This window comes from Lampetra planeri, chromosome 4 (genome assembly GCF_965212315.1).
Source record: "Lampetra planeri chromosome 4, kcLamPlan1.2.h2, whole genome shotgun sequence".
Taxonomy (NCBI): domain Eukaryota; kingdom Metazoa; phylum Chordata; class Hyperoartia; order Petromyzontiformes; family Petromyzontidae; genus Lampetra; species Lampetra planeri.
The window spans coordinates 20,224,694-20,285,641 of record NC_136110.1 but is presented as its reverse complement, the minus strand read 5'-3'; the positions used below and the strand labels follow the sequence as shown (position 1 = coordinate 20,285,641).

Genomic DNA, 60,948 nt, shown 5'->3' with positions numbered 1-60,948 from the left:
TGCAGGGCACGACTAATATCAACTACAATCATGAACGTTTGACATGTCAGGCAGGTATAAATTAAATAGGCAGATATAAATGCACGCCCGAACATACCAAAATCTCACAAAAATGCTTCCTGCATGTAAATTATCCTTTGTAATGAAATAAATATATATATATACCTCCAGCACAAGAAATGCTTTCATCCTTTATACATGGAACTTGAAACAAAATATAATATTTGCATTGCCTGAGGTAGTTTCCGATACAAATAGTCAATCTCAAATATGCGTGCGAACAGGTTCCATGCACGTTTATATTTTTATAGTTTGTATAATGCAGCTATAAAAATGCACGAGGACCTACGGAGCTTTTTCCCCCCACAAATGTCCAGGAGAGGTAGGTCAGAAGTTACATAATGCAAGGCGGGGGGGGGGAGATCCTATTATCCTGCTTTATCCACTTACGTAATTTTATTTTCACACTAAAACTGGTTCGTGATGCCCTCTGGGGGGGGGGGGGGTGATTATGAAGAGGAGGCGTCCCGCACAATGTGACGATAGTACCGTGGGTTTGCGCCACGTGTGAACAGATATTCCCCAATGGCTGTCCCACGGCGTGGATGGTTCTCTCCAGGTTCTCCCGTTTCCTCCCACAAATAGCCACCCACTATGGGAATTTACCAAACACCCCGATGTTAGCAGGACCCTCCTTAAAAAGAGTACTGAGACTCAGTGAGACTTCCTAAGGTAAAGTTTATTATTAAAGTTCCTGTAACACATTCAGGCAATATCACCTGCTATGTGATCAGTTATATTTATTTCAGCGATGAAACAATAATAGGTTTTACCCTTTTGGCATTAGCAGGTGTTAAGATGTTCAAACACCAAGTAGACACCTATTGCAAGGCATCAAGGCTGCATTAACCAAACGTACTTGTGGCAAAACATGCTCTTACAATATAGGCATTTTGTTTAAAACTGATCGGCCTACACCAGAGATGTCCTTCTGTATGGCCTTGTTTAACCAGTTTTAGACCACATATAGCCAACATGCGAAAAGTACAAATCGATCCTACACATTTATTTCAGCTTTATGTCTATCACTGGATGCAGGCCTCCTCATGCGGTGTCAGTCATGAGAAAGGTTTGAGCACGCAGTGTTTAGGAACTAGATGATGCAGCATTAAACTTGCGCATAGGCAGGAACATCAGCAAAGAAAAATCAGGTGATTATATCACAAATACCTTGTGATCACACAAGGAAATGAAGGTTCCTAGTTAATTTGCATATGTGAAGACATTCGTTTAATATAAAGCAATTTGAGTAGTGCACGTTTTTTTATTTCTCCGTAGCAACCTTGGAAATGTATGTTTAGTGGAATTAAATTGTAGTTTGCATAGATATATATTTTTTAACAGCCCGTTGTTAATATGCTGCTGGATGAGGGCCTCGCCACGCCATGGCAGTCATTGAGGGTTTTTTTAACCACACTTTGCCGGTCTGTGGTAGCAAGTGTCATCATACTGGTGGGGAGCGGAGTCGCAGTGGTTACGGCACTGCACTATGAATCCCGTGACCTGAGTTTAATTCCCGGCCATAACAAACATCACTGACGAGTGATATTCAAACAGATACTGAGCACCAATAACACTGACAAGCATGGTGAAGCATGGTCAGTCAGACAATGGGTTGACAAAAGGACTGTTAGTATTATTCAATATATAAATCGGACTTGTGTACTCAAACCGTGCACTAACTGGCAAGAGTTAGGCAAGAGTTAGGCGCGAGTGCAAGTGAACAGTAGTCAATACACTGACAAATGAAAATAGTTGTGAGATGAAGAGTACATGCCGGAGGCACGCTTGTTTATGTGAACCAATACATTGTCAATAAACAAATAAGGAGGGTGTTTTTTATTAATCGAAGATATATGCATGTCTCTTAACAGATTCCAAAGTGAGCGAGGCATTGCCCTGGTGTTTTAGCACAACAGTATGTTGTCCAGATTTTTCTACGATATCACATACCCCTCAAATAAAATATGGTGGTACCCTTGCTTGCATGGCACAACCAGACACTGTGTTACCCTTTGAGAAAATGACTACTTGTAACGATTAACTTTTTTAAAATTTTACCAGGTAAAGCACACTGAGCAATATATCTCTTTTTCACAAGTGACCTGGCCACAAATGATAGCTGAACGAAGTTGCTTATGTGGAAATCTATAGCAGCCAAATACTTTAACCCCATGGATAAAAATCCAGGCGACCACGGGGAGAGCATGCAAACTCCAAATATACAGGCGTCAGGGTCTAGATCGAACTCAAGACCTCCTGTATACCGAGCGAGGTAGTTAACATCTGGCCACTGTGGCGAGTACTGTCCCACTTTGCTTAAAAGCCTACATATGCCTTCCAGCAATCCTAACACACGTTTTACACATCATACTATTCTCCTATGTAACATATGGAGCAATCAATTTCACAATATTTATACAATAGTTGAGCAGAGAGAAAGAGATGCAGGTGAAATATGTGGCGTGTCTATAATTATCTCGTGTAAGGCACGAGACTCACGTACAGAGCCAAACTAAGGCAGCTTTAATATTCTCGGGGTTCACTATCAATATCTGAGTCTCGTAACGGCAGCCTGAGGAGTGGGAACCGTGGGCAACGGCTGTTAAAACATGGCGCAAGCTTCAGTCTTATTGCCTCCTTTTAGAATGTCGCCCGCCAGAGGGCGACACAGATAAACGGCTGTGGCGAAATTGCAACGCGGTCGTGATTTCAAGACACAAACAAGATATTTCTTCGTTAATATTGACTTCGTTTTGGTCATATCGCGTGAGTACAAACACAGATATTGATTGTTTAAGCACACCGGAATGTTGAAGCGCAATGCACAACATTTGACAATTAGTTTTCAAAGTTTTCGCTGGTTATCACATCCAGCATCACAGAGCGATTACTCAGAGTTGAACTCCTGCAGGAGATGTGTCTGTGGTGTAGAGTTTCTAGTCATTTGCAGCTTTGAACTTTTCAGGTTTGTTTGGCGACGTATTCATGTTAAGGAGTTGACAACGCTGAGGTGTAGAGTCACAACAGCGAGTGCGTGATTCACTGCCCTGGTTCTTGAGCTGTAGAAATTTTAAGGAAAAAAACCAAGCTTTTTAATGCACACACTTTTATTTGCACCCAAAGTAGAATATAAATTATTTTGACTGCGGAATGAATCAAATTTGATGTGCTGTCCGACTGTTTTGTTGTACATACTGTAGAGTACACATTCATTTTGCCCGTAATCACGGAGCTGAAGCGTGCAGCGAGTGGTGACGATGAGAGTGTTGCGTCTGTGGCCCGGAGGAAGAGGGGGAGGGTGGGCTGAGCCCCCCCCCCCTTAGTTATTCTAACCAGCCCTCCCCACATCAACTCGTTTTCCTCGTCATCTAAACCGTTAATATTAAAGGTATGTAAAGTTAATATATGCTATTGTGTAATGTACTGTATTTTGTTCGGTGTTTAGTGAATAAATATGCAACTTAGTAAAGCTATGGTGAGCATGACAGCGGCCATGGTTCCCCCAAGCCCCTATTTCCCACAGGCCCCTACACTTTACCAACCGCGAGGGCTTTAAGGAACCTAACCCTCGCGGTTGGCAAGGGATTACTGTAGACCCTGGCTCATAAACAAAGTCAGAACTCGGGCTGATCTTTTGAACTTGATACTTTTAATGAGCGTGGCCGTCTTCCCAACGGGGTGGAGACGGACCTATCTCAGGGTAAAACTTTTACATCGAAACATAAATGTCGTTAGCTAATTAAACATTGAACTCCCTCGTTATATTCACAGCCACTATGCTGCTACATCAAGTAGTGGTAAATGCCTAAGTAGAGGCTAGCCAAACTTCATCCCTGTGGTATATAAACAGTACTGGCTGAAAGATCACCGACCAAGCATTGCAACACGGGCTTACCACAAGGTACACTTCATCATCCTTGCCCCAGGCAGCGTTGGATGTATCTTCAAGAATTATTCAGGGTGGCTATTTTCAAGAGTGACTCACAGTTTATCTCAGACTGTAACCAAATGAATAAATTGGTTGGGCTTACGCCTGATTAGGTCTCATATTGGAGCACGTTAAATACATGCAGTGTGCACTACTTCTTTAAACTCATTACGTGGCACTAACAATACACTCGTGAAGTCTCCACCAGAAACAATATTGATTACTCACAAGTTTTGTGTCTCAAGGGCTGCAAATATGATGGATTAACATAACATAATGGAGCTCAGCGTGGAGACTGCATCTTATGAAATAACTGGCCCTGCCTCTCCCTGGTTATGTGGCCAAGTCTCCGAATTAGGCTATCAATTCCATCCCTGTACATTCTGTCATTTAGTGCCAAAGAGTGCACATAATGGACAGAACAATTATTTTAAGGTGGCCTCACTTGGCACTTATATATTAAACAACTTGATATATATATCTGGCGCTTCAGCATCAGAACTACGACACATATCTGGATCTAGAACGCGTACATCATTCTTATACAATACTGCAAAGCTCCACAGGTTTACCACAGAAGTTCCACATGTTACAGCTATTTTACATATTCTTACATCTCCAGAGAACAGGAAGCAACAAGATCACTGTTCTTCTAATTTGCACTAATGATCTGAATACCAGTGTAATGCGTCACTCACTAAACAATGCTCGTGTGTGCATTGCCATTCGATATTAGCATGGTCGACAGAGGACCGCACTCACATTTAGAATGTTAGCAGTGGTTAGCGCATTGCACTATGGACCCAGTGGAACTGAGTTTGATTCTCAGCCACTGCTAACATCAGCGGAGAGTCCAGTGTGAACCAGTCCTGGACCCCTCTGCTTCTCCAGCCTGCACTGACTAACGTGGCAAATATAATCTAACTACGACTGATACGGCACAGGGAAGCCTTCATTCAGCAATCGATTGACCAAGGGCTGTAGTTACATATTAATTCCACCAAAATTTAATTTCTTCCAAGGTAGCTATAAATAAAACCATACTTGTCCTAACCTCCACACATGTCTTGGGTTTCCATGCCATTGCTTAGTTCTAAACATTTCAAAAGGGACATTTCCACACACATGCAAATTTGCACACGAGGAACCACTATGTTTCTGAGTCAATTTCATTGTGATAACGCTCTCTGCTCTGATGGTGTTGCACACGCTCAGGTTTCAGGCTGCCCTATCTTGTTCATAATGTCCCATCTATGTTTTCCAAGTAATTTGCATGCATTCACTTGGATGACGTATTTTCGCTTGGCCAGATGCCGGAAGATGTAGAGGGGGAGGAAGTGGAGAAACGGTCAGCTCTTCACATATTGAAACAACGCACCAAACACCATCTGACATTTAATAAGAATCTCCAACAGATTACATTCATAATTAATGTGTAATAGCGACCTGTAGAAATGTATGCAATGAAAAAAAGAAATCTAAATCAAGTCATAAACAGTTGGGCAGTGCTCTTCTTTGGCAGTCCCGATCCACGAGTGGAAATTCCACATTGCTGCCGTGGGGAGCCAGACTCCCCTGAGTGCATCAACTGTTGACTGTACACAAAGTTTTGCAAATTTAATTAACCCAGAAAGGATCATGGGCTGAGCCGATCCCTGATCTTTAAAACAAATAAAATAGCAAGGGGAGTGGTTACAATGTGTTCAAGATGCTGCAGAAGTTGTAAAACATGGATCAACTCAGTCCTTTGCACTGGATGTGAGTTGGTAGAAAATGTTAATGTGAAACATTGTTCATATCTTTGAAGTGGTAACACATTTCGTAGCCTCTGTATTTGCCAGAATTATTAATCAATTATGTTACAATCTGTAATTATGTAAGTTCTAGTGGTATACATTTTGTTATTACAAGAACGGCAGCTGAAATTGAGAATAACTGAACAGGAATTTGGTGTTTTGATATATTATCAATGCACTCACAATTCGGCAACATAGGACAACATTTAATATTTTAGTTTCAGAGATTGAGAATTTCGCAAATTAAAAGAACAAACAAGAGCAAAGACTCAATCAATTTTTGGGGGTGGTGGGGGGGGGTAATGACCAAGATTTGAACTTGCGATCTGCGATTCAACTAATAGGCAATACAATAACCTGCTTTTTAAACACAAAAGATGAAAAAATACACTTGCGATGTATGATATTTCCAGTAAATCAAGGTTGTAATACATAATTTAGCCACAATAGCATTCGTAAGCCTCAAGGCTCTTTCCAGTTGGATGCTGCTTGGGTTGTTTGGCTAATTTCTTTTACAGAATGTTTGAAGATAGGAGGAGGCTGGAGTACTCGGAGAAAACTCACACGTAAAAGGGGATAACAATGCAAAATTTGGACAGATACATTAGGCCAGCGACTTTCTTGCTACAATGCCACCTTCAGGTCATCTTTCCAAAATGTATCTCGTTATACAATGATCGTTTGTGATTAAAAACGTGATTTGTAACTTTCATGCTTACACATGTATTAATAGTTAAATTTAATGGGCAATTTTATTGATGTGATCTCGGACTGTTTAAGCTGTTGTTTTGCTGCCTTGCCCAAGTTTGGGAACTGGTGTACTTGTGCAACTTGGACGTATATACTTTATCTATTTTACGTATACATTTGTCGTGATTTACTTACCTTTCTTATAATTTGCACTCCTATCGTTGTTTTTATTGTTTGTTGTTGTAACTTTCTGACCCACCTATACTGAAAATATATGAAAAAGAGCTTCATAGATCATCGGATTTCTCCAGGATAAATATAGACTCTGATGCTGATCATTAAACTGGTCAGAGTACTACCGTTGTGTGAAAAAGATTAGAGTCAAGGAAGCAAATGTTAACAAAGGAAGTTGAATATTCTAGACTAGGACAGAGAAGTTATTATGAATACCAGTGAGGGGTTAGAGGATGTGGCCTCAAATGAACCAAGTTTGCCTGAGGACAATGGCGAAACAGTTTTGAAAGACATGATGGGTGATGCCTTTTAGAAAACTCTATCACATCAATACCTGCTCGAGTGCAGAAATTAGCTGGTTCAAATCAAACATTTCTATGCATAGCAAAAATAACTCCAATGTAATATTTCTGGAGAGACTTGGAAAAGTACTGTCATTGACTACTTGCTGAGGCCAGGATGACACACGAGAGTGGGGTATGGATAGAAACGCGTACACACCTGGCCACTTTTGTCTTCCTATAATTTGGCCATTCATGACTTCGCCACGCAAGAGACGATTGTGGTCAATTCCGTTAATGCCACCGCAGCTCACAATGCTTGCTACCTTCTGCTAGATCACCTAAATGTCACACAGCTGACTCTACACATAACCGTCAAAGTCCAATTTAACATTTTCATTATTATCATCACCACCATCTGGAATTAGGTTTCAGGTCTATCCCTGGGTCGCCGACCTCTGGGTGCCAAGCCGACGTATCTCCCAGCTTAAACAAGTGTCTGGTAATGTTTACCTCAATTGGTGACCGCTTCTACACACGGTCCTGTAAATCCATCTCACCAGTCGCTCAATGAATCTACCAGTCTCGTGGTACTCATTTTATCAACCAGAGAGGAGATAATTAGCTCAATCAGCCACCAACCAGGATTTTGAGTTTGCCACCATCTGATATCGACTGTGAACTTTTTAAAGATTGATGGTAGTTTTTCAAGAATGATACCACTTCTGGTATATATGGAACTTTCCAACACAGCTTTTTTAAGCCCGGAAAAAATACTAAATAGAGGAAAACCCTGCCCAACGTGTGTTAGTCGAACGCGTGTTTCGTTTACACACGGTTTACAAAATTAAGTCAGTTCTACAAAACACGGGGGTGATGTTTTGACAATACACACTGCTACGATGATAATTTCCGCGTTGAAAAGTAATGCCAGGAGAGTATTACATCGTACTCTTAAGTTTTTTCGAAAAATCCTTGCAGTCACGAAAGCTTCAAATCTAGCAGTGTTTACATCGGTTGGAATTTGTGAAGGCAACGACTATGAGAACGGTTTATTTACCGTGTATGTTTTGTGTGTGTGTTTTTGTATAATAATGTAACACACTCAACACACACAGCAGCAAAACACAAATGCTCACAATGCCGCATGCATCTCGTTGTCCACCTCGCGCTCCACTCGTTGCTTTGGGCGACACTCCTCTGACCTCCATTGTTGTTGGAGGGCAACTGCCTCCAACTCTCCAGTCGTGTCCCTCATGAGCCTCCTCCGCAGTCATCGGCTAGTCTGATCAGCTCTACATCCTCCTATACAGTATTAGTCCATAATTTATCTACCCGTGCCATGCTCTTTTAGCCTCCTCTATCCAGCCAAGCAGAAGTTGCTTGGGTATGTAGTGGATGGGCATGTGGGCTTCATAATCCAGCCAACGCAGCCTTACATGCCTAAGGAGCTCATTTATGGGAGTGACCAGATCTGTCAACCATCGGTCAGCTCCACGTATCGCACTATAACCTAACCGATACAAAAATCTGTCCTTAAATTTGGTTTGGTATTGTCAGCAGGATAAACAATATATCCCTTACTGCTCACCAATACAGAAAAAGAACACCTAATTTTCATGTTGAAAAAAAAATATCTGAATTTGTAATTTGCATGCCAACTTGATTTGGACAGTTTTGCAGATAGGGAAGTATTCTGATTGCAATCTGAGGGTTCACGTGGACAGCAGATTCTGTATAAAAACCAAGACGGCCCAAAGTGAGACACGGCAGTGGAAAGGAAACACTGGTGCACAAGACGCTCCAAGTCTTCAATCAACTCCAGTTCTTCGATCAGCCATGCTCGCCTTTCTCGTCTGCGCTGCTCTGCTGGTTGGTGGTGAGTGATTGCCATGCACACATTTATTTTAGTAGAGTGATCACTCTAGCTTCTTCAGGAACTGGACTTAGTTATAGAAGAGGTTGCTAGTACATGGAATAAAACATGACACAAAATGCATAAGGACCAACCCAAAAACACATCACAATTATTGTGTGTGTACTATAGTGTGTATGCACATGGAAGAGGTAGTGGAGCGCTTAGCGTCCTGTGATACTAACCCGGCGACCCGAGTTCAATGACCGCTCACGACCAACACCAGTGACGATTATCAAGGTCGGGCTTGGGCCTCGCCTAGGTCGAGTCAACCACAAATGAGTACCTGCCACAATGTGTAAACATCGCCACTCGGAAAACAAATGCGGTTGGGCGTGGTGCTGGCTACCCACCCCTTCGTGTGCCGCAACCGGTCTTCATAGGTGCTCATTAACTGCACTTGCCCCAACATTTCGTTAAGGCTATACGGGGATCTTTGTTTTTGTATCGCGTGTCCTTTTATTTCTCACAGCTGAGGTGTCTGCTCAGAGCTGTGGGATTGCAGCGTATTCCCAGATCCGCGTGGTGAACGGCGTGGAGGCTCGCGCTAACTCCTGGCCTTGGCAGGTAAAGCCAGAGGCTGAATAACAGCCATCACAGCCACACGATGCATTGTCAGTCGATCACAGTGCAGCAGCATCCATTGTTCTAAATGCCACGTGGAGGACATCATCCAGCAGTGCACTGGCAAAACGGCTGCATGTGTGCATCATGAAATGTTCAGATCTTCCACTCTTCTCAATGACATTGAATCAGTGATTATAATGGGATAGTGGAAGCGCAGTGATTTATGCACCGTGCAACGAACCATGCTACATGTTTTACATTCCCAGCGACTGCTAATATTAGTAGGGAGTGAAATCCATACCAGTCCCAGATTCCACCCCTTCACAACCAGCTGTGACTAGGATTGTGAGGCCTGGTCAAATGGTCAGTGGATTGACGAAAGGGCTGAGTTAGTACTGTATTGCAAGATTTAGAAATTGGAGAAAAAACCGTAACTACCACCACTTTTCTGCGTGTGCATTGCAGGCGCTCGTGCAGAGGTACTCTGGAGGAAGATGGGTCAACTACTGCGGAGGAACCCTCATTGATAGTCAATGGGTGCTCACCTCTGCGAGCTGCTACACGTGAGTCACGGCACCAGTGGCGTCGCTTTTGTGTGTGCAGGCGGTGCAACTGCACCGGGTCCCAGGTGTTGTAGAGTATTTTCCTGTACCACATTGTGGACACCAAAGTTTGAGCAATGTATCTTGGGAGCAAGGAGGCGGCCTCTATCAATGACATTTACACGATGCAGCAATGTGGCAGTGAAAATACCATGATGTAACTCGCACCATTTCTGTTTATTAATTCCTCACTGCAATGTTTACAGGTGTAAGTGATTACGACCGCCCGTCGCTCTGTTATCTCCCCACATTCACCACAACGTGCAGGAGTGGCTACAGCTACAGGGTGGTGCTGGGAAAACACAGTGTGTCCACAACCGAGTCTGGGCAAGTCACACCTGCATTGAGCCTGATCGCCTGGCATAGCTACTGGAATCCCAGCATCCCGGCCAATGGGTGAGACTGCACACGGGCGCACTGTTTCCGTGACACTATGACATTACGAGTTGCAATAGACAGATACATATCCATATATATACAAACATGTACAGATACATTCTACAAAGACGCAAAGAGACAGACATTTATTTTCCCTCTCGAAGCACGTCACTGACACTGCCTTTCAGTAAAACAAAGTATAATTGGAATGTCAGGCAATGATGAATTATATAACACTAAATGTTACTTTTGAAGAATAATTTTTCTTCAGAAGTAACATTTAGTGTTATAAGGCAGTGTTAATGACAAGGCGATGAGATGTCTTGATTTGTGCTTACGCACTGCTTCCAGGCCATGCCCATTCTGTGTTTGAAAAGATACAGACAGTTGAGACACAATGCTATTGCTTCATCTCATACAATGCTTACGATACAATAACTAAAACATACAGTAGAACTCATGTATTTGACCCTATTACTCATGGCTCCATTATCTACAGAAGCTGTATTGTCCACAATACGTCTTATTACCTGTGGTCCTATTCTTCCCATTATTCATGAATCTGTCCCCACAAATAAGTGCAGAGTCAAATCATGGATAACTCCACGAAATATATCCCCCACATCACCCGGGTTAAGGGGAGTTCTCCTGTGCACAGCGCTGAATCCCTATTGCTTGTTGTATGTTCGGTGTTGAGCGTCACATCACGACTGCCCCTGTCTCGATCCCCCACAGGTACGACATCGCCATGTTCAAGATTGCGTCGCCCGTGGCTCTCTCCAGCAAGGTGCGCCCGGCCTGCCTGCCCAGCGCCAACCAGATCCTGCCCAACAACTACCCGTGCTACGTCACGGGCTGGGGATCCCTTTCCAGTAAGTAACGTTCACTCCCTGTCAATGAAACAAGAGGAGATAGAGTTTTGGGGAGTGCTTAAAATCCAACGTTTGAATTGCCCCTGCAGTTTGACTCGGCCCTTAATCTTTCTAGGGTTGACACAATGAACACAACTCTGCATAGAGTCAACAGTGGGAAGTAGTCTGTCAGTAGGGTGGCGGTGTTGCTATGTGGCTTTTCCCTTTTGAGCACGGAGAGATGGACGGTTCGATAGGGGAGTGCCTGTTAACGCCACCAAACTCCGATGCTTTCACCAACGCTCTTCATCTCCACGTTGTCTGTGCGCGTGAGCAGCCAGCGGCCCCTTCCCCAGCGAGCTGCAGCAAGCCAGCCTGCCCGTGGTGGACTACGCGACGTGCAGCCAGGCCAGCTGGTGGGGGAGCAGCCTGAAGAGCAGCGTGATCTGCGCGGGGGGCAGCACCCGCTCTGCGTGCTATGTGCGTACGGAGCGCAACGATAGCCAACCCGCTTCAATTCATTAAGTAAAATTTCCAATGGGAATATTTGAGGAAGGCCATAACGGTAGTTTGCTATACTTGCATTTTTCAAATATTTACTATGCACCCTCCGCATCAACATTCAATAACCCAGTTATTTGGCGATGCTATGTTGGTAGTGGTGCACAAGCATAAATGACTACAAGCTCCACACATTCGTCAATAAATCTACCTATATATCTAATTATTTACAATTTAGTTGCAGTTTTTTTGTATAACTAATAGTAAATTCAAATTTGACGGTTTTATTCACGTACATTAAGAGAGTTACTCAAAATAAAATCCAGATATTAAGAGGATGACATGAATTAAATATGGTAGATAAACTAATACTGTAGCCAACATGTCCCTCCCAAATCGTGCCATGTGCATGGAAAAAACAAAGGCAGCATAGTAGAGTTGGGGGACGGGAGGGATCAGGCCTTGGCATTCTGCGATATCTCTCTGTTACTTAGCACCATGGCTCTGAAGCACACTTGACGAGTGTTGGCTCACGCAGACACCTGTTACTACAGGAGCTCAAAACTTTTGGACAGGAGCTCGATGCCCACACTCTTACAAAGCCAAACGCATGCTAGCAAAGACACACAAGTTTGGAGAGGCATGGTGGCATTTGCTATCACAGCCACCCACTCCCATAATCCAATTCTTCTTGATCCAATGTTAACGTGAGGCATTGCTGTACTCTGCTATGCACCACAGGGTGATGGAGGTGGCCCACTGAACTGCCAGCGGTCGGACAATGCCTGGGTGGTGCAGGGAATCACCAGCTACGTCTCATCTCTGGGCTGCAACGCGATTCGCAAGCCCACCGTGTTCACCCGTGTGTCAGCCTACAACTCCTGGATCAGCAACGTGAGTGTTTAGGCTGCCACTGTCCAAGTTGTTAACATCATAAGGCTGTCACTATTAACATGTAATACTGTAGAAATATCATTGCCATAAACTATATGCAGTATAGTTCCAATTATTTTGCGGTGATGTGGAGAGTACATACTGCTAATGTATAAACAATTTGAACATTTCAGGGGATATGCATATGTGATTAACAACTGCATACACGTGAAGCAAATCTGCTATATGGGTCTATTTTAAAATATTATTCAATAGCTGAGACTAATTAGCCAAGTCTATAAATGCAACATACCTTACAACTCAAAAGATTGTGTCATCAAAGAGAGAAGATAATCGACGTTCTACTCTAAATATTAGGGTCAAAACAACGGCCAAAATCATGTAACTGTCAATGTAATTATTGCTATAACTCTTGTACATGTCAATATAATTGTCAATGTTGTCAATATCAATGTAAAGCTCAACTGGCTTACAATCTTCTAATTAGATTGATGATAATGGTCTGTTACCAAGACAGGCATTGAAAGTGGGCTCCAGTGGTTTGCAATCAAAAGGAAAAATTGTAAACCAGAAGTTGGAGCAAGATCATCGTAAAACTTGGGGGTCTAGGTATTAACTACAATATGAGAAGCGATGGCAAGGTGTGATGATGACAACTTTATCTTGATCGATCACAATGCAAAGGTGGGATTGGCATAAGGAATCAGGCTGGTATTGGCCAGGTATGATTGCTATCATATTTGTTTATCTGTAGGTACTGACGTTTAAACACCACACATTCTCTGTTTCTCCCGCAGGTCATGAGCGTGTACCGTGAAGCCCCAAAGCTCGCCAATGGAGAGCAGCGTGTCAACAGCGGAGCCAATGCCACAATTGCTGCATTCAGTCAGCCACAGGAGTAAAGCTCTTTACATCAATGCTACCACTAACCCTAGAATTACAGTTTCTTGCTACGGGTATTTAGTTTTAATATGGGACTGGGCATGTGAGGATAGGATGGGTGTTTCAATGTAGTGAGTTTGTGTGGTCACATTGCTATACATGTCATCATCTATGACTGACTCCATTTTGCATGAATACCAGTAGTTAGGCAGTTATCTTTATATTTGGTGACGAAAGAAAGTGGCAATAAATACAGCATGCATACTGGATCATAAAGTGCCATTTATATCACTTGAGAAGTTATTGATTGAATCTGAAATATTAGGATGAGGCCGAGGTAGCATGAGTTAAATTGCTTCCGTTGTCATAGTTTAGTAGGGAATGGAACATCATGTGTTATTGTGGGACGACAGCTGATTTAGGGCGATGCGATTTTGGCTTGGTGTAAATACAAATTGGAGTACAAATAAAGTATCTGGTTTGTTGAATTGACTGGTGGAAGTTATACCACATTAACCATACACATAATTACAGGATTCTTAGATTATTCTTTTGGCGTTCATCTGCATTGCTATGACACGTAAGGAAGACGGCTGCTTGTGTTGTAGCCGAAACGTCGTGAGAATTATTTTATTATGTTTTATTTTTATTATTTTATTACTTCCCTTCTACGTGACTTTACCGAAAGAACCAAGAAGAAATATAATCACACTTGAGTAATCTAGAAATAATACGCTTGTTCATGTGTGTGCGCCTGTCTTTAATGCATCACGATGACATCACGCGAGTTTTGGATGAGGTGAAGGGGTTGATGGGATCAGAGATGCAGGGGTGTTGAGAGGCGTATCAATGTCACGCCAGGATGGGGTGATGTTGTGAGGAGGCAGGGTGATGATGTCACGAGATGTCGAGGGACCAAATGGAGATCATGTCATCACGAGACCTTAGGTTGGTTGGATTTTGTAGAGGGATCATAACGTCATGTGATACTAGTGAAGTTTAGGTTAAGTGTAATGACTCGGACAACTTGAACTGTAGAGTTTTATTTATTTATTATTTAGGGTGCTTCATGCAGGTAACTTGAACGTGGACAGGGAAAGCACAGCTAACTTGGACCAGGGATAGCACGCAAGTAGCGATGACATGAAGAAAGCGACGACGCGAAGATAGCGATGTGAAGACAGCAATGGCGTGAAGACAGTCGACCTGATCCCATGGCAGCCCCAAACCTTGCGTCTCGCATCCTTTTATTCCCGTTGTGGACCTCACTCCGCCCCGGCCATGTCCCCTTTCTCGAACCCTCTAGCCCATTCCCAAGCTTCCCGGATGGTTTTCGTGACCACTGGGCCACGTACTGTTCCTGAAACAGCACTGTCTCTACCCCCACACTGTCTCTGCCTCACCGCCCCCCCTTTTTGAAACACATCAGCCGTCTCGGCTCATAATGACAGTGTACCACGTGAGGGCCAAAGAACCGCATCAGTAATGAAAACTTTTACCCGACCTCCGCCGAATGTTAGGGTAGACGAACTGCATAAATAAACAACCCGACAACCGACGAACTCTAGGGCAGCCGAAGTGCATAAAATAACATGATGCCCGACGCTTTTTAGGATAAAAAAAACCCCGAATGTTGAAAAATAAAAAACCCGCCATGACCATGGGAGATCCGCTTAGCGGAATCCTAAACACTTTGACAGGGTCCTTGATGCCAGTCCATCGCTCTGGGTGGATTTTTGTGCCTCTCCAGGCAATGGGGGCTTGCACAAAAGCCTTGAATGGGTAGGCTCATCCCTGGACTCTTCTGAGGAATTTGACTGGGCTCCAGCTAGTGGTCCATCACATGTGGCGGCTTCTGAAGGTTCCCCAGGCTTTAGGGAATTGGAAACTGTGGATGTGTAATAAACGACTGGACCCCGATGTCTGGCTCAGTGTCCTTTATTATTCGGTTCGTGCTGTACACCCACACGGCTGTCTTTACTCTGTAGCTTCTCCACGGTGCTGACTCCAATGTCGGCCCGATCCACAACAGCAGCTCCGCTGCTGTTTCTCTCCCACAGCCCCCCTTGGCTGTACTCGCTGCTGCTCTTCTCCCTCCGCAGCTCTGACGGCTTCTTGCTCTCTCTCTCTCTCTCCGCAGCTCCTCCTGGCAGCCACACCGCTGCCTCTAACAAGCAGCCCCCTCTCTCTCTCTCTCTCCGCAGCTCCTCCTGGCAGCCACACCGCTGCCTCTAACACGCAGCCCTCCTGGCTGTCTCCTCTGCAGCTGCACACCACTCCGCAGCTTCCTCTTATCTTCGGGGTTGGCTCCCGATGGCCGTCGGCGCCCCCCCTCTCCTCACTCGCCCCCGTGGCCTCACTCTTTTCCGCTCACACCCCGACTGACTTCCCCTTCCGGTTTACCCGCTTAAAGCCCCGAACCTTCCCCCCACGTCACATGACTCCACCCCCCGTGACGTCACATCCGGAAGGTCGCTTACGCCCGCATTACACCACCCTCCCCCGTAGAAAAATCCCAGCCGACCTCGGCTGACCAATAGCAAATCGTAATGCGGCGAACCGAGCTTCCCCCCCTAAAGGACACTAAGCATACAATGTAACAGCAAGAACAACAACAACAACGCAATTAACATCAACGAACGTACAAAAAGCATGCAATAAATACAACTGTAAGAAGAAAATAACAAGACAACAACACTCAACGAAACGTAAGCGATTTGGAACGTGTGCGGGTCGCCGGCCCGTCCCGGACGGTCGGCGGCCCACTCGCAGAACGGGAACGCGATGAAAGTCGAGGAACGACAGGGGGTAATCCCCCTGTCGCAGCTGGAAGTCCACCGCCGTCCCGTGTCTCTAAAGAGTTAGTCTTGGGCTTGTCCTGTGACCGTGCCCGCAGCTGGGTCGGAAGGGCTGCAGGGCTCGAAGGTCCCGCAGACCTGGCAGGCGTCCTCCGAGCAGGGCCCCTCGTCCCCCGCAATGTCACGGCCGGCCTGTCTGGAACAGGTACGACAGGCGCTCTAGCAAAATCAATGGACGCAGGCAGGGGAGAGTCAGCAGCAACAGACCCCGGCAAGGCAACATTGGGGGATGACGCATCATGTAAGGGAGCAACATATGGTTTCAAGCGCGACGTATGCACAACCCAGCGACGAGACCCAATCTGGACGCGTGCTGTCTGTGGGTTGGGAACCGCAATGAGGCGTACGGGACCATGCCAGGGTTTGTGCAATTTCGGCGAGGTCCCCGGACGTACCTGTGGACAATGAAGCCAGGCTAGGTCCCCAACCTTCCAAGGGCACTCCCCCTCAGACCGTCGCGCATATCGCTCGTTCCGGGCCTGGGATTTGGCCGTAGCCACGCGGGCATTCTCCCGCGCCTCCGTGACTCGGCGAACCGTGTCCTGAATGTATTCAGGAAGTGGTTTCCGAGGTCCCTTCACCCCAGTTCCCAATTGCACATCCACCGGCGGCACGTTTTCCCGACCATACATAAGGTAAAACGGCGAATATCCTGTAGCCGCATGAGGCGTCATCCTGTACGCCGAAAGCACCCCGGGGATGTGCAGATCCCAATCTGATTGTTGTTCACTCACGGTATGGCAAAGCATGGCAGACAATGTCCTGTTCAGCCGTTCAACCATACCATCCGTCTGCGGATGGTATGGGGATGTCCGTACTTTCTTAGTCCCAAGGCCCGCGCACACTTCCGCCAATAATTTAGAAGAGAAATTCCTGCCCTGGTCCGTGAGGAGTCTCTCAGGCGCCCCCTTATCCATAATATATCCAAACAAAAAGGCGTCGGTAATGGCCGCGGCCGACTGATCGGGCAACGGCCAGGCCATCGGCCAACGGGAGAGGTACTCAACCCCTACCAGCAAATATTTATTACCCCTCGCCGATGGTGGAAAAGGTCCCAATATGTCCAGTGCCACCAATTCATTGACTCGAGACACCTGAATCGACTGGAGAGGCGGCACGTAAGGATGTTTCGGCGGCTTACGTTGTGCACACGCAGGGCACGCGCGCACGTGCCCTACGACATCTGTTGCCATGCCGTGCCAAAAATAATGACGTTGCAACGTCAACAAGGTCTTCTGCACCCCTAAATGTAAGAGAGTGTCACAATGGAGGGTTCTAATCAACTCGAATCGCAAGGACGTTGGTACCACCAGGCGCCAACGTTCCTGGAACCCCTCCCGCCACATAAGCAGACCATCTCGGAGAGCGGTTTGCGGCCCCACAGCCGTACTCGGACTCCCATTGTCCTTAGCAGACCGCTTCCGCAAGGACACCAATGACTCATCCATCATCTGTTCCCGGATCCAGACAGACCGCGGCAGATTCAAAACCCCGTCAGCCGGTCCCGGTTCCATCGGAGTGTCCGACTTCTCGACGGCCAACGTGAGCGGCTGAGGGGGGTTTGGAATCGGCGAACACCTATGCGTCCCCGACTCACATTTACAAGGGGCGCGCCGCGGTAATCTGGAAAGTGCGTCAGCGTTCGCATGGCGCACTCCCTTCCGATGTTGAATTTGGAAGGAAAATTCCTGTAGCGTGTCCAACCAACGTGCCAACTGTCCGGATGGCTGGTCAATTTTAAGGGCATATTGCAAGGCCGCATGATCCGTACGCACAATAAAAGAACGACCGTAGAGGTATGGTCGAAATTGCCGTAGGAAAAAAACAACCGCCAATAGTTCTCTGCGAGTGACACAGTAGCGGGTTTCCGCAGGAGACAAGACTCGGCTACCATACGCCACGACACGCTCTACACCCCCTTTAGACTGTGATAACACCGCCCCAATACCTGTGTCACTCGCGTCCGTATCAAGAATGAATGGGTGATCGAAATCGGGATAATCCAATGTTGGGGCCGTGGCCAATAGATCACGCAGACTCCGAAAGGCCGCCTCCTCCGGCTGTCCCCAAACAAACTTCCGTCCTTTACCCGTAAGGAGATGCAAAGGCCTCGCAATCGTCGCAAAACCCGGCACGAATCTTCGGTAATACGAGGCAAATCCCAAAAACCGCCGAACATCCCCCACGGTGGCCGGAGTCGGCCAATCCCGGACGCACGCCGTCTTTTCCGGATCCGTGGACACTCCCTCAGCGCTCACAACGGACGGACCGTTGCAGTAGGTGACATTTCTTTGGTTTGAATTTCAATTTGGCAGAACGCATCCTCGTGAACACTGTCTCCAGCCGCGTCAAATGTTCATCGAATGTGCGGCTGAAGACAATGATATCGTCCAAATATATAAGACATGTCTCCCACTGCAACCCCGTCAAAACGAGCTCCATCAATCTTTGAAATGTAGCAGGGGCCGCATTCAATCCCATCGGGAGACAGTTGAATTGAAATAACCCCTGCGGCGTACGGAATGCGGTTTTCTCCCGTGAGGACTCGTCAAGGGGAAGCTGCCAAAATCCCGAAGAGAGGTCCAGTGTGGAAAAGAACTTAGCCCCCGACAATGCGTCGAGGGAGTCATCCATACGCGGCAGGGGGTACGCATCTGCCACCGATATCTTATTCAATTTGCGGAAATCAACACAAAATCGCAATTTGCCATCCTTCTTCTTAACCAAGACGACTGGAGCGCCCCATGGGCTGTTAGATGGCGATATAATGTCCGCAGCCAACATGTCTTCCACTGCCCCCCGTACGTGTTCTCGCTCCGCAGGACTCATCCGATGCGAATTTACCCTTCCGGTTTACCCGCTTAAAGCCCCGAACCTTCCCCCCACGTCACATGACTCCACCCCCCGTGACGTCACATCCGGAAGGTCGCTTACGCCCGCATTACAGATGGAACAACGCATTTTCCTGAGGCACAAGTTCCTTGGCCGATTTCCCCGGCTCGTTGAACACACCAGACATTGGCCACACAGGGCTTGGGGTGAGCTGTCAACAGAGGGCTGAACATATGGTTTCAGGCGCGATGGGTGAACAACCCAATGGCAGCGTCCCACCTGAATTCTCACACACTGAAGCCTCCTGACGTCCTCCACCTCGCGGGGACCTTGCCATGGCCGATGTAACTTGGGGGGGCGTACCCAGCAACACCTGAGGACAGTATAACGAGGCCCTGTCCCCGATTGCCCATGGAAGCACGTGCTCACGTCATTAGAAGCTTGCATCTTGGCAGTGTTTTCTCTGGCCGCTTCGCGAGCTTCAGAGAGACGACGCAGAATCACCTGTAGGGGAACGGGCATCACTGCTTTCTTCCTAACCGAGCCTGATACCTAATTGTGCATCAATGGGGGGTTCCTTTTCCCACCCGTACATGAGAAAAAACAGGGAGAATCCCGTAGAAGCATGTGGGGCCATCCTGTACGCTGCCAAACTCCCGGAACGTCCAAATCTCAATCTGTCTGTGCGTCATTAACTGCCTGACAGAGCATAGATGTTAAGTTTCTGTGCAAGCGTTCCACCACACCATCCGTTTGGGGATGGTTTCGCGACGTTCTGATCTTTTTTGTGCCCGGCACGTCGCATGCTTTGCGCAGCACCTTGGACGAGAAATTTCGCCTTAATCCATGAGAATCTGCTCGGGGGCCCTTTTTTCCATCACATAGCCATGCAAAAATGCATCGGCTATGGATGCAGCCATTGGACACTGGAAAAAATACTGAACCCCAACTAGGAAAAATGTATTCCCCTTTTGTGTAGCCGGACAGGGTCCAATGATGTCAAGCGCAACCAATTTGTTAATGTGGGACACCGTGATGGACAATAAATGGTGTTTGAGATTTTTGTGATGGCGGCTTGTGGCGCACGCATATGTGCAACCTTTGATCAAATGAAAGACATCGTTTGACATTCCCGGCCAATGAAAGTCTTTTGCATGGTTAAAAAAAGTTTCCAAATGCCCAAGGTGCATCAACTTATCTTCATGCACTGCCCACATTAATCTACCTCGCAGGGAGGTGGGGACCACAATACACAGACGGTGCGATGCCTCCTGCCACCTCATCAGCCCACCTTCCCGAAGGACAAACTGCGAGACTCCCTTAGGCCCGGGGTTCTTGTAGTCAGTTTCTGTGCAGCACCGCACATTCAACAGGGAGAGATCCTCCATCTGTAGCTGGCCCCATTGGGCATGCATAAGGCCCAATGTGTAATCTCTATGTGCAACCGCCACAGCTGGTGGTGGGTCACTCAAAGCCGCTACGACCCCCGGTGACCCAGCCATAGGCTGTTTACACTGGCTCGCGCGCGACAAGCACGCGCAGCGTCTATTTCAGCGGCAAGCGGAATAATGCGTCGGCATTACAGTGCCCCACACGCCTGCGATGAACCACTCGAAATAATTCTCCTGGAGTATTTCAAACCAGCGTGAGAACTGTCCGGGAGGCTGGTCCACTCTCAGAGAGTACTCGAGTGCCACGTGGTGCATGCAGACTACAACGTCTCTGCCATAGAGAGAAGGCCTGTACTGTTGGACGAAGTACACCATGGCCAACAGTTCCCTGCGGGTGACACAGTACCACTGCTCACCGGTTGACAGGATGTGACTCCCGTATGCGATCACGCTTTCCACCACGATCTTCACCTGGGACAGGACAGGCCCTATGCCCATGTCACTAGCATCAGTGTCCAGTATGAACGTTAGGGAAACATCTGGGTAGTCAAGATGAGGCGCGTTGGAAAGGTGATTTCGCAACCATCGCAAACTGCGGATCAAATCTACGGTAATACAACGCAAACCCGACAAAACTGCGCACTTCACCCACCGACTTGGGGGTTGGCCAATCGCATATGGACGCCATTGTATCCGGATCCATCGCTATTCCATTAGCACTAACAATCTGGCACAAATATCACATCGAGGTCTGTAGCAAATGGCACTTGGCGGGTTTCATTTTCAGATTAGCCGACCGTACGCTGGAGAGTACTATCCGCAACCACTGCAAATGCTCCTCGAATGTGCAGCCAAACACGATGATGTCATCTAAGTTAATGAAGAAGGAGTCCCACTGCAGTCCTGCCAGCACCAACTCTATGAGTTTCTGGAAAGTCGCCGGTGCCAACTGCAATCCCATTGGGAGACAATTAAACTGGAACAGTCCCTGAGGCATTCAGAATTCCGTTTTCGGGCCTGGATGACTTAACCAAGGGATCCTGACAATAGGTCCCGACAATAGGTCCAATGTGGAGAAAATCTGAGCGCCCGACAATGCGTCCATGGAATCCTCCATATGTGTCAGCTGGGGAAGCGTCTTCTACTGAGACTTTGTTCAATTTACAGAAGTCGACGCAAAACTGTAAGCTGCCATCCTGCTTTTAATTATCAGCGAGTACGTGATGCATTGTTATAATCTTGTTTGAATTATCAGTAATGAGTGGTGAGTGACGAGAATTAGGTGAGTCATACATGTTCAGTCGTGTTTGGTGACTGGAAGTTGGAAGTGGAAGGAAGCAGCCTTCACGTGTTAAGTGAGAAATAACAACGAACACCATCAACACGGTGACTGAACGAGCTCTCAGTCTCCAGAGCAACGACACAAGCCACGCCAACGGCCCTGTTCATGGCCAAACAACGTGCCAGATAGATGATTACCTAGTGCCTTGTGGCGTGTTACTAGCCCCATCAACCCCTCGAGTGCCTTCAGAGGTACATGCTTACAGCACTTGCCCCAACATACTAAGGCTACATGGGCGATCTTTGGTCAGTGGTGAGTCTAGTGAATGTCGGTTTTTGGTGATTGGAAGATGAGTGGTGAGTGCTGAGTAAGGAGTGTTTGGTGGTGTCAGATGTCAGATGATTAGCACAGTTCGCTATGTATGGTGTTCGAAATAAGTTCAACATACGTACATGAATATACGTAAAGCAAGTTGTGAGTGCCTATAAGTTATGACTGCCAGGTGAGTGGTGTGTGGTAAATGTGCCAGGCAATGAAACAAACCAGATACTTTATTTTGTACTTTAAATGTTTATTTTACACCAACCCGAACATTCACGAATAACATTATCAATTTACAGTACAGTTTTGTTCATTCATAAACCAAATCGGACACATCAAGCATTATAAATCGAGTCTACAATTAATAGTGTACTGTATGTCCATTTTTATAGGGAAATGATGCTTTGAATATGGCGTGGAGGCTAAAACAATTTTTTAAATTTACTCCACCAACCAATTGAGCTCTGTTTCTGGATCCTCTTTGTAATGCACACGCAACCAGATTATGCATGAGTCGGGAGCGTGAACACAACGCAGAACATCACACGGCCCCAGGTAATATTTGCCTGGTAGAGCATTATCAGATCCGGTACACTTGAGATTACATTATTTGGAAATCGAGTCGATAATTAGCTAATTATAGATTTGTAATTAGTCGTACCATACTACATATGCAATATTGTTTAACATTATGTCTTCACAAAGGGAGAACATTTTTAACTTACTATGAAAATGGCAGTTCTATTATGGATCTTTACTTTAAAAAGATTTTTTCAATTTGTATATTTAGCACTGGCGGTACAGTATGCATGCTGGTATGACAAAATATATTTCTTGTCAAATTAGAAAGCTTATTGTTTAACGTCTAATATAAATGGCACATTGTTACAGTGTCATTAACACTGGTAATGTCTGGCATGGCCACACAAACTCACTGCATCAAACCACCCATCCTATGCTCACGTGCCCAGTCCCACATTAAAAAAGGCAATACCCGTAACAAGAAACTGTGATTCTAGTATTAGCGATAGCATTGATGTAAAGAGCATGATACTTTAAGCCTGCGGCTTCTTGAATGCAGCAATTGTGGCATTGACTCCGCTGTTGACGCTCTGCTCTCCCTCGGCGATCTTAGGAGCTTCACGGTACAAGCTCATGACCTGCGGAAGGAACGGGGAATGGGTGGTGTTTGAACGTCATTGCCTATAGATAAACGAACATGATAGCAATCATACCTGGCCGATACCAGCCACACCGATGACTCATGCAAATCCCACCTTTGTATTGTGATCGATAAAGAAAAGGACATCACACCTTGCCATCACTTATACTAGTGCACAGTCAACACTTGAGCGCCAAGGTTCACGAGTCTTATCACCATCTTGTGGTTTTCACATTTGGTTTCTGACCACTGAATTCCACTTTCAACACCTGCCTTGGTAACATGTTCATTTCAATCCTCCACATATGCCCCATCCATAAAACGTTTCCCTGATTAATTACAAGGTTCAAGGTTAAGTGACACCTACATAGCTATTTACAACAATATCAACATTAACAATGATAATGACACTTATAAGAGCAATAACAATAATCACATTGACAGTGACGTGTTATTGAAAATGCTTTTTACTGTAACATTTGTATGATAATGACAATGGCATTGCTACAGTAAGAGCATCAATATTGACATTGACAGCGCGATCATGGTAAGAACGTTGACATTGACAGCATTGGCACTCACGTTGCTGATCCAGCTGTTGTAGGCTGACACACGGGTGAACACGGTGGGCTTGCGGATTGTGTTGCAGCCCAGAGATGAGACGTAGCTGGTGATTCCCTGCACCACCCAGGCATTGTCTGACTGCTGGCAGTTCAGTGGGCCACCTCCATCACCCTGTGATGCATAGAAGAGGATAGATATGCATCCACGTTAACTGGGTAAAGCATGCACGGGATATGGTGGCGGGTGCTGGTAAGGGTAAGTACAGGAGCTTGCAAACTTTTCAAATACACTTTATGACCGTGTTGCTAAGTAACGGAGTAAAATCACACAACCCTAAGGCCTGATTCAATATGCACCCTGTTTGGTCTGGCATTAATTTAGTCAATATTTGTATTCCTTCTGTTATTTATTGATTGAATGTAGTCATGCAAAAACTTAGTCTGAAGAATTTTAGTCAAATTTAAGTGTCACCGGATTTCATTTGGTCAATCTGTTAGTCTAGGCGACTAAAGCAGTCACACAATTTGTCCAGTCTGAGTTATTAATTATTGGGGTTGGATGTGCGCCGTCCCCCTCCGCTTCCCCAACATTACCAGGTCAACCAATCAGTGATCTTAGTGGTCACAGTCATCACCATGCTTGGTGATTGTTGTCCACTCATAGTCACTGTTGACTAAATTCAGATTTAAAATAAACATTGTGTTGATAACTATTCTCATTAGTAATTTCGTTAAATAATTGAGGCGGGTTGGCTCGCGTTGAACTCCATACGCACAGAGCACGCAGAGCGGGTGCTGCCCCCTGCACAGATCACGCTGCTCCTCAAGCTGCTCCCCCACCAGCTGGGCTGGCTGCACGTCGCGTAGTCCACCACGGGCAGGCTGGCCTGCTGCAGCGCGCTGGGGAAGGGGCCGCTGGCTGCTCACGCGCACAGACAATGTGGAAACGGAGAGCATTGGTGAAAGCATCGGGGTTGTGTGGCGTTCACAGGTGCTCCCCAAGCGAACCATTGGTGTCTCTATGTTCAATGTGCCAACGGCACATAGCATCACAGCCCACCTACTCGCAGGCTATTGACTCTATACAGAGTTGTGTTCATTTTGACGACAGAAAGATGAAGGGCTGAGTCAACCCTCTACTGTGATTTGTGACAGTTTCTCAGCCAGAATCATCTCGTAAAACTGGAGGGGCAATTGACGCATTGGGCTTAAATCACTTCCCATAACTGTGGCACCGATGGACACTGGGTGAACGGTACTCACTGTCGAGAGAACCCCATCCCGTGACGTAGCACGGGTAGTTGTTGGGCAGGATCTGGTTGGCGGTGGGCAGGCAGGCGAGGCGCACCTTGCTTGTGAGAGTCACGGGCGATGCAATCTTGAACATGGCGATGTCGTACCTGTGGGGGATCGAGATGGGCAGCGTGATGCAAGGCTCAACACCAGTAACGGACTGGGACAAAAAAATCGGCCCAGGCATTAGTAAACAAACCTGCCCAAATTATGGCTATTGACAATCATTTTTTTTAATGGGCTGTGGGACAAACTATATACGAGTAGCTAGATGTGCGATGTGACGTATTCATGTGATTTTGCCGTGCAATTTCATTGGCCCATTTGGGCAGATACAAAAAACAAATGGACTGGTGAAGAATAATCTTTTTGGCTGCCAAATATAGGATTTAATGCCAACTAAGCAATGGAGCTTAGACATTAGAGGTAAGAACATTTTTTTATTTTTACTCCGATCACATTTGCTATTTTTCCACACAAACCGGCTCACCTGCCCTCGGAATGGACCGGCCCACTGTGCATTTGCCCGGAATGCTGCCCTATGGCTAGTCTGGGCCTAATCCACATCCAACATACCCCATGCAATAGGGGTTCAGCGCTTTGCAGATAACTCTCCCCTAACCGTGGTGATGTGGGGGACCAATATCGCAGATGATATTATCTGCTATTTTACTCCTATTATTTATAGGAATAAAATTGCAGATAATCATGTATAATTGGAAGAATAGGGCCACGGATAATAGGAGTTTTTGCAGACCCTACAGTTCCTGTCTGTATGTCTCTGTATGCATGTCTGTTTCTCTACTTATAGTGTTTATATTTTGTCTGTTTGTCTAAATGACACTTTATGTTTGTATTTTTGTCTCTCCATGGCAATTCTGTCACGGTGTCACAAAAACCAGTGTGCCTGTTTGCGTTCTCACCCATTTGCTGGGATGCTGGGATTCCAGTAGGTATGCCAGACGGCCAGGCTCAATGGAGGGGTGATCTCCCCCGGCTCGGTTGTGGACACACTGTGCTTTCCCAACACCACCCTGTAGCTGTAGCCATTCCTGCACGTTGTGGTGGATGTGGGGAGATAACAGAGCAATGGGTGGTCTTAATCACTTAAATCTGTAAACATTTCAGTGAGGAAGTACTAAATAGAAATATTGCGATTTACTGCCACGTGGCATCGTGTGAAGGTAATTGATAGATGCCGCCTCCTTGTTGCCAAGATCGACTGCTCCATCCTTGGTGGCCACAATGTGGTACAGGAAAATACTGTACAGTACCTGGGCCACGGTGCAGTTGCACTGCCTGCACACATACTCGCGACTCCATTGGTGCCATGACTCACGTGAAGCAGCTCGCAGAGGTGAGCACCCATTGACGAGCAATGAGGGTTCCTCCACAGTAGTTGACCCATCTTCCTCCAGAGTACCTCTGCACGAGCGCCTGCAATGCAATCACAGCGAGATTGGTGGCGGTTACTGTTATTTGTCCAGGACTCCAATTACTATATCGAATAATACAGTCCTAACTTAGCCCTTGAGTCAATGCACAATGCTGATTAGAGCTGATTGCGAAGGGGTGTAATCCAGGACTGGTTCAGATATCACTCGCCACAGTTGCTGGAAATATAACCCATGTAGCCCGGTTCGTAGTGCAGTACGTAAACCACTGTGCCTCCGCTCTCCCAAAGTACAATTTAATTAAATCTGTGTTGTCCTGGTGTGTTCTGGGACTGTTTTGCTGTTGTTTTACTGCCTTTCCCAAGCATGGGAATTGAAGTACAAATGCAATATGAACTTCGAAACTTTATTAAAAATAATATTTATGTTTGAGGGACCCGACAGTGATGTGAAGGTATATTCCTCTCCTGGTATGCGGGAGGTCAGGGGTTCAAACCCAACCCTCACACTTGTACATTTGGAGTATGCATGTTCTCCCTGTGGTCGTGTGGATTTTATCCCTGGGTGCTCATGGTTATCCCTCCATATTTAAAAACTTACATCAATATTATTTTGCTGATATAAATTTTCGCATGATGGGCCACTTTGGTGAGCTATCATTTGTGGTCAGGACGTATCTAAAAAAGAAATAGTTCAGTGGGCTTTATCTGGTAAGATAAAACATATATTTTCGTTTAATTTATATATATTTTTTAAGTGATTTGTTTATCTTTCCTATACTTTGCACTCTTGTTGTGTTTTTGCGTTGTGTGTTGTTGTAACGTTCTGACCTGCCCCTACTGGACATCTGTGAAAAAGAGCTTCAAAGCGAATCGGATTTCTCCAATATAAAAACATTCTGATTCACATTCGGAATACAGTGACTGATTCAATGTCATTGGGAAGAGTGGAAGATCTGAAATTTTGATGTTGCATACATGCAGCCTTTTTATCAATGTACTGCTGGATGAGGGCCTCCACGTGGCATGTACAACAATAGATGCTGCTGCACTAAGATCGACTGACAATGCATCGTGTGGCTGTGATGGCTGTTATTCAGCCTCTGCCGTTACCTGCCAAGGCCAGGAGTTGGCGCGAGCCTCCACGCCGTTCACCACGCGGATCTGGGGATACGCTGCGATCCCACAGCTCTGAGCCGACACCTCAGCTGTGAGGAACAAAAGCACACACACGCATAAATGTTCTCAGGGGTGCAGCTCTGGGGTATGCAGCGTATGCGTCCCATATGGGCCCAGTCGGTCACAAGGAGTCCCGAATAAACAGACGAACAAGTATAACATGTTAAGAACAATTTTTTTAAATCTTTTTTACAAGCGGTCTACCATGGACCGAGCCCGATTCACGCTATCGTATCAATGGAGCATTCAGATTCGCGATCCACCACCTTTGAGGAAATCCTAGAGACCTATACCGATGGGCCGGCATGAAAGCAAGACTCATAACGCATGATAATTTCATTGTGAGTATTGTACCTTTACGTTTATTAATACTTTAACTGTGAGACTGTCTTCCTCTAAAACCCAATACACGGTGCAACTGAAATCATATCGAAACAGTGATAGCCTGCGTATTATTGCATACGGGTTAAAAACATCAGTAGCTGTTTCAGTGAGAGTCGGGAGAAAAGAGGGGGGTGTCCACCAGTCAATGAATGCGGACTGAAATAAAAGCGGAAGTGCCATACGAGCATCTTCTAGAACTAAGTCTAGTTCCTGAAGTAGCTCGAACGGTCGCTCCACTAAATGAAATGCGTGCATTGCAATCACTCAGCAGCTCAATGTGTCAGCAAGAGCAACACTCACCAGCAACCAGCAGAGCAGCACAGACGAGAAAGGCGAGCATGGTTGATCGATGACTTGGAGCTTCTTGAATGCTTGTAGTTTCTTGATCACTGCCGTGTCTCACTGCTGGGACCTCTTCGCTTTTATACAGAATCTGTTGCCCATGTGAGTCCTCCAGGGGCAAACAGAATAGGGAAGTCCAACTCTCAACCAAAACAGCATGCAAATATCAAATTATTTACGTTTCAAATTAAGGCGTGCCATCGTGTCTGATATTTAGGTGGGTGTCAGCAGGAGAGAAGTGGTGGAATTTAAAGTATTTTTAGGCGTATAAAACTTTTATAAATGATGCAGCATGTGCAAAAAGTTATATTTTTATGCAAAACACACGCTATGGGAGGATCGGAAGCTCTTATCCTGGTTGGTAGTTTTATAGGCAGATACCCCACACCACAGTATGGGGAATATCCATCACTGGCTTAGGCCCGCCAGGAGAAGTGAACACTGCCAAACACTGGTTGAACAGGGAGACACTTTTGTTTGGCTTTTAGTGATTTGAAATGTAATGCATTCATTTATTTTCCTTATTTTAAGCCCATTTTTTACATTATTAACCTTACTCTTTGGTTCTTTCGGTAAAGTCACGTAGGTAGGAAAGAAATATATATCACGACGTTTCGATCACAACACCAGCGATCGTCCTCATGTGGAAAAAAATATCCAGCACTACAACTGTTGAACCAAGTAGAACACAGTGAGAGAGCTTCTACAACAAGAGGTTATATATGTTGGCCAAGGGCAAGCAGGCGGGGTCCGAGCTGGGAAGCAGTCCCATCCCCGCACGCAAGCACATCAGTTGTGTTAATGGGGAGATTAGGGAGAGAGATTAGGGAGAGAGATAAGCATGTCAAAGTAAATGAGCTTCCATCGCCGCATAAGAGAACCACCGCAACGGTGGTCGCGCCAGTGAAACACACAACCCACCACACATCCAGAACCATCGATACATCGAGGCTAAGCGAGCAAATGTGGCCATGTTAGTGAGACAACAGCCCATTAATGCAGAGGCACCCAAAAGGCCAATGCAACTCAGAGAGTCGGAGATAACAGCCAAACGGCAGGAAGGATGGAAGCACCGCAGCAAGTTACGACTTTACTTGGTTAATAACGTCCTTCCAATGATTGCTCAGCTTATACCAATCATCTCGGTTGAAATTGTCTCCGTGTTTATAAATCTGGATGGCTTCATAGACGAATCTTTGATAGTAGCCCGAAGGTTTGCAGAGTACCTTGGTCTCGGAAAAAACAATATCGTGCGAGCCCACAGAGTTATAACAATTATCAGCCAAGGTAGAGTTATTGGTTCTGTCGTGTTTCAAATCTGCCTTGTGTTCGTGAACACAGTCCGAGACATGTCGTTTCGTTTCCCCAAAGTAACGGCTGCTGCAGACACAACCTAGTTTGTAGACACCAGGGTATCGCATGTCATGAATGACATCCTTCACAGATGGAATCAAATCACGGATTTTGTGTACTGTATTGAATCGGACCTGGATCTTGTGTTTGTTTAAGATTTTGGAAATATTTTTGGTAACACCTGCTATGTATGGCAAGGTGATGGTTTTGATTGGGTCCTGAGATGGTTGTCTCCCCGTGGTTGGGGATTCAGCTTTGCGGATTTTGCGGTCTGAGTATCCATTCATCTTGAGGGCTTGGTGTACGTGCTCCAGTTCACTGGCTAGGTGGCGCTGGTCGGAGATGCAGTGGACCCTATGGTGTAGTGTTTTGATGAGGGAATTCTTCTGGGCCGGATGGTGGTGGGAATCAGGCTTTAGATAGGAATCCGTGTGGGTTGCCTTCCTGTAGACAGAATGTCCCAACAAGCCATCAGGCCTCTTCTCGATCAAAACATCCAGGAATGGTAGCATGCCATCATTTTCCACTTCCATTGTGAATTTGATGGAAGGGTGTATGGAATTAATGTGGTTGAAAAATTGGTTCAGTGCTGGTTGGCCATGTGGCCAGATTACGAAAGTGTCATCTACGTATCTCTTCCACAGGGAAGAACGGAGGGTGGATGTCAGGATGGTATCTGTTTCAAATTTCTCCGTGAAAACATTCGCTACCACTGGTGATAAGAGACAACCCATAGGGGTACCTTCATTTTGTTTGTAGAATGTACCATTCCAGGTGAAGTAAGTGTTGGTAAGGCAGTGCCTCACCAAAGTTGGTACATCAGGATTCAGTCCCTCTTGGACCAAGTCTTCAATGATTGCTATTGTGTCAGGTAGGGTTACCTTGGTGAACAGAGAGATTACAAAAAAACTAGCAAGCAAATCATCTAGAGACAGTGAAATGTCCTTGATTAGAGAAACCAAGTGAGCTGAGTTAAATACTGGTCTTGCCCGTGAATGGAAGCAGGGTCTCAGACAGAAATTGTGCCAGTTTGTAGATAGGTGAGTTGTTGGTGGATACGATAGGACGGAGTGGAGTACCTTATTTATGGATTTTTGGAAGGCCATAATTCTTGATGGTCTAGCAAGCCCAAGGTTTTAGAGAGAGCTGCTTGGTCGGTTCGATTAAAGAAGTCGGATTAGTGATGATATTGCTTTTTTTGTAGCCAGACGGTTGGTAGGATTTTCGTTGATTTTGGTATAACTGACATATCATTAAGAAGGTCCTGGATGTTGTTGTTGTATGTGGTTTTATCCATGATGACTTTGGCATTGCCCTTTTCGGCTGAGAAGATGACAATGTCATCTCTCTTTTTCAATTGAGCAAGCTCAGAGCGCTCGTCCCTGCTGATGTTACTAATGGATTTCTTAGTGTTTTTGAGGATGGCGGCGATTTAAGATCTTGCCACGTCTGCTGGGATGTGTCCCAAACCTTTGAGGGCTACGTCATCCTGGGCAATGATATCATCCACTGGGATGTTTTTGGGGGTGACTGCAAAATTCAGCCCTCTAGCTAGTACCGATTTTAGGCCATCAGAAATTGGGCTGTTACTCTGATTGATAACAATCTTTTTAACATCTAACCTTTTCACGTGTGGATCTGGCTTCTTTTTTGACAGGATGTTGAATTTAGCAATCAGGTTAACTTTACATTTGGTTGACATTGTCGCGGCAGAAGAAACAGTCATGTTATCTACAAGGTCCCAAGCAGATGTGGACATTTTATCTCTTAATGCTAAGTGAGAAGATGGGTATAAGCTGAGCAATCATTGGAAAGACGTTATTAACCAAGTAAAGTTGTAACTTGCTATGGTGCTTCCATCCTTCCTGCCGTTTGGCTGTTATCTCGAACTCTCTGATTTGCATTGCCCTTTTGGGTGCCTCTGCATTAAGGGGCTGGGGTCTCACAAACATGGCCACCTCTGCTCCCTTAGCTTCGATGTATCGATGGTTTTGGCTGTGTGATGGGCTGTGTGTCTCACTGGCGCGACCACCGTTGCGGTGGTTCTCTTGCGTTGACGCGCTTGCCTCTCACAGCGCAGTTGGCAGCGCCGCAGCTTGTGTTACACATAGACATGACATTATCTTGCTAATCTCCCTAATCCCTCTGCCTAATCTCTCCCATCAACATAGTGCTTGTCTCCCATTAACACTGCTGCTGTGCGCATATGCGACATTAGTACTCCTATGCGGCGACAGAAGCTCATTTACTTTGACATGCTAATCTCTCTCCATAATCTCTTTCTTCCTAATCTCCCCCATTAACACAACTGATGTGCTTACTTGCAGGGATGGGACTCCTTTCCAGCTCGGACCCCGCCTGCTTGCCCTTGGCCAAAAGTTATAACTTCTTGTTGTAGAAACTCTCTCGCTGTGTTCTTCCTGGCTCAGCAGTTCTACTGCTGGATTATTTTTAATGTCTGAGGACGATCGCTTGTGTTGCGATCGAAACGTCCTGATGAATAATTTATTCTTTATTTTTCTACATACGTGACTTTACTGAAAGAACCACAGAGTATGGATTCCTGAAGTCAAGAAAGCTTCAAATCAAGATTCTTGACCTTTTTTTGTTAATTTTGATAGTTACAACATTTTATCATAAAGTGTTATGTCTATGACAACATAGAAGATTAATTCATCAGCCTAAATGTTGTGTTTGGGATATACCTGTTTGCCTTTTAAGCTGGACGCAGTGGCACATGCCTGTGATCCGGCATTTTATAGTCGAATGTTGGTGGACCATGTAGATATATGAGAATCTTCCACACGTGATCTGATACAAAGTGGCCAGAAGATATCAGTACGGCAACTTGATTCTAGAGTCCATTAGTGCAGATCATCCAGTGTTTTCCCGGACCCGGGGCTCGGGGCTCATGTGTGGGGTCTGGGTCCTGGTTGCGTCGCTGCTCGTCGTCATCTCTCTGTCGTCTTGCCACGTGGAAGAACTCCTGTGTGGTTTCCATCGCCGTCATCGTCACGCCGCCAGCCAGCGGCGTAGCCGAGTGAGGGCGATGGGACCACACCAAGTGATCGGCTGTGTGTAACCAGTAGAGACGTTAATACCTAGTGTTGTACTTAGTGTAAGGAAGAATAAGCGTTGGCCTGTGTTGTGCCCAATGTGAGTAATAAAGAAGAAGTACCCTCTACACGACATGTCGCGGAAGTCGCTCATTAGACTTGCATTGCACATGCAGTCACTGTGTTACTGTGTGGGCGCCACAGTACTGTACCACTTTGTTTCAAAGCCTCTACATGATTCGAAAAAAAGTCTCGGTTTTTATATTGTTGATGGTGCGTTTGTGTGTGTGTGTGCGCGTGAGTGGGTGCTGTTGCTAGGGACGGTAACTAACTCTGAGAGGGCACGACCAGAACGGGTTGTCCCTCAGTTTAGAAAATATTCCCTGCCGCCAGCAAGGCGTGCACAGGGTGTTCACGCCGATGAACCGTCTCCCTGGGCCGTGCGAAGGCCGCGTGACCTCGAGTGGACAGAGGATTAGGGGTTGTGTGTTGGCAAGGGGCGATCTTCAGGTTGTCAACAAATGCCTGGAGAAGATTTTAGGCATGTGTTGACAATGATGGAGAACAAGTGGAGACTCTTTGACTTATTTAATGTATTAACATACATTTGTTATCATGTTACAGTGCATTATCCGTTCTTTATACATTAATAACGATAGTCCCTTATAAGTGTTAACATTTATTTGAAGCACCCTGTAGAGTGGGACCCCAGCGGTCGCTCACCACTAGGGGGCGGTGACGGTACCTTGACGCTTGTGCCTTGAGGCACCTCAAGGGTGCACCTTGAGGCGACATACGCGCACGGATACACCCATATACATGTAGAGATATCCTCCACCTACGTAGAGACACACTCATATGTAAACTGGTGATCACATGGGCGTCTCAGGCTCAACGAAGCGGGGTGTCGAATATGAATCCCTGTGTGAGGTCGTTAGGTGTGGAGTGGTTGCCCAGCTGAGGTGTGCGATGACGAACCTGTGGTGCACACGCATGTGCACTTAGAGTAGGGGGGCAAGTACCCCACCCCAGGAGGGCCTCACTTTGGGGAAGGACTGTTCTATACAGGGGATGAGGAACCTGAGGACGAGATGGAGACCTGCTGGGGGCAGGCCGGTTGAGGCCGCAACCAGGCCGGGCGGAGTGGTAGGGGGCCGCGCAATGCGCCCCCGACGGAGTTTGCGAGCACACGAGGGCCTGACAGAGGCAGGGGGCTACTCTGGAACAGCACTCGCCGCGCCGGGAAGACCTCGGGTGGCGCCGGCAAGACCTCGGGTGGCGCCGGCCCACCAATTCCCCCACCCTGCTCGCGTAGATGTCGCGTCGGGTGACATCACATGGGGCTTGGGTCGTACAGAATTTGTCAAAAGATACAGCGGCGTTTGCATTCGAAGCAGCAGGATATTAAATGGTTGAACAAATAATGTAGGAAGAATAAGACACAGGCACATGCCCTCCTTTGTATTTGCTTAAGATGTGCGTGGTTTCACAGTTTGTCAAATAGAATGACATTTGCAAGAGAGCATTGCACCTGCACACATTTATTTTTTACTGATATTTAAGATTGTGACCACATAATGGGCACCTTTAAAGTCACCTAAAATTGTGGTAATGTAATCCCTATTCAATAACAAAAATATGTATAGAGTTTTAAAAAGCCACTGCCAATTTTTGTCTTGTTATGGACTTACTATGGAGGGACAAATATTAAATTTCAAAATATCACATTGTGAAATGGCTTATGATATGTTTACGTCATTTAAAGGTTGCTTATTTTTACAAACTGCCAGAGTGACGGTAATATTCGTGGAGTGCAGTGTGAGGGAAGGACCATCTGTGAACAATGACCAAGATCCCCCGTATAGCCTTAATACACTTTTGGAGAAAGCGCTGTAAGTGAGCACCTATTAAGATCAGCGCCAGCACACGCCCGGACGCCTTTGTCTCCCAAGTGAGAAATTTACACATCGCACAAAGTACTCATTTGAGGCTGAGTCTACCTCGGGAAGGTCCAGGACCAGTTCAAATAATCGTGACTGGTGTTGGCAATGATTATTTTTGTAATCCACAATGCGGTGGATAAACTTAAGCCATTTACGCACTCGAGATTATTTACCAGTACATCAATGCACATATATACATAACATAGGTGGAGCAACACATTCTTCCTGTTATATCCAATATTACAGATTGAAGAGTGGACATTTTATTGCAATATCAATGCTCATCTCAATTTTCTCTGGTGTTCGCCCCCCCCCCCCCCCAGCTGCACAAAATCCCGAGTCCCATTAAACATTCTGCAAGAGTCTGATTGTCTTACTGTGGATGCCACAATAACCTAGAACTCGTTTAGTCCATCTCTCCATACAAAAGCATAGGCTTGGTTAAAGTCTAAAAAACAAATGCAAAGCACCTATACAAATTTCCAGCTGTTCACTACGATCTGGCCAAGTGTAAGTAACAATGCGATGGCTACAACTGAGCCCTGCCAAAATACCCACACTGGGTTTTCCTCGTAAGTGAGCACATCCGTTTAGTTTATTCAGACGGGCAAGATGACTCCATGGCTCGCACGGTAACCACATTTCGAGTGCGAGTCAAGCACATCAAATCACAGAGCCTCTGCGACAGACGGTTCCCGACTGCAGGGCACGACTAATATCAACTACAATCATGAACGTTTGACATGTCAGGCAGGTATAAATTAAATAGGCAGATATAAATGCACGCCCGAACATACCAAAATCTCACAAAAATGCTTCCTGCATGTAAATTATCCTTTGTAATGAAATAAATATATATATATACCTCCAGCACAAGAAATGCTTTCATCCTTTATACATGGAACTTGAAACAAAATATAATATTTGCATTGCCTGAGGTAGTTTCCGATACAAATAGTCAATCTCAAATATGCGTGCGAACAGGTTCCATGCACGTTTATATTTTTATAGTTTGTATAATGCAGCTATAAAAATGCACGATGCCCTACGGAGCTTTTTCCCCCCACAAATGTCCAGGAGAGGTAGGTCAGAAGTTACATAATGCAAGGCGGGGGGGGGGGGAGATCCTATTATCCTGCTTTATCCACTTACGTAATTTTATTTTCACACTAAAACTGGTTCGTGATGCCCTCTGGGGGGGGGGGGGGTGATTATGAAGAGGAGGCGTCCCGCACAATGTGACGATAGTACCGTGGGTTTGCGCCACGTGTGAACAGATATTCCCCAATGGCTGTCCCACGGCGTGGATGGTTCTCTCCAGGTTCTCCCGTTTCCTCCCACAAATAGCCACCCACTATGGGAATTTACCAAACACCCCGATGTTAGCAGGACCCTCCTTAAAAAGAGTACTGAGACTCAGTGAGACTTCCTAAGGTAAAGTTTATTATTAAAGTTCCTGTAACACATTCAGGCAATATCACCTGCTATGTGATCAGTTATATTTATTTCAGCGATGAAACAATAATAGGTTTTACCCTTTTGTCATTAGCAGGTGTTAAGATGTTCAAACACCAAGTAGACACCTATTGCAAGGCATCAAGGCTGCATTAACCAAACGTACTTGTGGCAAAACATGCTCTTACAATATAGGCATTTTGTTTAAAACTGATCGGCCTACACCAGAGATGTCCTTCTGTATGGCCTTGTTTAACCAGTTTTAGACCACATATAGCCAACATGCGAAAAGTACAAATCGATCCTACACATTTATTTCAGCTTTATGTCTATCACTGGATGCAGGCCTCCTCATGCGGTGTCAGTCATGAGAAAGGTTTGAGCACGCAGTGTTTAGGAACTAGATGATGCAGCATTAAACTTGCGCATAGGCAGGAACATCAGCAAAGAAAAATCAGGTGATTATATCACAAATACCTTGTGATCACACAAGGAAATGAAGGTTCCTAGTTAATTTGCATATGTGAAGACATTCGTTTAATATAAAGTAATTTGAGTAGTGCACGTTTTTTATTTCTCCGTAGCAACCTTGGAAATGTATGTTTAGTGGAATTAAATTGTAGTTTGCATAGATATATATTTTTTAACAGCCCGTTGTTAATATGCTGCTGGATGAGGGCCTCGCCACGCCATGGCAGTCATTGAGGGTTTTTTTAACCACACTTTGCCGGTCTGTGGTAGCAAGTGTCATCATACTGGTGGGGAGCGGAGTCGCAGTGGTTACGGCACTGCACTATGAATCCCGTGACCTGAGTTTAATTCCCGGCCATAACAAACATCACTGACGAGTGATATTCAAACAGATACTGAGCACCAATAACACTGACAAGCATGGTGAAGCATGGTCAGTCAGACAATGGGTTGACAAAAGGACTGTTAGTATTATTCAATATATAAATCGGACTTGTGTACTCAAACCGTGCACTAACTGGCAAGAGTTAGGCAAGAGTTAGGCGCGAGTGCAAGTGAACAGTAGTCAATACACTGACAAATGAAAATAGTTGTGAGATGAAGAGTACATGCCGGAGGCACGCTTGTTTATGTGAACCAATACATTGTCAATAAACAAATAAGGAGGGTGTTTTTTATTAATCGAAGATATATGCATGTCTCTTAACAGATTCCAAAGTGAGCGAGGCATTGCCCTGGTGTTTTAGCACAACAGTATGTTGTCCAGATTTTTCTACGATATCACATACCCCTCAAATAAAATATGGTGGTACCCTTGCTTGCATGGCACAACCAGTCACTGTGTTACCCTTTGAGAAAATGACTACTTGTAACGATTAACTTTTTTAAAATTTTACCAGGTAAAGCACACTGAGCAATATATCTCTTTTTCACAAGTGACCTGGCCACAAATGATAGCTGAACGAAGTTGCTTATGTGGAAATCTATAGCAGCCAAATACTTTAACCCCATGGATAAAAATCCAGGCGACCACGGGGAGAGCATGCAAACTCCAAATATACAGGCGTCAGGGTCTAGATCGAACTCAAGACCTCCTGTATACCGAGCGAGGTAGTTAACATCTGGCCACTGTGGCGAGTACTGTCCCACTTTGCTTAAAAGCCTACATATGCCTTCCAGCAATCCTAACACACGTTTTACACATCATACTATTCTCCTATGTAACATATGGAGCAATCAATTTCACAATATTTATACAATAGTTGAGCAGAGAGAAAGAGATGCAGGTGAAATATGTGGCGTGTCTATAATTATCTCGTGTAAGGCACGAGACTCACGTACAGAGCCAAACTAAGGCAGCTTTAATATTCTCGGGGTTCACTATCAATATCTGAGTCTCGTAACGGCAGCCTGAGGAGTGGGAACCGTGGGCAACGGCTGTTAAAACATGGCGCAAGCTTCAGTCTTATTGCCTCCTTTTAGAATGTCGCCCGCCAGAGGGCGACACAGATAAACGGCTGTGGCGAAATTGCAACGCGGTCGTGATTTCAAGACACAAACAAGATATTTCTTCGTTAATATTGACTTCGTTTTGGTCATATCGCGTGAGTACAAACACAGATATTGATTGTTTAAGCACACCGGAATGTTGAAGCGCAATGCACAACATTTGACAATTAGTTTTCAAAGTTTTCGCTGGTTATCACATCCAGCATCACAGAGCGATTACTCAGAGTTGAACTCCTGCAGGAGATGTGTCTGTGGTGTAGAGTTTCTAGTCATTTGCAGCTTTGAACTTTTCAGGTTTGTTTGGCGACGTATTCATGTTAAGGAGTTGACAACGCTGAGGTGTAGAGTCACAACAGCGAGTGCGTGATTCACTGCCCTGGTTCTTGAGCTGTAGAAATTTTAAGGAAAAAAACCAAGCTTTTTAATGCACACACTTTTATTTGCACCCAAAGTAGAATATAAATTATTTTGACTGCGGAATGAATCAAATTTGATGTGCTGTCCGACTGTTTTGTTGTACATACTGTAGAGTACACATTCATTTTGCCCGTAATCACGGAGCTGAAGCGTGCAGCGAGTGGTGACGATGAGAGTGTTGCGTCTGTGGCCCGGAGGAAGAGGGGGAGGGTGGGCTGAGCCCCCCCCCCTTAGTTATTCTAACCAGCCCTCCCCACATCAACTCGTTGTCATCGTCATCTAAACCGTTAATATTAAAGGTATGTAAAGTTAATATATGCTATTGTGTAATGTACTGTATTTTGTTCGGTGTTTAGTGAATAAATATGCAACTTAGTAAAGCTATGGTGAGCATGACAGCGGCCATGGTTCCCCCAAGCCCCTATTTCCCACAGGCCCCTACACTTTACCAACCGCGAGGGCTTTAAGGAACCTAACCCTCGCGGTTGGCAAGGGATTACTGTAGACCCTGGCTCATAAACAAAGTCAGAACTCGGGCTGATCTTTTGAACTTGATACTTTTAATGAGCGTGGCCGTCTTCCCAACGGGGTGGAGACGGACCTATCTCAGGGTAAAACTTTTACATCGAAACATAAATGTCGTTAGCTAATTAAACATTGAACTCCCTCGTTATATTCACAGCCACTATGCTGCTACATCAAGTAGTGGTAAATGCCTAAGTAGAGGCTAGCCAAACTTCATCCCTGTGGTATATAAACAGTACTGGCTGAAAGATCACCGACCAAGCATTGCAACACGGGCTTACCACAAGGTACACTTCATCATCCTTGCCCCAGGCAGCGTTGGATGTATCTTCAAGAATTATTCAGGGTGGCTATTTTCAAGAGTGACTCACAGTTTATCTCAGACTGTAACCAAATTAATAAATTGGTTGGGCTTACGCCTGATTAGGTCTCATATTGGAGCACGTTAAATACATGCAGTGTGCACTACTTCTTTAAACTCATTACGTGGCACTAACAATACACTCGTGAAGTCTCCACCAGAAACAATATTGATTACTCACAAGTTTTGTGTCTCAAGGGCTGCAAATATGATGGATTAACATAACATAATGGAGCTCAGCGTGGAGACTGCATCTTATGAAATAACTGGCCCTGCCTCTCCCTGGTTATGTGGCCAAGTCTCCGAATTAGGCTATCAATTCCATCCCTGTACATTCTGTCATTTAGTGCCAAAGAGTGCACATAATGGACAGAACAATTATTTTAAGGTGGCCTCACTTGGCACTTATATATTAAACAACTTGATATATATATATCTGGCGCTTCAGCATCAGAACTACGACACATATCTGGATCTAGAACGCGTACATCATTCTTATACAATACTGCAAAGCTCCACAGGTTTACCACAGAAGTTCCACATGTTACAGCTATTTTACATATTCTTACATCTCCAGAGAACAGGAAGCAACAAGATCACTGTTCTTCTAATTTGCACTAATGATCTGAATACCAGTGTAATGCGTCACTCACTAAACAATGCTCGTGTGTGCATTGCCATTCGATATTAGCATGGTCGACAGAGGACCGCACTCACATTTAGAATGTTAGCAGTGGTTAGCGCATTGCACTATGGACCCAGTGGAACTGAGTTTGATTCTCAGCCACTGCTAACATCAGCGGAGAGTCCAGTGTGAACCAGTCCTGGACCCCTCTGCTTCTCCAGCCTGCACTGACTAACGTGGCAAATATAATCTAACTACGACTGATACGGCACAGGGAAGCCTTCATTCAGCAATCGATTGACCAAGGGCTGTAGTTACATATTAATTCCACCAAAATTTAATTTTTTCCAAGGTAGCTATAAATAAAACCACACTTGTCCTAACCTCCACACATGTCTTGGGTTTCCATGCCATTGCTTAGTTCTAAACATTTCAAAAGGGACATTTCCACACACATGCAAATTTGCACACGAGGAACCACTATGTTTCTGAGTCAATTTAATTGTGATAACGCTCTCTGTTCTGATGGTGTTGCACACGCTCAGGTTTCAGGCTGCCCTATCTTGTTCATAATGTCCCATCTATGTTTTCCAAGTAATTTGCATGCATTCACTTGGATGACGTATTTTCGCTTGGCCAGATGCCGGAAGATGTAGAGGGGGAGGAAGTGGAGAAACGGTCAGCTCTTCACATATTGAAACAACGCACCAAACACCATCTGACATTTAATAAGAATCTCCAACAGATTACATTCATAATTAATGTGTAATAGCGACCTGTAGAAATGTATGCAATGAAAAAAAGAAATCTAAATCAAGTCATAAACAGTTGGGCAGTGCTCTTCTTTGGCAGTCCCGATCCACGAGTGGAAATTCCACATTGCTGCCGTGGGGAGCCAGACTCCCCTGAGTGCATCAACTGTTGACTGTACACAAAGTTTTGCAAATTTAATTAACCCAGAAAGGATCATGGGCTGAGCCGATCCCTGATCTTTAAAACAAATACAATAGCAAGGGGAGTGGTTACAATGTGTTCAAGATGCTGCAGAAGTTGTAAAACATGGATCAACTCAGTCCTTTGCACTGGATGTGAGTTGGTAGAAAATGTTAATGTGAAACATTGTTCATATCTTTGAAGCGGTAACACATTTCGTAGCCTCTGTATTTGCCAGAATTATTAATCAATTATGTTACAATCTGTAATTATGTAAGTTCTAGTGGTATACATTTTGTTATTACAAGAACGGCAGCTGAAATTGAGAATAACTGAACAGGAATTTGGTGTTTTGATATATTATCAATGCACTCACAATTCGGCAACGTAGGACAACATTTAATATTTTAGTTTCAGAGATTGAGAATTTCGCAAATTAAAAGAACAAACAAGAGCAAAGACTCAATCAATTTTTGGGGGTGGTGGGGGGGGGGGTAATGACCAAGATTTGAACTTGCGATCTGCGATTCAACTAATAGGCAATACAATAACCTGCTTTTTAAACACAAAAGATGAAAAAATACACTTGCGATGTATGATATTTCCAGTAAATCAAGGTTGTAATACATAATTTAGCCACAATAGCATTCGTAAGCCTCAAGGCTCTTTCCAGTTGGATGCTGCTTGGGTTGTTTGGCTAATTTCTTTTACAGAATGTTTGAAGATAGGAGGAGGCTGGAGTACTCGGAGAAAACTCACACGTAAAAGGGGATAACAATGCAAAATTTGGACAGATACATTAGGCCAGCGACTTTCTTGCTACAATGCCACCTTCAGGTCATCTTTCCAAAATGTATCTCGTTATACAATGATCGTTTGTGATTAAAAACGTGATTTGTAACTTTCATGCTTACACATGTATTAATAGTTAAATTTAATGGGCAATTTTATTGATGTGATCTCGGACTGTTTAAGCTGTTGTTTTGCTGCCTTGCCCAAGTTTGGGAACTGGTGTACTTGTGCAACTTGGACGTATATACTTTATCTATTTTACGTATACATTTGTCGTGATTTACTTACCTTTCTTATAATTTGCACTCCTATCGTTGTTTTTATTGTTTGTTGTTGTAACTTTCTGACCCACCTATACTGAAAATATATGAAAAAGAGCTTCATAGATCATCGGATTTCTCCAGGATAAATATAGACTCTGATGCTGATCATTAAACTGGTCAGAGTACTACCGTTGTGTGAAAAAGATTAGAGTCAAGGAAGCAAATGTTAACAAAGGAAGTTGAATATTCTAGACTAGGACAGAGAGGTTATTATGAATACCAGTGAGGGGTTAGAGGATGTGGCCTCAAATGAACCAAGTTTGCCTGAGGACAATGGCGAAACAGTTTTGAAAGACATGATGGGTGATGCCTTTTAGAAAACTCTATCACATCAATACCTGCTCGAGTGCAGAAATTAGCTGGTTCAAATCAAACATTTCTATGCATAGCAAAAATAACTCCAATGTAATATTTCTGGAGAGACTTGGAAAAGTACTGTCATTGACTACTTGCTGAGGCCAGGATGACACACGAGAGTTGGGTATGGATAGAAACGCGTACACACCTGGCCACTTTTGTCTTCCTATAATTTGGCCATTCATGACTTCGCCACGCAAGAGACGATTGTGGTCAATTCCGTTAATGCCACCGCAGCTCACAATGCTTGCTACCTTCTGCTAGATCACCTAAATGTCACACAGCTGACTCTACACATAACCGTCAAAGTCCAATTTAACATTTTCATTATCATCATCACCACCATCTGGAATTAGGTTTCAGGTCTATCCCTGGGTCGCCGACCTCTGGGTGCCAAGCCGACGTATCTCCCAGCTTAAACAAGTGTCTGGTAATGTTTACCTCAATTGGTGACCGCTTCTACACACGGTCCTGTAAATCCATCTCACCAGTCGCTCAATGAATCTACCAGTCTCGTGGTACTCATTTTATCAACCAGAGAGGAGATAATTAGCTCAATCAGCCACCAACCAGGATTTTGAGTTTGCCACCATCTGATATCGACTGTGAACTTTTTAAAGATTGATGGTAGTTTTTCAAGAATGATACCACTTCTGGTATATATGGAACTTTCCAACACAGCTTTTTTAAGCCCGGAAAAAATACTAAATAGAGGAAAACCCTGCCCAACGTGTGTTAGTCGAACGCGTGTTTCGTTTACACACGGTTTACAAAATTAAGTCAGTTCTACAAAACACGGGGGTGATGTTTTGACAATACACACTGCTACGATGATAATTTCCGCGTTGAAAAGTAATGCCAGGAGAGTATTACATCGTACTCTTAAGTTTTTTCGAAAAATCCTTGCAGTCACGAAAGCTTCAAATCTAGCAGTGTTTACATCGGTTGGAATTTGTGAAGGCAACGACTATGAGAACGATTTATTTACCGTGTATGTTTTGTGTGTGTGTTTTTGTATAATAATGTAACACACTCAACACACACAGCAGCAAAACACAAATGCTCACAATGCCGCATGCATCTCGTTGTCCACCTCGCGCTCCACTCGTTGCTTTGGGCGACACTCCTCTGACCTCCATTGTTGTTGGAGGGCAACTGCCTCCAACTCTCCAGTCGTGTCCCTCATGAGCCTCCTCCGCAGTCATCGGCTAGTCTGATCAGTTCTACATCCTCCTATACAGTATTAGTCCATAATTTATCTACCCGTGCCATGCTCTTTTAGCCTCCTCTATCCAGCCAAGCAGAAGTTGCTTGGGTATGTAGTGGATGGGCATGTGGGCTTCATTATCCAGCCAACGCAGCCTTACATGCCTAAGGAGCTCATTTATGGGAGTGACCAGATCTGTCAACCATCGGTCAGCTCCACGTATCGCACTATAACCTAACCGATACAAAAATCTGTCCTTAAATTTGGTTTGGTATTGTCAGCAGGATAAACAATATATCCCTTACTGCTCACCAATACAGAAAAAGAACACCTAATTTTCATGTTGAAAAAAAAATATCTGAATTTGTAATTTGCATGCCAACTTGATTTGGACAGTTTTGCAGATAGGGAAGTATTCTGATTGCAATCTGAGGGTTCACGTGGACAGCAGATTCTGTATAAAAACCAAGACGGCCCAAAGTGAGACACGGCAGTGGAAAGGAAACACTGGTGCACAAGACGCTCCAAGTCTTCAATCAACTCCAGTTCTTCGATCAGCCATGCTCGCCTTTCTCGTCTGCGCTGCTCTGCTGGTTGGTGGTGAGTGATTGCCATGCACACATTTATTTTAGTAGAGTGATCACTCTAGCTTCTTCAGGAACTGGACTTAGTTATAGAAGAGGTTGCTAGTACATGGAATAAAACATGACACAAAATGCATAAGGACCAACCCAAAAACACATCACAATTATTGTGTGTGTACTATAGTGTGTATGCACATGGGAGAGGTAGTGGAGCGCTTAGCGTCCTGTGATACTAACCCGGCGACCCGAGTTCAATGACCGCTGACGACCAACACCAGTGACGATTATCAAGGTCGGGCTTGGGCCTCGCCTAGGTCGAGTCAACCACAAATGAGTACCTGCCACAATGTGTAAACATCGCCACTCGGAAAACAAATGCGGTTGGGCGTGGTGCTGGCTACCCACCCCTTCGTGTGCCGCAACCGGTCTTCATAGGTGCTCATTAACTGCACTTGCCCCAACATTTCGTTAAGGCTATACGGGGATCTTTGTTTTTGTATCGCGTGTCCTTTTATTTCTCACAGCTGAGGTGTCTGCTCAGAGCTGTGGGATTGCAGCGTATTCCCAGATCCGCGTGGTGAACGCGTGGAGGCTCGCGCTAACTCCTGGCCTTGGCAGGTAAAGCCAGAGGCTGAATAACAGCCATCACAGCCACACGATGCATTGTCAGTCGATCACAGTGCAGCAGCATCCATTGTTCTAAATGCCACGTGGAGGACATCATCCAGCAGTGCACTGGCAAAACGGCTGCATGTGTGCATCATGAAATGTTCAGATCTTCCACTCTTCTCAATGACATTGAATCAGTGATTATAATGGGATAGTGGAAGCGCAGTGATTTATGCACCGTGCAACGAACCATGCTACATGTTTTACATTCCCAGCGACTGCTAATATTAGTAGGGAGTGAAATCCATACCAGTCCCAGATTCCACCCCTTCACAACCAGCTGTGACTAGGATTGTGAGGCCTGGTCAAATGGTCAGGGGATTGACGAAAGGGCTGAGTTAGTACTGTATTGCAAGATTTAGAAATTGGAGAAAAAACCGTAACTACCACCACTTTTCTGCGTGTGCATTGCAGGCGCTCGTGCAGAGGTACTCTGGAGGAAGATGGGTCAACTACTGCGGAGGAACCCTCATTGATAGTCAATGGGTGCTCACCTCTGCGAGCTGCTACACGTGAGTCACGGCACCAGTGGCGTCGCTTTTGTGTGTGCAGGCGGTGCAACTGCACCGGGTCCCAGGTGTTGTAGAGTATTTTCCTGTACCACATTGTGGACACCAAAGTTTGAGCAATGTATCTTGGGAGCAAGGAGGCGGCCTCTATCAATGACATTTACACGATGCAGCAATGTGGCAGTGAAAATACCATGATGTAACTCGCACCATTTCTGTTTATTAATTCCTCACTGCAATGTTTACAGGTGTAAGTGATTACGACCGCCCGTCGCTCTGTTATCTCCCCACATTCACCACAACGTGCAGGAGTGGCTACAGCTACAGGGTGGTGCTGGGAAAACACAGTGTGTCCACAACCGAGTCTGGGCAAGTCACACCTGCATTGAGCCTGATCGCCTGGCATAGCTACTGGAATCCCAGCATCCCGGCCAATGGGTGAGACTGCACACGGGCGCACTGTTTCCGTGACACTATGACATTACGAGTTGCAATAGACAGATACATATCCATATATATACAAACATGTACAGATACATTCTACAAAGACGCAAAGAGACAGACATTTATTTTCCCTCTCGAAGCACGTCACTGACACTGCCTTTCAGTAAAACAAAGTATAATTGGAATGTCAGGCAATGATGAATTATATAACACTAAATGTTACTTTTGAAGAATAATTTTTCTTCAGAAGTAACATTTAGTGTTATAAGGCAGTGTTAATGACAAGGCGATGAGATGTCTTGATTTGTGCTTACGCACTGCTTCCAGGCCATGCCCATTCTGTGTTTGAAAAGATACAGACAGTTGAGACACAATGCTATTGCTTCATCTCATACAATGCTTACGATACAATAACTAAAACATACAGTAGAACTCATGTATTTGACCCTATTACTCATGGCTCCATTATCTACAGAAGCTGTATTGTCCACAATACGTCTTATTACCTGTGGTCCTATTCTTCCCATTATTCATGAATCTGTCCCCACAAATAAGTGCAGAGTCAAATCATGGATAACTCCACGAAATATATCCCCCACATCACCCGGGTTAAGGGGAGTTCTCCTGTGCACAGCGCTGAATCCCTATTGCTTGTTGTATGTTCGGTGTTGAGCGTCACATCACGACTGCCCCTGTCTCGATCCCCCACAGGTACGACATCGCCATGTTCAAGATTGCGTCGCCCGTGGCTCTCTCCAGCAAGGTGCGCCCGGCCTGCCTGCCCAGCGCCAACCAGATCCTGCCCAACAACTACCCGTGCTACGTCACGGGCTGGGGATCCCTTTCCAGTAAGTAACGTTCACTCCCTGTCAATGAAACAAGAGGAGATAGAGTTTTGGGGAGTGCTTAAAATCCAACGTTTGAATTGCCCCTGCAGTTTGACTCGGCCCTTAATCTTTCTAGGGTTGACACAATGAACACAACTCTGCATAGAGTCAACAGTGGGAAGTAGTCTGTCAGTAGGGTGGCGGTGTTGCTATGTGGCTTTTCCCTTTTGAGCACGGAGAGATGGACGGTTCGATAGGGGAGTGCCTGTTAACGCCACCAAACTCCGATGCTTTCACCAACGCTCTTCATCTCCACGTTGTCTGTGCGCGTGAGCAGCCAGCGGCCCCTTCCCCAGCGAGCTGCAGCAAGCCAGCCTGCCCGTGGTGGACTACGCGACGTGCAGCCAGGCCAGCTGGTGGGGGAGCAGCCTGAAGAGCAGCGTGATCTGCGCGGGGGGCAGCACCCGCTCTGCGTGCTATGTGCGTACGGAGCGCAACGATAGCCAACCCGCTTCAATTCATTAAGTAAAATTTCCAATGGGAATATTTGAGGAAGGCCATAACGGTAGTTTGCTATACTTGCATTTTTCAAATATTTACTATGCACCCTCCGCATCAACATTCAATAACCCAGTTATTTGGCGATGCTATGTTGGTAGTGGTGCACAAGCATAAATGACTACAAGCTCCACACATTCGTCAATAAATCTACCTATATATCTAATTATTTACAATTTAGTTGCAGTTTTTTTGTATAACTAATAGTAAATTCAAATTTGACGGTTTTATTCACGTACATTAAGAGAGTTACTCAAAATAAAATCCAGATATTAAGAGGATGACATGAATTAAATATGGTAGATAAACTAATACTGTAGCCAACATGTCCCTCCCAAATCGTGCCATGTGCATGGAAAAAACAAAGGCAGCATAGTAGAGTTGGGGGACGGGAGGGATCAGGCCTTGGCATTCTGCGATATCTCTCTGTTACTTAGCACCATGGCTCTGAAGCACACTTGACGAGTGTTGGCTCACGCAGACACCTGTTACTACAGGAGCTCAAAACTTTTGGACAGGAGCTCGATGCCCACACTCTTACAAAGCCAAACGCATGCTAGCAAAGACACACAAGTTTGGAGAGGCATGGTGGCATTTGCTATCACAGCCACCCACTCCCATAATCCAATTCTTCTTGATCCAATGTTAACGTGAGGCATTGCTGTACTCTGCTATGCACCACAGGGTGATGGAGGTGGCCCACTGAACTGCCAGCGGTCGGACAATGCCTGGGTGGTGCAGGGAATCACCAGCTACGTCTCATCTCTGGGCTGCAACGCGATTCGCAAGCCCACCGTGTTCACCCGTGTGTCAGCCTACAACTCCTGGATCAGCAACGTGAGTGTTTAGGCTGCCACTGTCCAAGTTGTTAACATCATAAGGCTGTCACTATTAACATGTAATACTGTAGAAATATCATTGCCATAAACTATATGCAGTATAGTTCCAATTATTTTGCGGTGATGTGGAGAGTACATACTGCTAATGTATAAACAATTTGAACATTTCAGGGGATATGCATATGTGATTAACAACTGCATACACGTGAAGCAAATCTGCTATATGGGTCTATTTTAAAATATTATTCAATAGCTGAGACTAATTAGCCAAGTCTATAAATGCAACATACCTTACAACTCAAAAGATTGTGTCATCAAAGAGAGAAGATAATCGACGTTCTACTCTAAATATTAGGGTCAAAACAACGGCCAAAATCATGTAACTGTCAATGTAATTATTGCTATAACTCTTGTACATGTCAATATAATTGTCAATGTTGTCAATATCAATGTAAAGCTCAACTGGCTTACAATCTTCTAATTAGATTGATGATAATGGTCTGTTACCAAGACAGGCATTGAAAGTGGGCTCCAGTGGTTTGCAATCAAAAGGAAAAATTGTAAACCAGAAGTTGGAGCAAGATCATCGTAAAACTTGGGGGTCTAGGTATTAACTACAATATGAGAAGCGATGGCAAGGTGTGATGATGACAACTTTATCTTGATCGATCACAATGCAAAGGTGGGATTGGCATAAGGAATCAGGCTGGTATTGGCCAGGTATGATTGCTATCATATTTGTTTATCTGTAGGTACTGACGTTTAAACACCACACATTCTCTGTTTCTCCCGCAGGTCATGAGCGTGTACCGTGAAGCCCCAAAGCTCGCCAATGGAGAGCAGCGTGTCAACAGCGGAGCCAATGCCACAATTGCTGCATTCAGTCAGCCACAGGAGTAAAGCTCTTTACATCAATGCTACCACTAACCCTAGAATTACAGTTTCTTGCTACGGGTATTTAGTTTTAATATGTGACTGGGCATGTGAGGATAGGATGGGTGTTTCAATGTAGTGAGTTTGTGTGGTCACATTGCTATACATGTCATCATCTATGACTGACTCCATTTTGCATGAATACCAGTAGTTAGGCAGTTATCTTTATATTTGGTGACGAAAGAAAGTGGCAATAAATACAGCATGCATACTGGATCATAAAGTGCCATTTATATCACTTGAGAAGTTATTGATTGAATCTGAAATATTAGGATGAGGCCGAGGTAGCATGAGTTAAATTGCTTCCGTTGTCATAGTTTAGTAGGGAATGGAACATCATGTGTTATTGTGGGACGACAGCTGATTTAGGGCGATGCGATTTTGGCTTGGTGTAAATACAAATTGGAGTACAAATAAAGTATCTGGTTTGTTGAATTGACTGGTGGAAGTTATACCACATTAACCATACACATAATTACAGGATTCTTAGATTATTCTTTTGGCGTTCATCTGCATTGCTATGACACGTAAGGAAGACGGCTGCTTGTGTTGTAGCCGAAACGTCGTGAGAATTATTTTATTATGTTTTATTTTTATTATTTTATTACTTCCCTTCTACGTGACTTTACCGAAAGAACCAAGAAGAAATATAATCACACTTGAGTAATCTAGAAATAATACGCTTGTTCATGTGTGTGCGCCTGTCTTTAATGCATCACGATGACATCACGCGAGTTTTGGATGAGGTGAAGGGGTTGATGGGATCAGAGATGCAGGGGTGTTGAGAGGCGTATCAATGTCACGCCAGGATGGGGTGATGTTGTGAGGAGGCAGGGTGATGATGTCACGAGATGTCGAGGGACCAAATGGAGATCATGGCATCACGAGACCTTAGGTTGGTTGGATTTTGTAGAGGGATCATAACGTCATGTTATACTAGTGAAGTTTAGGTTAAGTGTAATGACTCGGACAACTTGAACTGTAGAGTTTTATTTATTTATTATTTAGGGTGCTTCATGCAGGTAACTTGAACGTGGACAGGGAAAGCACAGCTAACTTGGACCAGGGATAGCACGCAAGTAGCGATGACATGAAGAAAGCGACGACGCGAAGATAGCGATGTGAAGACAGCAATGGCGTGAAGACAGTCGACCTGATCCCATGGCAGCCCCAAACCTTGCGTCTCGCATCCTTTTATTCCCGTTGTGGACCTCACTCCGCCCCGGCCATGTCGTGACCACTGGGCCACGTACTGTTCCTGAAACCGCACTGTCTCTACCCCCACACTGTCTCTGCCTCACCGCCCCCCCTTTTTGAAACACATCAGCCGTCTCGGCTCATAATAACAGTGTACCACGTGAGGGCCAAAGAACCGCATCAGTAATGAAAACTTTTACCCGACCTCCGCCGAATGTTAGGGTAGACGAACTGCATAAATAAACAACCCGACAACCGACGAACTCTAGGGCAGCCGAAGTGCATAAAATAACATGATGCCCGACGCTTTTTAGGATAAAAAAAACCCCGAATGTTGAAAAATAAAAAACCCGCCATGACCATGGGAGATCCGCTTAGCGGAAACCTAAACACTTTGATAGGGTCCTTGATGCCAGTCCATCGCTCTGGGTGGATTTTTGTGCCTCTCCAGGCAATGGGGGCTTGCACAAAAGCCTTGAAGGGGTAGGCTCATCCCTGGACTCTTCTGAGGAATTTGACTGGGCTCCAGCTAGTGGTCCATCACATGTGGCGGCTTCTGAAGGTTCCCCAGGCTTTAGGGAATTGGAAACTGTGGATGGAACAACGCATTTTCCTGAGGCACAAGTTCCTTGGCCGATTTCCCCGGCTCGTTGAACACACCAGACATTGGCCACACAGGGCTTGGGGTGAGCTGTCAACAGAGGGCTGAACATATGGTTTCAGGCGCGATGGGTGAACAACCCAATGGCAGAGTCCCACCTGAATTCTCACACACTGAAGCCTCCTGACGTCCTCCACCTCGCGGGGACCTTGCCATGGCCGATGTAACTTGGGGGGACGTACCCAGCAACACCTGAGGACAGTATAACGAGGCCCTGTCCCCGATTGCCCATGGAAGCACGTGCTCACGTCATTAGAAGCTTGCATCTTGGCAGTGTTTTCTCTGGCCGCTTCGCGAGCTTCAGAGAGACGACGCAGAATCACCTGTAGGGGAACGGGCATCACTGCTTTCTTCCTAACCGAGCCTGATACCTAATTGTGCATCAATGGGGGGTTCCTTTTCCCACCCGTACATGAGAAAAAACAGGGAGAATCCCGTAGAAGCATGTGGGGCCATCCTGTACGCTGCCAAACTCCCGGAACGTCCAAATCTCAATCTGTCTGTGCGTCATTAACTGCCTGACAGAGCATAGATGTTAAGTTTCTGTGCAAGCGTTCCACCACACCATCCGTTTGGGGATGGTTTCGCGACGTTCTGATCTTTTTTGTGCCCGGCACGTCGCATGCTTTGCGCAGCACTTTGGACGAGAAATTTCGCCTTAATCCATGAGAATCTGCTCGGGGGCCCTTTTTTCCATCACATAGCCATGCAAAAATGCATCGGCTATGGATGCAGCCATTGGACACTGGAAAAAATACTGAACCCCAACTAGGAAAAATGTATTCCCCTTTTGTGTAGCCGGACAGGGTCCAATGATGTCAAGCGCAACCAATTTGTTAATGTGGGACACCGTGATGGACAATAAATGGTGTTTGAGATTTTTGTGATGGCGGCTTGTGGCGCACGCATATGTGCAACCTTTGATCAAATGAAAGACATCGTTTGACATTCCCGGCCAATGAAAGTCTTTTGCATGGTTAAAAAAAGTTTTCAAATGCCCAAGGTGCATCAACTTATCTTCATGCACTGCCCACATTAATCTACCTCGCAGGGAGGTGGGGACCACAATACACAGACGGTGCGATGCCTCCTGCCACCTCATCAGCCCACCTTCCCGAAGGACAAACTGCGAGACTCCCTTAGGCCCGGGGTTCTTGTAGTCAGTTTCTGTGCAGCACCGCACATTCAACAGGGAGAGATCCTCCATCTGTAGCTGGCCCCATTGGGCATGCATAAGGCCCAATGTGTAATCTCTATGTGCAACCGCCACAGCTGGTGGTGGGTCACTCAAAGCCGCTACGACCCCCGGTGACCCAGCCATAGGCTGTTTACACTGGCTCGCGCGCGACAAGCACGCGCAGCGTCTATTTCAGCGGCAAGCGGAATAATGCGTCGGCATTACAGTGCCCCACACGCCTGCGATGAACCACTCGAAATAATTCTCCTGGAGTATTTCAAACCAGCGTGAGAACTGTCCGGGAGGCTGGTCCACTCTCAGAGAGTACTCGAGTGCCACGTGGTGCATGCAGACTACAACGTCTCTGCCATAGAGAGAAGGCCTGTACTGTTGGACGAAGTACACCATGGCCAACAGTTCCCTGCGGGTGACACAGTACCACTGCTCACCGGTTGACAGGATGTGACTCCCGTATGCGATCACGCTTTCCACCACGATCTTCACCTGGGACAGGACAGGCCCTATGCCCATGTCACTAGCATCAGTGTCCAGTATGAACGTTAGGGAAACATCTGGGTAGTCAAGATGAGGCGCGTTGGAAAGGTGATTTCGCAACCATCGCAAACTGCGGATCAAATCTACGGTAATACAACGCAAACCCGACAAAACTGCGCACTTCACCCACCGACTTGGGGGTTGGCCAATCGCATATGGACGCCATTGTATCCGGATCCATCGCTATTCCATTAGCACTAACAATCTGGCACAAATATCACATCGAGGTCTGTAGCAAATGGCACTTGGCGGGTTTCATTTTCAGATTAGCCGACCGTACGCTGGAGAGTACTATCCGCAACCACTGCAAATGCTCCTCGAATGTGCAGCCAAACACGATGATGTCATCTAAGTTAATGAAGAAGGAGTCCCACTGCAGTCCTGCCAGCACCAACTCTATGAGTTTCTGGAAAGTCGCCGGTGCCAACTGCAATCCCATTGGGAGACAATTAAACTGGAACAGTCCCTGAGGCATTCAGAATTCCGTTTTCGGGCCTGGATGACTTAACCAAGGGATCCTGACAATAGGTCCCGACAATAGGTCCAATGTGGAGAAAATCTGAGCGCCCGACAATGCGTCCATGGAATCCTCCATATGTGTCAGCTGGGGAAGCGTCTTCTACTGAGACTTTGTTCAATTTACAGAAGTCGACGCAAAACTGTAAGCTGCCATCCTGCTTTTAATTATCAGCGAGTACGTGATGCATTGTTATAATCTTGTTTGAATTATCAGTAATGAGTGGTGAGTGACGAGAATTAGGTGAGTCATACATGTTCAGTCGTGTTTGGTGACTGGAAGTTGGAAGTGGAAGGAAGCAGCCTTCACGTGTTAAGTGAGAAATAACAACGAACACCATCAACACGGTGACTGAACGAGCTCTCAGTCTCCAGAGCAACGACACAAGCCACGCCAACGGCCCTGTTCATGGCCAAACAACGTGCCAGATAGATGATTACCTAGTGCCTTGTGGCGTGTTACTAGCCCCATCAACCCCTCGAGTGCCTTTAGAGGTACATGCTTACAGCACTTGCCCCAACATACTAAGGCTACATGGGCGATCTTTGGTCAGTGGTGAGTCTAGTGAATGTCGGTTTTTGGTGATTGGAAGATGAGTGGTGAGTGCTGAGTAAGGAGTGTTTGGTGGTGTCAGATGTCAGATGATTAGCACAGTTCGCTATGTATGGTGTTCGAAATAAGTTCAACATACGTACATGAATATACGTAAAGCAAGTTGTGAGTGCCTATAAGTTATGACTGCCAGGTGAGTGGTGTGTGGTAAATGTGCCAGGCAATGAAACAAACCAGATACTTTATTTTGTACTTTAAATGTTTATTTTACACCAACCCGAACATTCACGAATAACATTATCAATTTACAGTACAGTTTTGTTCATTCATAAACCAAATCGGACACATCAAGCATTATAAATCGAGTCTACAATTAATAGTGTACTGTATGTCCATTTTTATAGGGAAATGATGCTTTGAATATGACGTGGAGGCTAAAACAATTTTTTAAATTAACTCCACCAACCAATTGAGCTCTGTTTCTGGATCCTCTTTGTAATGCACACGCAACCAGATTATGCATGAGTCGGGAGCGTGAACACAACGCAGAACATCACACGGCCCCAGGTAATATTTGCCTGGTAGAGCATTATCAGATCCGGTACACTTGAGATTACATTATTTGGAAATCGAGTCGATAATTAGCTAATTATGGATTTGTAATTAGTCGTACCATACTACATATGCAATATTGTTTAACATTATGTCTTCACAAAGGGAGAACATTTTTAACTTACTATGAAAATGGCAGTTCTATTATGGATCTTTACTTTAAAAAGATTTTTTCAATTTGTATATTTAGCACTGGCGGTACAGTATGCATGCTGGTATGACAAAATGTATTTCTTGTCAAATTAGAAAGCTTATTGTTTAACGTCTAATATAAATGGCACATTGTTACAGTGTCATTAACACTGGTAATGTCTGGCATGGCCACACAAACTCACTGCATCAAACCACCCATCCTATGCTCACGTGCCCAGTCCCACATTAAAAAAAGGCAATACCCGTAACAAGAAACTGTGATTCTAGTATTAGCGATAGCATTGATGTAAAGAGCATGATACTTTAAGCCTGCGGCTTCTTGAATGCAGCAATTGTGGCATTGACTCCGCTGTTGACGCTCTGCTCTCCCTCGGCGATCTTAGGAGCTTCACGGTACAAGCTCATGACCTGCGGAAGGAACGGGGAATGGGTGGTGTTTGAACGTCATTGCCTATAGATAAACGAACATGATAGCAATCATACCTGGCCGATACCAGCCACACCGATGACTCATGCAAATCCCACCTTTGTATTGTGATCGATAAAGAAAAGGACATCACACCTTACCATCACTTATACTAGTGCACAGTCAACACTTGAGCGCCCAGGTTCACGAGTCTTATCACCATCTTGTGGTTTTCACATTTGGTTTCTGACCACTGAATTCCACTTTCAACACCTGCCTTGGTAACATGTTCATTTCAATCCTCCACATATGCCCCATCCATAAAACGTTTCCCTGATTAATTACAAGGTTCAAGGTTAAGTGACACCTACATAGCTATTTACAACAATATCAACATTAACAATGATAATGACACTTATAAGAGCAATAACAATAATCACATTGACAGTGACGTGTTATCGAAAATGCTTTTTACTGTAACATTTGTATGATAATGACAATGGCATTGCTACAGTAAGAGCATCAATATTGACATTGACAGCGCGATCATGGTAAGAACGTTGACATTGACAGCATTGGCACTCACGTTGCTGATCCAGCTGTTGTAGGCTGACACACGGGTGAACACGGTGGGCTTGCGGATTGTGTTGCAGCCCAGAGATGAGACGTAGCTGGTGATTCCCTGCACCACCCAGGCATTGTCTGACTGCTGGCAGTTCAGTGGGCCACCTCCATCACCCTGTGATGCATAGAAGAGGATAGATATGCATCCACGTTAACTGGGTAAAGCATGCACGGGATATGGTGGCGGGTGCTGGTAAGGGTAAGTACAGGAGCTTGCAAACTTTTCAAATACACTTTATGACCGTGTTGCTAAGTAACGGAGTAAAATCACACAACCCTAAGGCCTGATTCAATATGCACCCTGTTTGGTCTGGCATTAATTTAGTCAATATTTGTATTCCTTCTGTTATTTATTGATTGAATGTAGTCATGCAAAAACTTAGTCTGAAGAATTTTAGTCAAATTTAAGTGTCACCGGATTTCATTTGGTCAATCTGTTAGTCTAGGCGACTAAAGCAGTCACACAATTTGTCCAGTCTGAGTTATTAATTATTGGGGTTGGATGTGCGCCGTCCCCCTCCGCTTCCCCAACATTACCAGGTCAACCAATCAGTGATCTTAGTGGTCACAGTCATCACCATGCTTGGTGATTGTTGTCCACTCATAGTCACTGTTGACTAAATTCAGATTTAAAATAAACATTGTGTTGATAACTATTCTCATTAGTAATTTCGTTAAATAATTGAGGCGGGTTGGCTCGCGTTGAACTCCATACGCACAGAGCACGCAGAGCGGGTGCTGCCCCCTGCACAGATCACGCTGCTCCTCAGGCTGCTCCCCCACCAGCTGGGCTGGCTGCACGTCGCGTAGTCCACCACGGGCAGGCTGGCCTGCTGCAGCGCGCTGGGGAAGGGGCCGCTGGCTGCTCACGCGCACAGACAATGTGGAAACGGAGAGCATTGGTGAAAGCATCGGGGTTGTGTGGCGTTCACAGGTGCTCCCCAAGCGAACCATTGGTGTCTCTATGTTCAATGTGCCAACGGCACATAGCATCACAGCCCACCTACTCGCAGGCTATTGACTCTATACAGAGTTGTGTTCATTTTGACGACAGAAAGATGAAGGGCTGAGTCAACCCTCTACTGTGATTTGTGACAGTTTCTCAGCCAGAATCATCTCGTAAAACTGGAGGGGCAATTGACGCATTGGGCTTAAATCACTTCCCATAACTGTGGCACCGATGGACACTGGGTGAACGGTACTCACTGTCGAGAGAACCCCATCCCGTGACGTAGCACGGGTAGTTGTTGGGCAGGATCTGGTTGGCGGTGGGCAGGCAGGCGAGGCGCACCTTGCTTGTGAGAGTCACGGGCGATGCAATCTTGAACATGGCGATGTCGTACCTGTGGGGGATCGAGATGGGCAGCGTGATGCAAGGCTCAACACCAGTAACGGACTGGGACAAAAAAATCGGCCCAGGCATTAGTAAACAAACCTGCCCAAATTATGGCTATTGGCAATCATTTTTTTTAATGGGCTGTGGGACAAACTATATACGAGTAGCTAGATGTGCGATGTGACGTATTCATGTGATTTTGCCGTGCAATTTCATTGGCCCATTTGGGCAAATACAATAAACAAATGGACTGGTGAAGAATAATCTTTTTGGCTGCCAAATATAGGATTTAATGCCAACTAAGCAATGGAGCTTAGACATTAGAGGTAAGAACATTTTTTTTTATTTTTACTCCGATCACATTTGCTATTTTTCCACACAAACCGGCTCACCTGCCCTCGGAATGGACCGGCCCACTGAGCATTTTCCCGGAATGCTGCCCTATGGCTAGTCTGGGCCTAATCCACATCCAACATACCCCATGCAATAGGGGTTCAGCGCTTTGCAGATAACTCTCCCCTAACCGTGGTGATGTGGGGGACCAATATCGCAGATGATATTATCTGCTATTTTACTCCTATTATTTATAGGAATAAAATTGCAGATAATCATGTATAATTGGAAGAATAGGGCCACGGATAATAGGAGTTTTTGCAGACCCTACAGTTCCTGTCTGTATGTCTCTGTATGCATGTCTGTTTCTCTACTTATAGTGTTTATATTTTGTCTGTTTGTCTAAATGACACTTTATGTTTGTATTTTTGTCTCTCCATGGCAATTCTGTCACGGTGTCACAAAAACCAGTGTGCCTGTTTGCGTTCTCACCCATTTGCTGGGATGCTGGGATTCCAGTAGGTATGCCAGACGGCCAGGCTCAATGGAGGGGTGATCTCCCCCGGCTCGGTTGTGGACACACTGTGCTTTCCCAACACCACCCTGTAGCTGTAGCCATTCCTGCACGTTGTGGTGGATGTGGGGAGATAACAGAGCAATGGGTGGTCTTAATCACTTAAATCTGTAAACATTTCAGTGAGGAAGTACTAAATAGAAATATTGCGATTTACTGCCACGTGGCATCGTGTGAAGGTAATTGATAGATGCCGCCTCCTTGTTGCCAAGATCGACTGCTCCATCCTTGGTGGCCACAATGTGGTACAGGAAAATACTGTACAGTACCTGGGCCACGGTGCAGTTGCACTGCCTGCACACATACTCGCGACTCCATTGGTGCCATGACTCACGTGAAGCAGCTCGCAGAGGTGAGCACCCATTGACGAGCAATGAGGGTTCCTCCACAGTAGTTGACCCATCTTCCTCCAGAGTACCTCTGCACGAGCGCCTGCAATGCAATCACAGCGAGATTGGTGGCGGTTACTGTTATTTGTCCAGGACTCCAATTACTATATCGAATAATACAGTCCTAACTTAGCCCTTGAGTCAATGCGCAATGCTGGTTAGAGCTGGTTGCGAAGGGGTGTAATCCAGGACTGGTTCAGATATCACTCGCCACAGTTGCTGGAAATATAACCCATGTAGCCCGGTTCGTAGTGCAGTACGTAAACCACTGTGCCTCCGCTCTCCCAAAGTACAATTTAATGAAATCTGTTTTGTCCTGGTGTGTTCTGGGACTGTTTTGCTGTTGTTTTACTGCCTTTCCCAAGCATGGGAATTGAAGTACAAATGCAATATGAACTTCGAAACTTTATTAAAAATAATATTTATGTTTGAGGGACCCGACAGTGATGTGAAGGTATATTCCTCTCCTGGTATGCGGGAGGTCAGGGGTTCAAACCCAACCCTCACACTTGTACATTTGGAGTATGCATGTTCTCCCTGTGGTCGTGTGGATTTTATCCCTGGGTGCTCATGGTTATCCCTCCATATTTAAAAACTTACATCAATATTATTTTGCTGATATAAATTTTCGCATGATGGGCCACTTTGGTGAGCTATCATTTGTGGTCAGGACGTATCTAAAAAAGAAATAGTTCAGTGGGCTTTATCTGGTAAGATAAAACATATATTTTCGTTTAATTTATATATATTTTTTAAGTGATTTGTTTATCTTTCCTATACTTTGCACTCTTGTTGTGTTTTTGCGTTGTGTGTTGTTGTAACGTTCTGACCTGCCCCTACTGGACATCTGTGAAAAAGAGCTTCAAAGCGAATCGGATTTCTCCAATATAAAAACATTCTGATTCACATTCGGAATACAGTGACTGATTCAATGTCATTGGGAAGAGTGGAAGATCTGAAATTTTGATGTTGCATACATGCAGCCTTTTTATCAATGTACTGCTGGATGAGGGCCTCCACGTGGCATGTACAACAATAGATGCTGCTGCACTAAGATCGACTGACAATGCATCGTGTGGCTGTGATGGCTGTTATTCAGCCTCTGCCGTTACCTGCCAAGGCCAGGAGTTGGCGCGAGCCTCCACGCCGTTCACCACGCGGATCTGGGGATACGCTGCGATCCCACAGCTCTGAGCCGACACCTCAGCTGTGAGGAACAAAAGCACACACACGCATAAATGTTCTCAGGGGTGCAGCTCTGGGGTATGCAGCGTATGCGTCCCATATGGGCCCAGTCGGTCACAAGGAGTCCCGAATAAACAGACGAACAAGTATAACATGTTAAGAACAATTTTTTTAAATCTTTTTTACAAGCGGTCTACCATGGACCGAGCCCGATTCACGCTATCGTATTAATGGAGCATTCAGATTCGCGATCCACCACCTTTGAGGAAATCCTAGAGACCTATACCGATGGGCCGGCATGAAAGCAAGACTCATAACGCATGATAATTTCATTGTGAGTATTGTACCTTTACGTTTATTAATACTTTAACTGTGAGACTGTCTTCCTCTAAAACCCAATACACGGTGCAACTGAAATCATATCGAAACAGTGATAGCCTGCGTATTATTGCATACGGGTTAAAAACATCAGTAGCTGTTTCAGTGAGAGTCGGGAGAAAAGAGGGGGGTGTCCACCAGTCAATGAATGCGGACTGAAATAAAAGCGGAAGTGCCATACGAGCATCTTCTAGAACTAAGTCTAGTTCCTGAAGTAGCTCGAACGGTCGCTCCACTAAATGAAATGCGTGCATTGCAATCACTCAGCAGCTCAATGTGTCAGCAAGAGCAACACTCACCAGCAACCAGCAGAGCAGCACAGACGAGAAAGGCGAGCATGGTTGATCGATGACTTGGAGCTTCTTGAATGCTTGTAGTTTCTTGATCACTGCCGTGTCTCACTGCTGGGACCTCTTCGCTTTTATACAGAATCTGTTGCCCATGTGAGTCCTCCAGGGGCAAACAGAATAGGGAAGTCCAACTCTCAACCAAAACAGCATGCAAATATCAAATTATTTACGTTTCAAATTAAGGCGTGCCATCGTGTCTGATATTTAGGTGGGTGTCAGCAGGAGAGAAGTGGTGGAATTTAAAGTATTTTTAGGCGTATAAAACTTTTATAAATGATGCAGCATGTGCAAAAAGTTATATTTTTATGCAAAACACACGCTATGGGAGGATCGGAAGCTCTTATCCTGGTTGGTAGTTTTATAGGCAGATACCCCACACCACAGTATGGGGAATATCCATCACTGGCTTAGGCCCGCCAGGAGAAGTGAACACTGCCAAACACTGGTTGAACAGGGAGACACTTTTGTTTGGCTTTTAGTGATTTGAAATGTAATGCATTCATTTATTTTCCTTATTTTAAGCCCATTTTTTACATTATTAACCTTACTCTTTGGTTCTTTCGGTAAAGTCACGTAGGTAGGAAAGAAATATATATCACGACGTTTCGATCACAACACCAGCGATCGTCCTCATGTGGAAAAAAATATCCAGCACTTCAACTGTTGAACCAAGTAGA

The 60,948-nt window shown here is 45.3% G+C and overlaps 3 protein-coding genes and 1 pseudogene across 4 annotated transcripts; 2 read left to right on the top strand and 2 right to left on the bottom strand.

Annotated features, from left to right (window-relative positions):
* The first annotated feature begins 8,743 nt into the window (after positions 1-8,743).
* LOC144717804 (chymotrypsin-like elastase family member 2A) lies at positions 8,744-14,070 on the top strand. Its single transcript, XM_078593467.1, has 8 exons — positions 8,744-8,871; positions 9,380-9,474; positions 9,940-10,037; positions 10,344-10,472; positions 11,190-11,326; positions 11,643-11,785; positions 12,548-12,700; positions 13,498-14,070. Exons 1-8 carry the CDS (start codon positions 8,832-8,834, stop codon positions 13,600-13,602), a joined length of 900 nt encoding a protein of 299 aa, XP_078449593.1. The 5' UTR covers positions 8,744-8,831; the 3' UTR covers positions 13,603-14,070.
* Positions 14,071-22,495: 8,425 nt separating this feature from the next.
* LOC144717802 (chymotrypsin-like elastase family member 2A) lies at positions 22,496-28,647 on the bottom strand. Its single transcript, XM_078593466.1, has 8 exons — positions 28,541-28,647; positions 27,791-27,885; positions 26,624-26,721; positions 26,208-26,336; positions 25,255-25,391; positions 24,768-24,910; positions 24,011-24,163; positions 22,496-23,426 (listed from the first exon to the last, which is right to left on the bottom strand). The coding sequence occupies exons 1-8, from the start codon at positions 28,578-28,580 to the stop codon at positions 23,322-23,324; spliced, it is 900 nt and encodes a 299-aa protein (XP_078449592.1). The 5' UTR covers positions 28,581-28,647; the 3' UTR covers positions 22,496-23,321.
* A 15,735-nt stretch (positions 28,648-44,382) lies between these two features.
* Positions 44,383-49,707, top strand: LOC144717801 (chymotrypsin-like elastase family member 2A; annotated as a pseudogene). Its single transcript, XR_013585146.1, has 8 exons — positions 44,383-44,509; positions 45,018-45,111; positions 45,577-45,674; positions 45,981-46,109; positions 46,827-46,963; positions 47,280-47,422; positions 48,185-48,337; positions 49,135-49,707. The product of XR_013585146.1 is annotated as a chymotrypsin-like elastase family member 2A (transcript).
* Positions 49,708-54,172: 4,465 nt separating this feature from the next.
* On the bottom strand, positions 54,173-60,327 carry LOC144717800 (chymotrypsin-like elastase family member 2A). The gene is made up of 8 exons (XM_078593465.1): positions 60,221-60,327; positions 59,471-59,565; positions 58,304-58,401; positions 57,888-58,016; positions 56,933-57,069; positions 56,446-56,588; positions 55,689-55,841; positions 54,173-55,104 (listed from the first exon to the last, which is right to left on the bottom strand). The coding sequence occupies exons 1-8, from the start codon at positions 60,258-60,260 to the stop codon at positions 55,000-55,002; spliced, it is 900 nt and encodes a 299-aa protein (XP_078449591.1). The 5' UTR covers positions 60,261-60,327; the 3' UTR covers positions 54,173-54,999.
* Between the last annotated feature and the right edge of the window lie 621 nt (positions 60,328-60,948).

What these genes read in the sequence shown, in the direction of transcription:
- LOC144717804 (XM_078593467.1), top strand. Translation starts at nt 8,832, where the DNA reads ATGCTCGCCTTTCTCGTCTGCGCTGCTCTGCTGGTTGGTG. An exon ending in ACCTCTGCGAGCTGCTACAC is followed by an intron (nt 10,038 to 10,343) that starts GTGAGTCACGGC and finishes CACAACGTGCAG; the next exon opens with GAGTGGCTACAGCTACAGGG. An exon ending in GCACCCGCTCTGCGTGCTAT is followed by an intron (nt 11,786 to 12,547) that starts GTGCGTACGGAG and finishes TATGCACCACAG; the next exon opens with GGTGATGGAGGTGGCCCACT.
- LOC144717802 (XM_078593466.1), bottom strand. Translation starts at nt 28,580, where the DNA reads ATGCTCGCCTTTCTCGTCTGTGCTGCTCTGCTGGTTGCTG. An exon ending in CCAACTCCTGGCCTTGGCAG is followed by an intron (nt 26,722 to 27,790) that starts GTAACGGCAGAG and finishes ATTGCATTGCAG; the next exon opens with GCGCTCGTGCAGAGGTACTC. An exon ending in ACCTCTGCGAGCTGCTTCAC is followed by an intron (nt 26,337 to 26,623) that starts GTGAGTCATGGC and finishes CACAACGTGCAG; the next exon opens with GAATGGCTACAGCTACAGGG.
- LOC144717800 (XM_078593465.1), bottom strand. Translation starts at nt 60,260, where the DNA reads ATGCTCGCCTTTCTCGTCTGTGCTGCTCTGCTGGTTGCTG. An exon ending in CCAACTCCTGGCCTTGGCAG is followed by an intron (nt 58,402 to 59,470) that starts GTAACGGCAGAG and finishes ATTGCATTGCAG; the next exon opens with GCGCTCGTGCAGAGGTACTC. An exon ending in GGGATGGGGTTCTCTCGACA is followed by an intron (nt 56,589 to 56,932) that starts GTGAGTACCGTT and finishes GCGCGTGAGCAG; the next exon opens with CCAGCGGCCCCTTCCCCAGC.